Source organism: Miscanthus floridulus, chromosome 16, assembly GCF_019320115.1.
Source record: "Miscanthus floridulus cultivar M001 chromosome 16, ASM1932011v1, whole genome shotgun sequence".
NCBI classification, from domain to species: domain Eukaryota; kingdom Viridiplantae; phylum Streptophyta; class Magnoliopsida; order Poales; family Poaceae; genus Miscanthus; species Miscanthus floridulus.
Window position 1 is genome coordinate 80987819 of NC_089595.1, and position 63245 is coordinate 81051063.

Here is a 63245-nt window from a genome sequence, read left to right on the forward strand (position 1 = left end):
TTGATATGATTTTTTTTTTGTGATTGAAAGAGATGGCAAGAGCTTTGCCTCAAGTTTTATTCAATAATACAACAAAAAGGAGCAAATAGGAAACATCATACTAGCCAAACCAAGTGCTCCGAAGAGAGCGAAAAAACAGCTAGATTGTACATACAACTAGCAAACCATTGCCTGCAACTGAAAAAACTAAAGCAACAAAATGTTCTAAATCTCCTACTATAGCTGTCGCTATATATCTCCAGATATAACTGTTTGCAGAGGGTAAAATTCTTTGCTCCTATGTACAATTTAGCGGCTATTAGCCCGATTGAGCCCACTATTAGTTGTTTGAAGAGGATGGTCACTAAATGTCTTAGCCCGCTATTTAAAACACCAACGACAAAACACACATGCCAGGTCGGGCACAGCAAACCCCTCTACTAAGAAAGAAAAACAACAAAAGATACAACTAGGTAAACAACAAAAGATACAACTAGGTAAACCCAAATAAAATGATCGGTAAGTGGTGGATGCATCGTCAAGCTATATTTGCCCTGTTCGCTGGTCTGAAACTTGGCTGAGACTGACTGAAAAACACTGTTCTGGCTGAATTGTTGTGAGAGAAAAAACACTGTTCCGGCTGAAAAAACAAACCGAACAAGCCGAATATGTGGTAAGCCGAACAGGGCCATTGTTAGGTCATAGGTGTCATCTTTAAAAAAAAAAAGACTTCTCGTTGTTGGAGTTCCTTGTACCGGAAGACTCTTCGTTGTGCTCCTTGCAAACATTCTACCGTAAGTACACTAATTACGTCAAAAGAGGCATTTTGGGCTTTACCAAAGTGTGCTCTGCATCTTCACCAATACTTGTAGATATAGAACCATTCTGCGGAATACCGTGGAGATGAGTTTGGCTGAACATAGTTTGGAGTATTGCCCAAACTTCCTTGGTGAAGGGGTAATATTTGCATAAGATTTATTGTTGAATATATTCTCATAATAAACTTATTTAAGAAAATATTAACATTTACAAATACATCAATATCATCATATAGATCGTTGAATATATTCTCATAACAAACTTATTTATAGAGATATAAATATTACTAATATTTTCTATAAACATAGTCAAACTTAAGACCAACACAAATTCTATAGCGGCACTTTTTACGGGAAGGATAGAGTAGATAATAAAATTATAGAAAAACACCATTGAAAGACACTACGCCAGATTCGCACAGTAGGAACGAGGCATTTTTACTGTAGGGGCGGCTGGGGTTGGGGGCGCCCCTACAGTGGGCGTCTTCGGGCCCCAGCAGCCCAGCCGTCCCTACAGATGGCACTGTAGGGGCGGCTGGTAACCTGAGCCGCCCCTACAGTTTGGACTGATCTGTAGGGGCGGCTCAATCACCAGCTGCCCCTGCAATGACCATTTTGTAGGGGCGTCTGCCACCAGCGGCCCCTGCTGTTCTACTGTAGGGGCGGCTAAATCATCAGCCGCCCCTACTGACGGCGCACGAATAAATAGCAGCCACCCCTTCTTCCACCTTTTGACATACTCTTCTACAAAAAAAAGGTTAGGAGGCCTTTGGCTCCTCCTAAAAATTGCTCTACTAAGAGAGAATGTTTTGATCTTAAATCCTTTGACGAAGAGGCTCTAAAAGGTAAGGAAATGCTTCTCCAACTTTTTATTTGAAGTTTAATTCGTTAGTTAATGAGTAATTTGATTTTTGGTTTTCTCTTTCTTCCATGGAGCTTGAGCTAGTTATGAGTGAAATTGGACTCTAATTTTCACTATACTAGGGTAATTAGGTAGGGAAGTAAGATTGCACCATTTGTTAGTACATCTTTGTTGATTTTAGTGTAGTATTAGTGAAGTTTGATGCATGTGTCATGAAACCCTATATCTAGATCTAGATCTAGGATTTTGTTTTTTTATTCTTTTTTAATTTTTTCTTTATGTGACTAGAGTTTGCATGTAGGTGAATGTGTAAGATTTTAATTGTTGCTAATGTGTAAAATATCCTCTACCGTGGCTACTAATTATCATTTAATATTTATTTTCATTCATTTCTATAATGTGTGTTTTTAATTAGTTATGGATAAATAGGCCATTAATTAATTATCCTCTACCATGAAATTGGAATGGAGTTTGCATGAAAGGTAGTGGATGAAATATTAAATGTTGCTAATTGTTTTCTTTGAAATTGTTTATTTGAACCTATTAATTTATATTTTAAAATATTTATGTATTAATAGTCAATTAATTAACTATCCTCTACTATCGTGGTGCGTGTCTCAAGTATATACAATTATTCTCGAGTAATATTCTTTTTTTGGTTGTTTTGTTTCTATAAGATGGACTACAGGAACTCTTGGATGTATGGTTCGTTAAGACACGACGCACTTTTTCGTGATGAGGTGGACAAATTCATCAAAGCCGCAGAGAAGCATGCAGCGACGTTGAAAGAGAATAGCGATATGATTATTTGTCCCTGCAAAGATTGCAAGAACCTTATTGCATTTCGAGATGTGAGTACCATCAAAGAACATCTGATTAGGAGAGGATTTGTTCCGGACTACACAGTGTGGATTCATCACGGTGAAACAGTGGTTGTTGATGACAGCGACGATGATCTAGCTGATGAAGCTGAAACCCAAGCATACTTGTCCCGATTCACAGACGATCTTGAGCAACAAATGGATCATGACTATGGCAATCAACTAGGTGGAGACCTACCAATTGCAATCAGGGCTATAAAGCCAGAGTTCCTAAAGATGGCCATCACCCGCATGTGCTACTTCTTTTCGAAGATCTCACAGAAGACGATTCATAGGCAAGAGCTGAGTGACCTACATAAATTCATGGTGGAGACCCAGAACCAGCTAGAGATGTGTTTACCTCCCGCTTTTTTTGATATAATGGTATATCTCATGATTCACCTGGTTCATCAGATCGAGGCGCTGGGCCCTAGCTTCTTGTATGAAATGTGGTCCTACGAGCGGTTCATGTCGGTTCTAAGCTGATACGTGCATAACCAAACACACCTAGAGGGCTCCATGATAGAGGGTTACAATTCTGAAGAAGTCGTCGAGTGCTACCAAGAGTGGCTAAAAGTACAGAGAGGGATTGGTAATCCCGATTCTCGTCACAAGGGAAGGCTAGCTAGGAAGGGCACAAGTGGTAGGAAAGTGTTCCTCGACAATGATTACAGAGAGGTGAGTCGGGCGCATTATAGTGTCTTGCAGAGTATGGCAGTGATGCAACCATACATTGATGAACACATGGCTATCATTATGGCCGAGAGGAATGGCCGTTCAGATGATTGGGTCATGAAACAGCATAAGCAACGCCTAACATCATGGTTGAAGGACCAGAACATACAGCCTGGAGAAACTATAGATTCTATTACCATCAGTCGGTTGGCGGTCGGGCCATCGAAACAGGTGACGTCTTGGAATGCTTATGACATCAATGGGTACACATACTATACCGACACAAAGGACAGGAAATCTATGAACCAAAACAGCGGCGTCTGAATAGAGGCTCTCGACGGAGTGGGGCGAAAGGTGCTGTACTTTGGCATAATTGAAGATATATGGGAACTTGACTATAGAAGGGATATAAAGGTGGCCCTATTTCAATGCTGCTGGATCAAGCAACATCAATTAAATGAGATTGGACAGAGAGTCATCGACCTCCAGAATGTAGGCTACTAGGATGACCCTTGGGTGCTCGCTGAACGAGTCGCGCAAGTCTTCTATATGCCCGACCCGCAAAGTAACCTCCCTCCAAAGAAGAAGAAAAAGCACGTGGTGGCCTCTGGAAAACAACATATCATCGGAGTTGATGGTGTGGACGATGTTGAAGCTTACAATAAGTGTGATGAGATGCCGCTATTCATAGACTTTTGTAAGAAGATCGAGGCTATGGAAAAGAACCTGCCCAAAGATGTATTGCCATGGGAACAAAAAGGTGTCAAGGGGAAAGTTGTCACGATGGGCTAGCTAGTTTATGTAAGTGTGTCAGTGTTCATAAGACTACATTCATGTATGTGTGTGTGAGACTACATTTATGTATGTGTGTGAGACTACATTCATGTATGTGTGTGTGAGACTACATTCATGTATGTTTGTGTGAACAATGTTTACTAAGAATTTATCAAATTATGAAATTACCAAAATAAAAGTTGTAGATCTCCATGAGTTATTCAACTTTGGTATTCATTACTTTTTCAGTTGAAATGATTTGGGGGTCTAAATTTTGGTTCGAACTTGTCATTTTTTTAAATTTCAAATTTGAAAGGTTCAAATTTTGTCAAATGACAAGATGACTAAAATAAAAGTTGTAGATATTAACGAGTTGAACAACTTTGGTATTCATCACTTTTTATGTTGAAATCAATTTAGGTCTCAAATTTTGGTTCGAACTTGTCGTTTTTTAAAATTTCAAATTTGAAAGGTTCAAATTTTGTCAAATGACAAGATAACCAAAATAAAAGTTGTAGATCTTAATGAGTTGAACAACTTTTATATTCATCACTTTTACATCTAAAATCATTTAGGCTTTTAAAATTTAGTTTGAACTTGTTAAATTTCAAATTTTAAAATGTGTAAAACATTGTCACATCCAAGTTTGATCAAACTTAAATGCTGAAGCATGATTTTAGAAATTTTTAGGAAAAAAAACCATCACATTTGGAGTTAGTATGAGGGAGAACAACTAGTTACAAAGTTTACCCACAGATTAAAAAGAGAAATTACACTGTTCTAGATGATCCTTATATGATCATAGTGAATAGTGTGATTTCTTTTTTTAATCTGTGGGTCAACTTTGTAACTAGTTTTTCTTTCTCATACTAACTCCAAATCTGATGATTTTTTTTCTAAAATTTTCTAAAATCATTCTCTATCAATTTATTTTGTTGGTTTTGTCAATATATACATATGAAAAGTTTGAGCAATTTAAATTTTGAATTTCAAAAAAATACAACTTCAGACAAGATTTTGGTACCCCAAATGATTTTAGCTGAAAAAGTGATAAATACCAAAGTTGAATAACTCATCAAGATCTACAACTTTTGTATTGGTCATTTCTTCATATGATAAAATAGTAATGACATTGTTCACAAATGTGACACATCTCTCATAAAGTTTTATAAACTATATGAGACATGTGTAAGATTAGTGAACAATGTGTGCTATGAATTTGTCAAATGAAAAAATGACCAAAATAAAAGTTGTAGATATTCATGAGTTGAACAACTTTGGTATTCATCACTTTTTATGTTGAAATCATTTTGAGTCTCAAATTTTGGTTTGAACTTATCATTTTTTCAAATTTCAAATTTGAAAGGTTCAAATTTTGTCAAATGACAAGATGACCAAAATAAAAGTTGTAGATCTTCATGATCTCTACAACTTTGATGTTCAACTTTGATTTTCATTTGAGATCATTTGGTGTCTCAAAATTATTTTAGTAGTTTTGATTTTAATTTTTTAAAATTTTAATTTTTTCCCCATTTTTAAAGGTTCAATTTTAAACTGTTGTAGTTGTCTTAGTTATTGTATATGTAAATATATATATAAAAAATAATTATAAAATTTTGTACTGTTTATTTATTATTTACATTTGAATAATTTATTTTGATTTAGATTTTTGAAAAAAAAAATTCAACTGTAGGGGCGGTTTATAACCTCAGCCGCCCCTGCAGTCTGTAGGGGCGGCTTATAACTTCAGCCGCCCCTACAGTTTATCTATAGGGGCGACTTATAACCTCAGCCGCCCCTACAGTGCTCTGAGGTATATCAGTGACTGTCGCTGTGGCCACCCGTTAAGTGTTGGGCGAAATCTCCTGTGGACGCCGTCAGGCTACCCAATTTCCTTAGCGGCTAGGGTTCCCGCGGCATGAAGGAACCGAGGAAGGAAGGGGAGGACCGCAGGCATAGGAGGCGAGGACCGAGGAGGCTAGGGTTCCCGCCGCACCGAGGAGGCGAGGACCGCAAGCACAGGCAGGCTCTCGACGCGTCTCCGGTGACCGGCCCCCTCCCTCTCCCTCTCCGCTCACCCAGATCCGGAGCATCGTCAACACCGTCTCCGGCAATCCAGTGGGACCGAGGGCGCCGGCGATCTCCCCGCCCTCATCATGCCGCTACCGCCCAGAGGATCTTCATCGGTCCCTTCGTCGTCCCTTCGTCGGATCTTCATCGTGCCGCTACCGCCCAGAGGAGGACCTTCTGGCCCACCGCCGACGCCTTCTCCACGTGAGTATCCTCGCCCACATCCCCCTTTTCCTACCTCTTTGTTTTCACCGGATGTTCCACTAGATTGTGCACACACGCACAGAAATCCTTGACTGCTTGAGTAAGCCACATGGCACCCAGTGATGAGAAGATACAGAGATAGGCAGGGAAACTGGGAAGCCACACTTGCTTGCTTACTGTGATGCCGCTTATGATGAAACATTGTGTGAAATGCAGCAGCAGCAGTGAGCCCAATTCAGATGAGGTAGCTTTTCTCTGCATAAGTTAGCAACTACTACATCATATACATGTGTCTTCATAGAGGCTTGTCCTTCTGTTTGATAAATTGGTTTCTTCATTTTTTCAATCCTTCCTTACTTGGCAGTGCTTCGTAGTAGTGGTCTAATACTATTTGTTCCATTCTTTTCATCTGGTTTGATGTGGTAATGTCAGTCACTTTGGTGGTTAGTTAATGTTCATATGGTTAGCATCTGTGCCAACACAGAAACGAAACAGGCTTATGGTGCTATGCTATGCTGGAATTGTTGAGAGATTGTGAGGTGATGCTATTGACATCACCATTTTTTGTGTCCAAAGATTAGTGAATGTATATAGTCTGATCACAAAAGATACTACACTTCATCATTGATCACTCAACATTAGCTTATGTTGGCTTAGTCCGTAGCAATGCTGCTTGTTTCTTGCATCCTGTCTTTGCGTGTTTAGACTTTGTGTTTCAAATGAACACATCAAATGCATGCTTTGCCACTGATATTGTTGTCTGTAACTCAATACTGGGGGAAAAATGCAAATGGACAGAAATAACCGACATAGTTAATTTCTTTGTCAATGAACTAGTTTGGGTAAACATACTATTTAAATTTGATGGTATCTTTGATATGCGTCCTATTCTTGTACACAGACTATAGTTTTTTTTTCAAAAGGTACAGAGTCACAGACTATAGTTAAGAAGAGATATACAAAAGTACTTTTTAGATAGTGTTGTACTATTTCAGAGTGCTTGGTGAAAGAAACAACTGACATAGTCACTTCCTTTGTCAATGAAATAATTTGGGTGAACAGAACCTTACTTGGTCCCATATTTAAACTTGATCGTATCTTTGATATATGTTCCAGATGTTAGTTGCAGATGTTAGTGAAATTAGTAGATCATATTTAAACTTGTTCTAAGAGATGTTAGTTGTTCTAACATCTGGTCCCATAGTAGATCATATTTAAACTTGTTCTAAGAGATTAGTGAAATTAGTAGTACTAGTAGTACAGTACAGGGCATGGCTTATTGGCTTTTTCAAGAACCCCAGCAGATTGCAGCAGCTAAGCAAGGACCCCATCTGTGCAAGTGTTAACACTAAAATAATGATAAATAGGAGGAAAGATGGAAAATCAATTGGTTTCTTTGAAGTGTATATAAAAATGATCTGTAACAAAACATATCAAGTGATAGTTCACCTCGCCGAGCACTGCTTTCTCCATAGATCCTTTCACAATACGCACAGAAAGCACATCTTTCCTTGACAAAAGCTGAGCGGTGATAATAGGCGTGCTTATCTTTTTAGCAGCATTGATAATTTCCTTGATTCGAGGAACACCAAGAGTAACATCTTTTTTTATGGTTAAGGAAACAAGTTGTGAATGTTGGCTCTCGATTTCCCTGCACAGGTAAGCAGCTAGCTTACCCACACAATCACACACACACTCACTCGGCTGAAGGTTGAAGAAGAGGTGAGAACAGCACACACACACAACACCAACAGCAGCTCGGCTGCTTCTGAAAATGTGAATGGCTGAACGAACTTTCATTGCCTTTGGGTGTAGTATATGTACAAACTACAAGTACCATATAAGGTACAAGGTACAAACTACTCCTATGTCCTCTAGGACATGGCTGATATCAGCCCACTACCTGTACAATCTTGTACTAGATGGCCTATTGCCATTCTTGCTACAGCCCTTGTACAATCTTGTACTAGATGGCCTATTGCCATTCTTGCCACAGCACCAGCGAGTGGACAGCAGAGCTGACCAATTTCTAATCCTAATCTGCGGCAATCAAACAAAAGAGAGATTTGGGGAGCAGCAGATTATGTCTTATAGTGAAAGGCATTAATGTAGTGGGCTCGGCTCTATTTCTGGACTTTCTATGTCAAATAATGCATTTAGTAAAGTAAGTTAGATTTATTGAGGAATAAAGGTTCTTTGAAAAAATCCTGAAAGTTTGATATTACTCCCTTCATTCCAAATTATAAGATGTTTTAGCTTTTCTAGATACATAGCCTTTGCTACGCACTTAGAGATATAGTATGTCTAGATGTATAGTAAAAACAATGTATCTAGAAAAGCCAAAACGTCTTATAATTTGGAATGAATGGAGTATCTTCCAGAGATATTAAGTCATAGATGCGCTTATCTGAAGTAGAAATAAAAACTGAAAAATAAAATGAAGCATCTTAATTCAGCAAGTTTAAACGCCACAAAAATCAGTAATATTTTCCTGAAGCAGCGGTAAAAAGGATACTCATGCTAGCTACTCCTGCACTAAAATGTTTTCAGTGTCATCTGAGTCCCTAGATGCTCCTACTTCAATCTTCTTTGACTGATAACGAGATAAGCAAGTGTCCAAGAAAACCTGAGCCAGAAAAAAAGGAAATAAATCATCTGATACAAGGATACAAGAACAAAATGCACAAACTGACAAAATAATCGTTTGAGAAGACTTAAAAGTTAAAACTACAGCTTAGCCTATGTAACTGGATCACTAAACAAACTTCTTTTTTTTTGCCTCAAGTCCTCAGAAAACTAGAGATGAAGACAAAGCATAGGAAAGTTGTTAGTCAATGATACCAAGTTAACATAATAATAAAAACATAACAGTGTGGCAAGAAAAAAATATCAGGAATAGCAGGGAAGAGTTACTCATAACGTCACAATACACTTGCAAGAATATAAATTGTAAATGTTGGATTTACACAGAAACCCATATGGTTAGGAAGAACAGGCCACGGAAGAATTGCCGTACATGGGATTTACACAAAAATACCATGTGTTAAGGGCAAGCTTCCATAATAAACAAAGGGAGTTGTCGTGAAGGACTTGTTATATATTACACTGCTCTGAGAGTTGATAATCTCAGAATGAAGAATTCTGGGCCAAAGAAAGTCCTGGGCAGGTGCAAGGAGTGTACACTGTAGATAACTGTATAAGTCAGTATAGCTGTGTTTACACTTGGTACTCGTCAAGCGTTTCTGTGCTGATGAGACTTGACACTTGATAACTGTAGATAACTGTATAAGTTAGTATAGCTGTGTTTACACTTGACACTTGAACCGAAGTACTATTCTTAGATATGAACACAGAAGAAGTTGATGCTACGATTCTCCAACTGGAGCTACTCTGTTAGGTTAAAACAGAAGATGAAGTCTTATTCTTCAAATAGTTCTAAGTTGTATCCATTTGATAGCAAAGTTTGTATCGACCGATTGCAAAGTTTGTTGGGCCCTTGCGTGCTCCCATGCGGAATCTGATTACCCTAGCTAGCGAGTCCAGTTCAATTTGGTGTTGGCTTGTCACATGTAAAACCTCGCCTCTGTCTTTGGGGTTGATCTGCAATTAGTGACCGTTGATGCACCTATCCACACTATTTCATCACCTCGTGTCTTTGGAGTTCTTTTTAAATGTTATTATGCTAGCTGTATGTGTCTGATCCGATCTTATCATGACTTTTTTTTCTCTCGTTGCATATCGCTGTATTAAGGTAGAAATTTGAGTTTTACAACGCTCATGACTTAAAAGTGGCTATGCAGTGGGCTAGTCCTGCTTTCTCTTTGTTTGACTACTACTACTACAAGTACTACTACTACTACTAGTACTAGTACTACTACTTGTACTACTAGTACTACTACTTCTACCACCAGTACTACTACTTATACTACTTTTTTCTTGCATCTCTTAGAACAAGGCACGAAATGTCGCGAACATCAAAGAGTGTATCCCGATGCCCTGTGAATGATGAGCAGCCATCCCATGGAGAGCAAGAACTAGATGACCAGCTTACTCAGGAGCAGTTCGATAACGAGTTAGAAAAGGGTCTAGAAGTGATGCTTACTCAAGAGGACCTTGTCGACGATGAGGATCCAGTGGGGGGAGCCCAGGGAAGAGAAGGCGGAGAGGATGCCCAAGGTGAAGAAGGGGATGATGATGACGACACCTCATCAGGGGGATATGTAAGTGTCGAGGATCCTTTCCCACAAGAACCAAGACGGAGGCCAACAGATGACGAGTTGGACAAGGATTTTGATCCAAACGACGAGGTACGGATAAAGCCTTAGTAGCTTGTAAATTTGGCTAATGCTATGGCTTTATGTTACCTCTGCTAACACTTTTGACCTACCGGATACACATGTCGTCCCTACTCAACCTCTGAAAAGACAATGTCGGCCTCTGGCTCGTCTTGCCAAACAATACGTAGTGGGGCAAAGGAGATCAGAGGAAGGAGCCATAGGTACTCACAATGAGGCCTCCGCTCCACAACCTCAGGACACAACCACGACTGAGACTGCCCAGCCAAAGAGGAAACAAGGGGGGATTAGAAAGCCAAACCAATATCACAACAAGGCATGCTATGTGATAACGGAGGTCGAACCAGATGGGCAGATCCTTGAGCCATATACATACAGGGCGAAATTCCGTAATCACATCGGGTTTGTAGTTAGAGATAAGTTGAACCCAACTATCCGTAGCTGGAATCTTGTACCTATGAGCCAGAAGGTAGACCTATGGGAGAAGCTGAAGCAGAACTTTAGGTTTTCAGACGGAACGCACGAGTTGGTACAACAAAATGCTTTTAAGATAATGGGGCAGAGCTTCTGACGTTGGCGATCAGATCTGAACAAGAACTTTATCCAACAGAAGTTAACTCCTTTCCACGAGTATGGCAACATAACTCCTTGTTAATGGGAGGAGCTCCTGGCTGAGAAGACTTCAGAGGCATCATTGTCCCTCAGTGTCCATAACAGCAAGCAGGCGAAGAAGAACCAACACTACCCTTGTCTAGGCCCCGGTGGCTACGCTGGCAAGCAAGAGGTCTTTAGGAAGATGGACGTAGAGGCCGAAGCTGCCGGGAATACGAAAGTGCTGAAGTTGAAGCCATGCCTTAAACAGTGGATATATGCGAGGAGTGTCGATTTATCCGGTAGTAGCCTCAAGTTTGCTAAGCCGGAGACCGGAGAGGTAGTATCAAAAATACTGAAACTTGCTGAAGACAAGGAGAAGGGTGCATTCAACCCTTCCAGAGAGAGGGATGAGCTTACCGTTGCCTTGGAAAACCCCAAGCACACAGGACACACCAGGGGGCTAGGGAAGAGGATGTCCTGGAAGCACGAATTCGTAGAGGAGAGGCACATGTACAAGAAACATGGCAGAGACCGAGAGTCTAATCTTGAGCGCCAAGTGAAGGCTCTAGTTGAAAAGATGTTGGTGGAGAAAGGACTGTCTATGATGGAGCCACAGACACCAATGGGGCCGCCTAGAGAACTGGCGGTAGTTGGCAGCCCTCCGGATGTTCCCAGCAGTCAAGGTTCCAATGCAACCGGAACCCCCATCGATCACATACGGGCGCCAACCAGTTGCAAATTGGTGGTTCCGATGGGCAGGGAAAATGTGATCATTGAGGTGGCAACGGACGTGGCACATCCTCCGGGCGGCACGTGGCACAATAGGGACATCTCGCAGGACTACACTCGGGTCGAGGTGCATACCATGAAGCCCGAGTTCATGACTTGGAAGATAGAACACCCTACTCCCGAGGGGCTTGTGTTACTCAGAGACGTCATGAACCAGTTCATCCTCTGGCACAGATGGGACATTGTATTGACCGAGTCTTCGCCAACTCTGACTGAAGTTCATCCTCTAGAGCGACCCGTCGAGGACGGGGAGGTATACTCACCGGCCCATGACCATGACCACCACATGCTAGAGACTTCTCCACCTCGTACTGAGCAAGGGCATGATGACATGCCACATCCTTCTCCACCTCGTATCGAGAATGGGCATGATGACATGCCACGTCCTTCTCCAACTCGTACCGAGCAAAGGCATGATGAGATGCAACATCCTTCTCAACAAGCGCAGCTGATACATGAACAACAAGTGTCTCATGAACAGCAATTGCCTCGTGAACAGCCGATACGTGAAGAACAAGTGGCCCCTGGAGCAGGTGATGCATAAGTTGACAAGGACGTGCCCGAATGGGAAGCTCGAAACAAAATCCCAATCAAGATAAGGCCATCGTATGTGGGCATTAATGATGTCTCGTCGGTGCACAAGTGGATGGCTCATGACCAGTTCAAGCCTAAGAACCAAGTAAAAGATTCAGAGCACCAGCTTCTGAGGAGGGCACCACTAGCAAACTGCACAAAGGGTTTAACAAGTATCTAGCTGTTGATAACCTCAAATGGTCAAATGATTGCCCGGATAAATATGAAAAAGGCAAGAACTTCCTACCAAACCGAGTCATACAGTGCTTGCCACGTGGAATGAGCAAGTTCCACGATTGGTACTTGCGTGCTCAGATAACAGAACTAGAAATCTTACAAGCATGGATCCCTGCCGGCACATTTGGAGCCCTAGGTGGGCAAATTGCCGTTGAGTTTAAGGATAACCAGGCATGCTTCCACCTCGGACGAATGGAAATGAATCTGATTCGCATATGGTGCTTGTAAGTCCTTGCCCTCTCGATATGATATGAATGCAATCTTTTAATTTTCTTGTAACTAACCCGCGCCGTGATTTGTAGAATGCAAGTGAACTTTGTGAAAAAGAGGCTAGCTCTGAAACATGGGTATATAGACCCTTCACCTATAGCATCAACAAATTTTAATTACCCTAAAGAGTGAAAACTAGATTGCAAAGAACTAGGAGCTAGAAAGACACTTAAGAAGAAAGAGGACATCAGGAATAACAAAATATTGGAAGAGTCCCTCAAGATTGCGGCATACATTGCCCTATGTTTTAAAAAATCTCCAACAACACGATAATATATGGATACCATACCACTTCAAGTAAGTTCGACTGTATACTTAGCTTTGTTCAAATTACTTTGTTCGATGCAAAAGAGCTTATGTGTTCCTTCTATGACTAAATTCATGCAGCGATCACTGGATTTGCATAGGCGTCTGGCTCTCACATAGCATGGCATGGGTCTTTGATTCAACGGATTTCCCAGTCGAGACATACAAAGACTTCATAACGATTGTCAAGACGTATACATATTGACAATCCTTATTTTAGCTACTATGTTTGTATACATACTTATAAGGTTCAATGTGGAATACTAACAAGTTGCATTTGCTAAAACCATTGGAACAGGGCATTCAGGCACTATGTCCAGGAACATAAGGGGAGGCATCATCCAAATAGGAAGAAAAAGTTGTATGTCAAAACTCTATGTGCGGTAAGTGTCATTTACTTTGGTACTCCATATATTACGTGTCTGTCAATAGCATTACTTAACATCTCCATATGCAAAACACACAGTGCCCCAAGCAGAAGCCTGGGAGTCTACATTATGGATACTACACATGTATTATGATGAGTACCATCGGTGGCTACAACAGTAACCCAAATCTGATAAGTTTGAACCTCTTCGCTCGTAGTATGAAAAGTTTGCATATGTTGTGATATAATAAACCTAAACTTGTTCTCTTGTAGTTGGAGAAAGATAAAGACACGAGAAGGAACCCATACAAGGATGACGAGCTCTTAGAGATGGTCGGCGACCTTTGCAACTTTATAATGGACCAGATTGTGTATCATAAAGGTACTTACCATCATCTTCTTTCCGACTTAGGTAGTAATCCTCTGTACCAACACCTTCGGGAGACTGATAGGTTAGCCCTAGGCCGTTGATGACAATGTGGACTTGTGGTATGATTTGGATCAGACTTTGGAACGGTTTGGACTTTGTTTTGCATGTGGACTTGTGGATATCTTAATGGACTATGTTATAATGATGGACTTCATAATGGACTATGTTGTAATGATGGACTTTTGTGAATTATGATTTGTGATGATGGTCTTGTGTTTGTGGATGTATATATGTATATTTGTGGCGGTCAGATTCGAATTTGAATTATATATATATATGTGTGGTTAGATTTGAATTTGAATTATTTATTTTTTTGCTGGAAAATCCACTGTAGGGGTGGTTCTTGATTGAACTGCCCTTACAAATACACACAGCAGGGGCGGCTGGTGATACAGCCGCCCTTACAGAAGTTCACTACAGGGACGACTAATATTACCAGCCGCCCTTACAGAGGGCACCGTAGGGGCGGCTGAAAACATCAGCCGCCTCTACAGAGGGCACTGCAGGGGCGGTCATGAAACTACCCCTACAGTGGCACCCTATGTAGAAACACCTTGGGAAGAACAGCTGACGCAGCTGCCCCTACAGAGGCTCTAGAGCCGCCCCTACAGTTAACTTCTATAGTAGTGAGACTAGGTTGGTACATCTCGAGATTTATAAGTCATCATAGAGCCTTTCTTCAATGGGCATGTCGCCTGCCACTAAATGAATAGAGCTTTAAATTCTAGAATACATATAAAAATGCGAGCAATTGTATCAAGTCTATAATTAACCGGGACGGTCACCATAGAAAACCTAATCAGTCGAGCCGCGCTCAGTTTTTATAAGTTGGTTTTTTTGTCCCCCCCATATGTATAATTTATGGCTCCACCTCTGCTGTTGGGCGCACACATGGCCTTAATTGAGTGTTGAGCTAGGGGGCGTTGAAACGCTCGGGTGGTGGTAGATTTTCCAGCAAAACAAAAATGATCTGCGGCAGAATGTTTATGGAGATGCATATTAGGCAGACATGATTGGCACTAGGACGAGAACACGAGGAAGCTAGTACATTCCTGCACCTTGTCGATTTCGGCCGCGTTCGGCTTGCTGAATCTTGGCTGAAACTGACTGAAAACACTGTTCTGGCTGAATTGTTATGAGAGAAAAATACAGTTCTGGCTGAAAAAACAAGTCGAATATGGAGTAAGCCGAATAGGGCCTTCATGATTGCCTTTAGGCCTTATTTGGATGCACATGTATCTATCTCAACCTACATGTGTTAAAGTGGATTAGACTGAAATTAAACTAAATTTCACTTTAATACATGTAGATTGAAATGGATACACATGCGTCTAAACAAAACCTTAAAGGACGATGTAGCAAAATCATTTTTACAAATAAAGCACGTCCTGTTCTTGCGAGTTGACTTGAGCTCGGAGTTACGTAGTTGTTGGATGTCCACTCGGCAGCAAGCCACGTTCTTGCTGAACTAACTTAACCTATGCATCTTTAAATTTAACGTTGCTCAAATAAATTCCCGCATAACGCATTCCACGAGCACGACATCTACACTATCCATCTATATATATCCGTTGCCCGTTGTATACTCCCTCCATTCTGAAATATTTTGCATTCTAACATTTAAAATTTGTCCTTAAATATAGTGGATTAGGGAATAAGAAGATAATGTTTACTTAAATAAAATACGTGATTATTTTGTATAAAGAAAGTAATTTATGTATTTACCATATTTTGTATAAGGAGACTAAGAGTTCACTCTTTAATCATGCAAAAAAATCAGATTTAAATACATTAGAAAGGTAAGTGAGGGGTACATACGTCTCTTGTCCTCTCTCTTATTTTGTTTAAAAATGGCCAGAATACGCTATATTTGAGGACGGAGGGAGCATGAGCAAGAAACTCTAAAACACACTCCTACCTAGCTATGAATGAAATAGTTAACATATTAGAGTTCGTGTAATCACGTTACTAATTAGCCAGTTGTCAGTTGTTGTCACCAATGTCAACTCTCTCCCGGTAGCTAGCATTCATAACAACCATCGCACATCGCCGTTGAACAAAAGTACATTATGTTATCATCATCAGGCAGCTTGGGTGAGTTGACTTTTTGGCAATAGATAGGGCCTATTTGGATCCCATAGCTAATAATTAGCTCCAGTTTCCAGATACCAATTAGAAAGCCTAAATGTGAGCTAATTATGGGTGAATAAGAGCCAATGTGGGCTAATTGGTTGTTAGAGTCCATTAGCCCGTATTAGGCCCTTTTTGTTTTGCTGAAAAGCCATGACTGAAAATATTGTTCGCTGATTGATTGTGAAAGAAACATCGTTCGTTCGCTAAAATCGTACGGCTCATAAGACAAGCGAACATGGCCTTAGACTATCACTGCTATAGAAAACTTAACTGAGGCGGGCATCCCATCCGCTTCCGCACAAAGGTCATGGTTAATCCGGTCTTAACAGAGGTGGTTGGTAGCACCCCTCGGTTAATCAAATAAAAAACAAAAAAAATAAGAAGCCCTTGGACAAGCCTAGTGAACCCATCCACAGGCCCATCGAGCTCGTCCACGTGCCACCGCCGCCAGGATCTGCCGCCGTAGCTCACCGCTAGGTCCAGCTGCTCCGCCACGAGCCGCATGGGAGCACGGGCGGTCAGATCCAGCTGCTCCACCATCAGATTTGATGCGTGGGGGAGGAGGGGTGCCGGATCTGAGGGAGAGGGGTGCCGCTGCCTGGAGGGTGATGGAGAGCGCCGCTGCCACTGCCTAGAGGGTGATGGAGGGCGCCACCACCAATGCCGCCGTAGGAGGCCCCATAGCCTCGCCCGCGCCACCACAAGAGGAGAGGGAGAGGCGCCACCGTCGCTGGGGAGAAGAAGATGAGCCACTATCGCCGAGGCTCTTCAGCCATCGGGGCTTGGGAAGGGAGAGGCACCGGGGAGAGGGAGGCATGGGAGAGGGAGGGAGAGAGAGAAGCGCCGGTTGTGGAGGGAGGGAGAGGCGCCGGCTGTGGTGGGAGATGGAGGAGAGGGGAGTGGGAGGGGCGCTGGGAGGGGACAGGAGGGGGAGGGGAGGGGGAGGGGCGTTGGGAGGGGAGGGAAGTGGGAGGGGCATTGGGCTAGGAGCAAAGGCGTCGGGCTAGGAGTGAGGGAGAGACCTAGGGTTTCTGTTTATATAGCGTGACTACTAACCGGGTCGAGTGGGCTTCCTAGTGGGCTCGACCATATTAACCGAGACGGGCCTCGGCCATATTAACCGAGACGGACCTTATAAGAGGTCTGCCTCCGAAAATGGGGGTATTTTTGCAGGCGAGCCTCTTATAAGTCCCACCTTGGTTAATTGATTTTAGAAGGCGATTACTTTTTAACTGTCTCCGTAAATCGATTTTACGAGGCGGTTGATTGTGACCGCCTCGGTTAATCCCAGGCATTAACCGAGGCGGTTCAAATGCCCGCCCGTCTCCGAGCCCCTTTGCTAAATGCCTCGGTTAAGTTTTTTTAGTAGTGTATTAGCCTATAATTAGCTCATGTTTAATGTATTTTCACAAAGTGAGCTAATTTTTAGCTTTGGGATCCAAACATGGCCATATTATACACTGCCTATGTTTGTCGTACGCTACTTGCTAAGGAACATACATGTCGCATCGCAACCACCTGAAGATGCTGACCATGTGCCGAGTTGACTACTTTGGTCTAGCAATGATACAAGAGGTACACAATATATGGGACAGCGTGAACTAACCCACATAATACTACAGGCTGATGGCACGATATATAAATCATATAAGCACTCTCTCCGCGTTCTCTATATAAACATGCATCAGCACGTACAGTTGTCACCACCAGTACACAGCCAGGCGTCTTACGGTACCGTACGTCTCACTTACCGATCTCAGAGACAGAGGAAGCGAGCTAGGCACATTGGATCAAAATCATCTAATGGATATCGGCGTGATCGTCCTGTCCCTCGTGGTGGGGTTGTTTGGGCTGGCGAGCGCCGTGCTGGGGTTCATCGCCGAGCGCACAAAGCTCACTGTAAGCAAATAAGACACCTATTTTTTACCTTCGTTCCCTCTTCCCATACCGTTTGCAAGATGCTTCCAGTCTTCCATTGATGGACGACGACGTATGTACACTTCATTTCTTGCAGGGACATGACATCGACATCGACGTCTACACCGGGGAGTGCGACTACCCGGCCAACCCGGCGTACCTGCTAGCGCTAATCGCGATCCCGCTGCTGGCGGTGGCTATGATCATCGCCTCGCTCGCCAGCGGCTGCTGTGGCTGCTGCAGGCCACGGCACGGCGCCTCCGAGTCCAAGCGGGTCACCGACATCGTGTGCGCCGTTCTCTCATGGATAGCGGCGCTGATTGCTGGGGCGATCTACGCGAACGGCGTGGCGTGGAACCTCCCCGTGACGAGGTACGACTGGTGGTGCAGGCTCCTCAGGGACGGGTACTTGAGGATGGCGGCCTTGCTGAGCCTCGCCGCCACCGCTCTGGCAATCACGTCATACAGCATGCTCCTCGCGCAGGCGGCGCGGTCGACGGCGCCGGCGCCGGCGCCCGCAGCAGCAGGGGCCTCTGAACCGAAGCCTGATGGTTCGTACCCGCCGGCTGCGGAAGCCATCGCGATTCCGACGGAGACGCAGTGGTCCGCTCCTCAGAGGCACGGGCAATGGCAAGAGCCACTCCCGGAGGTCCCTCGGCACCATGTGGGAGGATACAATTACAATCGGACACCATGCCAGGAGATGGCTTCCCATCCTCGGCGTCAAGCACAGCCAGCAGTTGAAGTGATGATGGCGTGAGAAGACACCCTTGCGTGTTATGGAATGTGCGCCCTAAGTTGATTTCGTGTGTGTTACGTGTGATATTATTGTCACAATATTATTGAGAAATGCTATACAACACTTAATTGTTTTGGAGGCCAACGGAAACACGAATTTGTGGCCCCTCAGCATTTGGTAGGCATTCCCTATGTCCCGTCTCATTCTTCTCCTCTGTTGTTGTCTATTTTGAGTCTGATACGCACACCCAACTTCTAGTCTAGACACATATCTGCAAGGTGAAGGACGGAGCTCAGGTTGCCGTGGGGCTAGCCAAGGAGGAGCAGGAGTCGAGGTTTGGAGGTCACGAGGGGTGAGGGGGAGATGAACCACAAGGATGTGTTTGGTTGCATGGATCTCCTCCATCTTGGTTAAGTGGATCCTTGATTCCTTATAATCTGATATGGAAGACCAACACTTGTTGTGCAAAATCCCCAAGCGTTTCTCCTTGACGCAAGGTGTCATTAGGTATATAAGGGCATTTGGGTAGGTAATAACACCACCCCTATCCAAACCAAAATATTTGACTCTATGCATTCAAGCCTCTTGGGAAGGCATATGGTCACAAATTAAGAATCTTTTTGCTTGGCCCGACATGAAAGCAATGATTAAGTAATTTGTAGCGCAGTGTGCAATTTGTCAGCAAGCTAATTCAGAAAAGGTAAAGTATAATGGCCTTTTGCAGCTTCTTCCTATATCAGAATACGCTTAGCAAGTTTCCAGTTTAGATTTCACAGAAGGTTTTCACAAGTCCAAGCACTTTTATTGCATATTGGTGTTGGTAGACAAATTATCTAAGTATGCCCATTTCATTCCTTTAACCCACCCTTTTACTACACTTGAAGTTGCTATTAGTTACATGGATAGCATATTCAAACTTCATGGTCCGCCCGCCTGAAGCAATCATATCAGACAGCGATAGAATCTTTACTAGTTCTTTATAGCAAGAGCTATTCAGTTTGACAAAGACTGAATTAAAGATTAAAGCATCTTGCCACCCACAAACTGATGGCCAAACTCACCATGTCAAACAGTGTTTGGAGGCCTACTTGAAGTGTTTAGTACATGCTCGGCCCATTCATTGGAAGCAATGGCTCCCACTAGCTGAATTCTAGTACAACACAAGCTACCATACTTCACTGGATGCTGGCAGGCGCCAAGGTCTAGGTGCTGCTAGTCATGGTGGCTAGCAGCTCCTGTAGTTGTGGTTTTGGTCGTCTCTTTGTTGTGATTGTAACAGTTAAAATCCCAAGGTGTGTGTTGTGTGGTGTGAGTTTTGTATTGGCTTTTTAAGCCTTCCTTTAATGCAATGATACGCAACCCTCCTGCGTATTCCAGAAAAAAAAACTTTTTAAGCTTTATAACGCTACAAGCCTAGGCATTTGGGTATTGATGTGGTTGAATCATGTTTCAAGGATGATCTTCAGATCTGACTCAGTTACTTCGACAACAACTAGTCAAAGCTCAGCCGGGATAGAAGCTCCAAGCTCATAAGCATAGGTCTCAAAGATCCTTTGGAGTAGGTGATTCAGTCTCCAGCCCTATGTGCAAATTCAGTGGCACCAAGAGCTAATTACAAGATATCATACCGCTACTTGGGCCCATACCAGATCATCGACAATATAACGTTTTTTCATTAAACAGGAGTGGGAAAACAAAACAAAACAATACAACGCTCCACATAACGGTAATCACGTAATTACTCACCTGGAAGCGTCTGCTGCCGATCACTAAGGAAATATTACAGAAGAAGATACGCGACACAACACAAGTCGGAAGAGCTAACCGTAGAAGCACTAGAAGTGACTCTGTCTGCCTGACTGCCTATACTCTGTTGCCTCGTCCACGATTTGGAGCAGCAAAACTAGAGCCGAAGTGCTCGGCCCACCGAAGGTCCTATCGTTTCACTCCTTCCAAATCTTACAGCCGATTAGGAAGACCAGGGAATCGAAGCCCGCTCTTCCTCGCGAACGGAGATTTCCCCATCGAGGTGCAGCTTCTTCAAAATGATCAACCAAAGCTCTTTACCTTGGTCCTTGGGGGTGTCAGCTTCGTCAAAATGAGACAAATTTATAATGTGTGTGTGAATGCATGGATGTATTTTCTACCACATTATATATGGAGGAAATGCGTGCTAATCAGATCATGTTTACAAAGGTAGGAAATTCGTAAATGGTATTTGGGGCACTAGAGTTATTTTATTTTCAATTACCAGAAGCAAGTGTAGCACTCCAGTAGCTATGCCGGTGATTCTTACGGCACGCTTCAGCGCTGTCTTCCCATGGATGCGAATGAGCGCTCGAAGCCACTAATCATTCGGCAATGCTAACCACTCGGCAATGTGACAAAATATGAAATGGTGCTGATGTTTTCCTTTATTTCGTTTGCCATTTTGTGATGATATACATGCTGGTATAGTTTACTATAGTTTTCACACGAGCAAAACCTGAGTGTACAAACTACTGAACTAGTAAAACCCAATTGGCAAAAGGCGTCACCTCTGCTCTGTAGTCGCCACCGCCACCGGCAACCTCATCACAGGGCGGAGCCGCAGAAGGGGCAGAACCGGAACTGTGGATCGACGGCGCGGCTACACGCGCCGCACCTCGCCTCCCGGGGCAGCAGCGAGGGTGCCGACTCCGCGCCGAGGGAGCCTGGCGCGAGGAGGCCGCAGTCGCGGCAGAGGTACGCGGGGTCCGTCCCGGGCCACCGCCAGACGGGGACGAAGAAGAGCTTGAGGACCTTCTCCGTCTCCACCAGGTCCGCCGCGCCGCCGCACCGGAGGCACCGCCCCGCCGCCTCCTTGAGCACCTTCCCGGCCCCCTGCTCCACGCCGCCTACGAAGAAGAAGAACATCTTGCTGCGGGATCCTGCTTCCTGTCGTCAATCCGTCACTCGAGATCGATCTCAGGTCGATTACCCCGTTCGATTCGATGTGGTAGGCGGTAGCCGGTAGGGGGATTTTGTAAGGGGTGATCCGTGTTTGGGGATTCGGGCGGATCGGCTCTCGCGACGGGGTGAAAGGAGAGGAATTTTCTCGAGACCACGGATTTGATTGAGATCACAAAAATTCACGACAGTTCGAGATGCTTCAACGCCTCAATGGTGATCGTAAAAAAAACGCCTCAATGGTGGCCGCAGGTTGGTAGCCGTCATTGGATTCGTAACAGGCCGAAAAAGGAGGAGATCCTCTAACGTAATTCATTGGCCGGCACTATTCTCCTAGGATCTCCGCATGCTCTCTTCACTTTCTGATCCTTCTCTCTTCGCTTTCTTCGGCTTGTTGTTCGCTGGTTTGTTGCTCACTGTTTTTTTAACTGAAATAGTACGGCTTTTAAAATAAGCGAACAGAGCCAAATACCAATCACTCAGCTAGCACTCCAATTTCCACCGCATCCAAAACGGACTAAAATAATCCGACTATAGTTGTAACCAAGTTGAACTTCTCCAGTCCATCGGCACTTAGGCACCTTGCCATTCTTCCCCTACTTCTTCCTCTACAACTCTTAATCCCTAGCAGCTGATGCTGACCAGTAACCACTGACAAGTAGCGATGAGCTCCATGGCCACGCCTCCGTGCCACGTCGTTGCTGTGCCGTACCCGGGCCGCGGCCACGTCAACGCGATGGTGAACCTGTGCCGCCTCCTGGCAGCGCGCGACGGCGTCACCGCCACCGTCGCCGTCACCGTCACCGAGGAGCGGCTCGGTCTGGTCGGTGCCCCGGCGGCCTTGGGCCCACGCGTCCGCTTCGAGGCCATCCCGAACGTGGTCCCCTCTGAGCACGGGCGCGCCGGTGACATGGTCGGCTTCGTGGAGGCCGTGTACACCCGGATGGAGGCGCCTTTCGAGCGCCTGCTCGACCAGCTCCTCGCCGCCCCGCTGGCGGCCGCGGCCATCGTGGCCGACGTGTTCGTGCCGTGGACCGTCGCCGTCGGCGCACGGAGGGGCGTGCCGGTATGCGTCCTCTGTCCGCTGAGCGCCACCATGTTCACGGTGCAGTACAACTTCCACCGCCTGCCACCCGCTGCGGACGACGGCGGCAGCACTTCGCCGGTGACCACCACCGCCGGTACTTACGAGTTCTTGCCCCTCAGACCTTCTCCCCCGTTCTAACACTGCTCTTCTTTGGCCTGTCAGCATTTCTGCACAACAATCTTGTGTTTCCTTTTTTTTCTTTGAAAACCAACGATCTTGTGTTTCCTTTGCAGATGGCACAGATCCTTGCTTGGTCGAAAACTACATCCCCTGGCACGAAATTAATCAAGCTAAGCGACCTTGCGCCCACAAACACCAACAAGACGATGCGAGCAAAAACGCTTGAAGCCTACTCTGCTCTGAGAAATGCGCAGTTCGTCCTCTTCACATCTTTCTACGAGCTCGAGAGCGACGCCATCGACGCCCTTAGGCATGAACTGCCATGCCCGGTGTACGCTGTAGGCCCTTGCATCCCCTTCATGGCACTCCAAATCCAAGAACACCATGCCGACGCGGAAAGAGTAGGCTACACATACACAGCTTGGCTAGACTCACAACCAGCGCGCTCGGTGCTCTACGTCTCGCTTGGCAGCTTCCTCTCAGTGTCATCCGCCCAGCTCGACGAGATCGTCGCCGGCCTAGCCAAGAGCAAGGCCAGGTTCCTGTGGGCGCTCCGCGACGCCGACGCGCGCTCCCACGTGCGAGGTGTGTTATGAACAATGTTTTAAATAGCGGGCTAAGCCTCTTAGCGGCAGCCTCTCCAAAAGGCTAAGAAAGGCTATAGCGAGCTAAATAGCGGGCTAAGCCATTTAGCGGCTGGACAAAAAATATGTCAAACATCATGTAATTTTACACATAATAAAGATATAGAAGATAAAAACATTACAAATACCAATAGGGACAGATAGTTCAAAGCCTTACTAACACATTACATCAAAGTTCGTAGGTCATAAATGATACATCATACATCACATAGGGACATACGTGAGTTCAAAGTTCATACAAAGGTGGAAATGAAAGCCCAGGCCTAATAGCGGCGCTAAATGAACCACAATTTAGCGGAATTAGCGCGCTATTAGCAGCTAATAGCGGGAAAAATCGTTTAGCGTTAAAATCCTGATAGCTTAGCGTTGGTCTTCCAGATCCGCTAAATAGCGCTATAGCGTCCGCTATAGCGCGCTATTTAAAACTTTGGTTATGAACGACGTATAAGAATATGAAGTAAAGAATCAAGCCACAGAGGAGACACACGATTTAACGTGGAAAACCCCTCCGATGTGAAGGGGAAAAACCACGGGCACCAGCCAGCAACAATCTCACTATCTCAAGAGTTTTGGGTTACACGCCTATGGCAGCTTACAAGAGAATTTGGAACAACTCCGCTTCACTTCGCTTCGCTCCGTCAGAAGCCTGGCCTATATCCTGGAGTGAATTTGGAACAACTCCAACAAAGTCTCGTCGGTGGGCGCGACGCCGGCGTCGTCGTGCCGTGGACCGATCAGCTGAGGGTGCTCTGCCACCCTTCGGTCGGCGGGTTCTTCACCCACTGCGGCATGAACTCTACGCTCGAGGCGGTGTACGCCGGCGTGCCCATGCTGACCCTGCCTATAGCGTTCGACCAGCTGGTCAACAGCCGGCTTGTCGTCGAGGTGTGGAAGACTGGGCTTGGTCTCAGGGAGAAGGCACGGGACGACGGCGTCATAGAAAGAGAGGAGATCACCGCGGCAGTGGATAGGCTCATGCGTCGCGACACGGTGAAGGCAGAGCGCAGAGGACAGGTTGAGGAAAGCGGCACTGCTGAAGGATGCAGCTCGCGCTGCGTGTGAAGAGGGTGGATCCTCGTCAAGTTCATTTCGGAGTAAGATTCAGCTATAAAAAGTCGCAACCTGTCGTATTAACATTGAGGTTGAGTAGGTTGTTTATTCTTAGTGAGTGCTTGGTTTGGCTTTTGCTCCTAAAAGCCCAAAGACCAACCAAAGGCCCCTTTAGACAACAGCTTTTGCAAAAGCCAGCTTTTACGTAGTTCATTTTCTAGAGGGGAGAGCTGCTTCCACCGACTGTGGGGGTGAAAAATTACCCGCAACGCCATCCATTATGTGCATACCGGTTCAATTTGCTCGCGACTCGTCTTCTACCACGTGAAAGAAAGAGCGCCGCTCCTCCGCAAGCAGGCTCGGACCGGTGGCGCATCTCCCCTCCGGCGGTGCATCTCCTCTCCGGCGGTCCTCTCCCCTCCGCGAGCAAGCTCGGCCGACGGCACATCTCTCTCTCCCACCTGCTCGCTCTTCACTCTCCCTCTTTACCATCTCCCAGGCGCACACACCATTGCCGCCCGCACGAGCTCCACCGGCCAAATTCGCCACCACCAAACCGCCTCTGCCCCGATTCGTCGCACACATAGCTCCGCCTTGACTCCCTCCTTCTTCCCTACCTGTTTGCGTCGTCGATCGTCTAGGGCAGAGGCCCCTTGGGCCGGATTTCACCGCCGTTACCACCATTGCCGCCCAAGCTCAAGCTTAGCGCGGCCAGGCCATCTTCGGACGTCTCTCTCCCTTCTAGTACTTGGATTCGGGCGCGGCCCTGTCCCTGGCCCCAGCGGACGCAGGCACGGCCCCATCCTCGGCACCGGCGGGCGCTAGCGCGGCCTCGTCCCGTCCTTGGCACCGGCGGGTGCAAGGGCGGCCCGTCCCGTCCCAAGCTGCGGCGGGCGTAGCCCCGTCCTCGGCTGTGGCGGACGCGAGCTGCGGCCCTGTCCCAGGCTTGCTGGAGCACCGCCCCTCACCGGCCTCCTGTCCCCCTTGGTCATCTATAGAAGAAGACGCGTATGGAGAAAAAACATGAGAAATATGCTGGGTGAGTGACAAGTGGGGTCGGTTGGCACGTGGGACCTGCTAACCGCTGCTTTTTAAAAAAGATACGTCTGCTCAACCAAACGGCATTTGGCCTTGCCCACAGTTCACATCTCACAGCTGCTTTTCCAACAGCTATAGCTCACAGCAGTTTTTTCAGAAAGCTACAGCTCAACCAAACAGGACCTTAATGAGTCTGTGATCTCTGAATTTAACAGAATCTTCAGCTAGATAGGAACTTCAAAGTAGCATCCTAAAACTCTAGTTGCAGTTTGCGAGACCTCCCAATTCCAATCCCGCGGTCGCTGGTGCGATTCAAATACGATGAATGACCGAGCCTGTCTGGACGGGTTCGTTTTCTTTTCCTGTCCTATTTTTCTTTCCTTTTCTGGCGCGCCGCAGTGAACGAGAGACCACGTTGTTTTAACGGACGTGGTGGGTCTATGCTCGAACAAATTTTTTATGCGACATGTACTGACGTGTCTTCTTCATTTTTTGCTTGAGAGCCAATCTATGTAGTGCTATATTCAAACATTAAGTGAGCAAACAACACACGCCATACTATCCAAATTGGATAGCAGTGGAAATTTTTTTTCCCATAAAAGGAAATTATTGATGTTCGAAAATTATTCGTTGTTTTTGGATCGGCGGACCGTTCGCTGATTAGCCTCTTTGACCAAAATTGTTAAAAGTGCGAAACTTAAGATGCAAATTTAGGGTTATATTATTATTCACAATAGTAAAGATGAATGATTTAGTGCAAATTTAGGGCTTGACTTTACATATTTTCATAATGATCACTTGAGCAGATGCAATGATTATGTTTAAGTGAAAAGTAATCGGACGAAAGTGACCGATGTATTCTGTTGATGAACAGTGTATGCACATATATACAAGCCCAAGGGGCGGTTGTCTGTTGGCGAAAAGGTGCCTCTCTATTCAGGGTGGGCGTTCGGTTCTCGGTTCGGTTTCGGTTCAGTTCCCTCGGTTATTGATGAAATTCGGTTCCTAGAAAACAAGAACCGATCGGTTCCAAAAAAATTTAGGAACTGAGCATTTCAGTTCTCGATCATTTCGGTTTGGTTCCAGTTCTAACCGAACTAACCAAATTTTTTCAGAAGACCTCAAGACAATAATAAATATACTTGTTCTAAGGCAAATTTATGCAACACTATATTCATTTTTAATAATAATAATATATAAGAAAACAATAGCAATATAGTAACACAAGTTCAAATATAAAACACTACACATAAACCAAACATAATCCTACAAAATACAAGTAAGTATAATTCATGTAATTTGATTCTTTCGGTTAATTCGGTTAACCGAGAGTAGGAACCGGATTTTCTTCGGTTATTTCGGTTCCTCAATATCAGGAACCGAATAAGGAACCAAATTTTTCGGTTCTAGTTCTTTCGGTTTCGGTTCTTTCGTTTCGGTTCTCAGTTCTCGGTTAAATTTGCCCAGGGCTACTCTCTATGCATATTCTGGAACTATCATTAGTAGTTGCTAATGATGAGATTAACATAAATTGATCACTAAATAATGAATCATAACACTCTTCCTTGACCAATTGGTTCCTTCTAGGCATCATTGTTTGTTCATCAGTCATCATTTTGAAGCTTTGGAAAACCCTATGAAAAAATCAAAGTGTACCGATATACCAGGCAAAACTCCTTAAAACCCAGTGGGAAAAATAAGGAGAAACACCATGATATATATAACTCCTAATGTTAATAGACACTTTTAGGTGTCCCAAAGACATAGTCTAAAAACAATTTGATCAAAGATCAATATGTCATAAATATTATCTTCGAAAAACCCATGTAGGGAAAAATAGATAATATGACATTTACTATGTGTTGACATCGCCTCATTAAAAACTTTACATGAGGAAACTCCAGAAGAGTAAAACTCATATAAAGAAAAGAGTGCAATGTGATGTTTGAATACAAGTTATGATTCAAAGTGATTCTCCTCCTGATTCTTACAAGTCTCTAAACCTTCTCATACCAATCCCTTTAACACATTTATGGAATATGGAGTATGGTAGAGACTTTGTGAATAAACCTGCAAGATTGTCACAAGACTTAGTTTGTAAGATTTCAATTTCTCCATTCTTTTGGAGTTCACGGGGATAGAATAACTTGGTAATAATATGCTTAGTCATATTACTCTTAATATAACCTGATTCCATCTGCACAACACATGCCGCATTATCCTCAAAGATAATGGTTGGTGTGTCAAGTGCAATAATACCACATGATTGTATTATGTGGTTTATCATTCTGTGAAGCCATACACACTCGTGTGATGCTTCATATAAAGCAATTATTTCAGAATGATTGGTGAAAGTAGACACCAAAGTCTGCTTTGAAGACTTCCAAGATATTGTTGTTCCACCTTGCAAGAATACAAAGCTTGTTTGTGATCTGCCATTGTGGGAATCTGATAAATAACCAGCATTTGTATATCCTAACAAAATTGGATCTTGATTTCTACTATAGAACAATCCAAGATCTCTAGTGCCATTGAGATATCTCAAAATAGTTTTAACTCCTATCCAATGACGTTTGGTGGGTGTAGCACTATGTCTTGCCAGCAAGTTTACTGCGAATGCAATATCTGGCCAGGTGCTATTAGCAAGATACATTAGTGCTCCAATGACACTAAGATATGGGACATGTGGTCCCAATACTCTTCTCCTTCTTCCCGTGGTCTAAAAGGATCCTTCTCAACATCTAAGGATCTTACTACCATCAAGGTTTTTGTTGGATATGACTTGTCCATATTGAATTTCTCCAATACTTTATGGACATGGCAACTTGGTATACAAATATACTAGAACTAAAATACTCAAGTTATAAACCCAAGCATAATTTGGTTTAACCTAAATCTTTCATTTCAAACTCTGTCTTTAAATGATGACGTGCTTCATTAATATCGGCTTCGTTGCCAATGATATTAAGATCATCAATGTACACCGATATAATACAAATCATGTTGATGATTTTTTTTAATGAAGACACATGGGCAGTCGTCATTATTTGTGTAGCCCTTCAACTTAAAGAATTCTCTCAACTGATTGTACCACATTCGGTCGACTGTTTTAAGCCATGTAATGACTTTTGCAACTTGACACAATACATGTTGCGATTTACCTTGGGATTTGCTATACTGATTCCATCAGGAAATTTTGATGTATATATCAAAATCTAATGACCCATACAAGTATGCGGTCACTACGTCCATCAACTATATAGATAGATGATTTTATACTGTCAGCGATATTAAGTATTAGAATGTTATTCCACTCATTACTGGAGAGTAAGTTTCATTGAAATCAACGCTAGGTCTTTGCATAAAACCTTGTGCCACAGGTCTTGCTTTATATCTCACCACTTCGTTGTTTTCGTTCCTTTTGCTGATGAAAACCCATTTGTATCCCACAAGGAAGATACCAGGGGGTGTTGGCAATACAGCCAAAAACACTTCCTTTTATAAAAGCAAGGCAATCTCTATTTCAATTGCTACCTTCTACTTATCCCAGTCCAAACGCTTCTTGCACTCCGTCATAGACTTAGGATCTGAATCAGTTTGAAGGATATTTGCAATTTGTTTAGAGAAATAAATATCGACTATTATGGACTTACGATCATAAGACTCTCCAGTATCTTTGAAATTTATAGCAATTTCATCTACCCTTAAAGATTCATCATGACTTCCCAAAATGATGAATCTGGGGTCTTTCGATGCTCTAGCCTCAGTGTTTATGCACATAACTGAGCTAGATTGTGGATCATTTCTTGCCACAGGACATTGTATGTCCTCTAGGTGTCTTTCAACCAAAGGTTGAGTTGCATTTCCAATCTTCTTTTGCTTGCCAGCAATCACATCTTGCCGCTTAGAAGTGCTTCTCCCCCCTCTTATTGCCAATTTGGGGTGACTGGTTTTATTAGGTACCTCCACTCTTTCGGGCACATTCCCTATAGGATGGAGAGACTTTGTAACACCTTTATAATTAGAGAAATCGTCTGGCAGATTGTTTGCAATATTTTGCAAATCAATAATTCTTTGAACTTGTAGTTTAGTTTCTGTAGTACGTGGATTAGAAAATAAAATGCCTTCTGCATTCCAATCAATTTCCTGTCGTTTTTGCGTTTACTAGATTTGTTCTTTGGAAAGGATCCATTGAGCTTATTCCTAGCACTTTTCTGTACATTGTGAACCTTAGGTAGAGGCGTCGAATCAACAAGGCGCTTATAATGATTCTTCAAAAAAATTTCATCATTGGGTCCTTCTTCTCCTTCATGTAGGTCTCGCCGACCCTATAGACGTCAATAGGGATAGCTCCACATTGCGGCCCTGTCCGCCACTAGCGCCATGCGCAGGCATCGTCTGCCAGTCATGGCGTTCCATTCCGTTGCAGCGGACATCGTGGTGAGCTGACATGCCTGTCAGTGTTCATACAGGGGTTAGGCAGAACAACACTGGTACGCCCAATGCTGTTCTTGATGTGAATCCTCAAGTATTGCCCGTCATGGCCATGGGTTACATTGGGGCATGCCGGTCTCTTTCTTAGTATCAGAGTTTTGACCCAGACCCATATGCTTGGACCTGGAGTGGTTGGCGGAGGTATGGGTCTTTGTTGGGCGAGATGGAGCCCACAGCCTCGGGGTCGGGCGAGGCAGAGCCCGCAACCTTAGGGTTAGGTGAGGCGAAGCTCACCCCCAGAGGTCGGACGAGGCAGAGCACAAACCTAAGGGTCGGGCGAGGCAAAGCCCATGGCCTTGGGGTTGGGTGAGATAGAGCCCATGGCCTCAGGGTTAGGCGAGGTGGAGCCCACCCCCAAAGGTCAAGCGAGGTGGAACCTACGCACCTAGGGGTCGGTTAGAGCTACAGTCACGCTCTTGACTGCTCGGATGAATCAATGTTGATGGTCATTATCTCCTCCTATTTGAGTACCCTAGTATTGGTCCCTGACAACAAGATTCACCTGTTTCTCTTGGTAGTTGCCACCACCTAGATGGCTTGGTGCAGCGAGGATCGTTGAGTAGAGAAAGGTGATTGTCTCTGGCTCTGATTGTGGTGATTGTGAGGGGTTCTTAACCTTTTCCCAGCGGAGAGCGAAAAGGCACTCTAGTGGATTGCTCATGGCTTGTGGATCCGCATCTTATGTTGGTTGTGCGACATTGTTGGTATATTTAACACACACAGATAAATCCACAAGTGCATGGATACCGCTATAGCTTTCACCTAAAAGTATTCCAAATATCATATCCATAGGGAAACATGTGAGACTAACTATGATCTAACTTAACTAATGGTAGCAACAAGGTTAGGATAAATAGGAGCATAGATAGGATAACTAAAGTTCTCTAGTTCTGACTTGGGTAAGCTTATGTCTTCTACTATTCAACTAGAGACATTACTAGGGAAAGGCACTAGTAGAGGATGCTTTCCTTCACAACTACGTCCTACGTGTGCCTATAGATGGGAGGTGGACTACAAAGGATCAATGAAGATATATAGTACAGGTTATATAGAACTTATGTCACTCAAGCGATCTACCACCTTCTAGAATACAGGGTGCATCCACGATTAACCTAAGTCTAAGTACCACACTTACACTTATGATTAATACTCTACTCCACCTAGGAAGAGAATAAAACACTCAAAAGAGAGTTGTGAACGTGAAGAACAATATAAACAAGATTCTTACTTGAATCAGAAGTTGATTACCAGAGAAATCTCAGTTGTGATCTCAGATAGAACTTGAATTCGCCAAGGTACAAGCCATAGAGAGAGCACCAATAGTCCGACACCTCCTCCAAAACTCTTCCCTCACTGTCTATCTCACTATTATTTATAAGACTAGATCCTATGGAGGACTAATCTTCTCTTGATAGCTAGCTCTGATCCTCATGATATGAATTAGGGTTTCAGGATGGCTCTAGGGAGGGTGGCAGGGGATGGTATCTATAGGCTGGAGCATCCAACGTGAGCCCTTGGATCAAACCGACTTAAAGGACAACATAGATACAACCTAGGAGGCAGTGGAGAACCAACATAACAACGGGAGGCTGATGTTGATGGTAGTTAACAACTATTATAAACCATCAATATAACATCTATAAAGGCATAAATATAATCACCAATGAAGTTTTAGGGGTTTAAACTAACAAATTCCATGAGTTTTGCTAAATTTGTATTTTCTGCAGGGTTTATTCAAAAAACTATCAAGGTGGACCTACATGTCAAATTTAATTGTGCTTATCCTTAGTGAAACGGACACCAAAAGGTTCTAGAAGACTCTAGAGGACTTCACACCAAAGCAAAGGGCGACAGGCTGCCAAGTGGGGCCACCTAGCCCCTGGGCCCACCTGTCAGCCTCCGTGTCGCAATGTCAGTTCTCCACCACCTCCTAGGTTGCATCTATGCCGTTCTTTAAGTCGGTTTGATCTAAGGGCTCATGTTGGACGCTCTGGCCTATATATATCAACCCCTACCCTCTAAAGGCATAAGTCATTTGAGAAGACAGAAACCCTAATCATCCTTAGAGCTCCACCATATTCTGGGGCATAGCTAGTTAGGCTAGGTCTAGAGGGAGGCAAGCAGGCTTTGCTTGGATTCCTGATCTTGTCAAGAGCATGGTTTAGTATAATCTTTGTACACCCTCTCTTTTGTTTCTTTATTACTTTTATATGCTAGTTACAATTGTTATGACAATATTAGTATTCATCTTATTCATGTTCTTTGTTATAATGTCCATCGTCTACTTTGGTTATATGCTTAGTATAGCTAGTTTATCATTATATCCATGCATAAGTTCGTATAGCACTCGCTCTACTGCGCATGGGGTGAGTGGTCGACATTGTGTAAGCATGGTGCTTATACATTGTTTACCTATGGATACACCCTATATTCTGGGTCATGTGATAGATCGTGGATGTGACACTCCTATTGAGTCCTTTGTAGTCCACTCGCCGAATATAGGCGCACATAGAGTCCAGTTACAAAGGAAGGGCAAGCTTTGTTATTAATCTTCCTTAGTAATATTCCTTATGTGTAGATATGAGGATGATCTTAGCAATGACTACTAGGTATAATTGCACTAATCAATGTATGCTTTGACTTATAATTAAGAATAACTTTGGAATTATTCCTCTAATATTCTACCTGACCATGCTAATGCCATAAAAAGGAGTACTCTGAGTGATTTATCATTATTATTGATCAATACTTATTATATATCTATCTTATCCTATGACTTACCCCTGTTATAAGTAGAACATTAGTTATGGTTTATTTCTCCTTCAATAGTATAAGTTATCAATACATGTCCTTGCTAGACCTTCCCTGTGGTAAAAATATAAATAACGATACCTGGAATACTCTAGAGTAAAGTGCTTCAATGGTATATTATTTGTGTGCTTGCAAATCCTTTTTAATCATATATTTATATATTCTTTCTAGTCATATAAAATGATAAAGAACTGCTTAATATTATTCTAGTAGTAATGCTATGTAGTACCAACAAACATTCCTAGTGCTATTACTAGGGGCTAGATTTAAAACTCTGTTCTTAGTAGCGATACTGAGAAATGTTAACAAGCACCTTTGGCATCATCACTAGGGATGACAACCTAGTAAAGTAATGTTAGGAGATGTAGGTTTATAATAGGTGACTACTAAATAAGTGGCAAGTTAATAAATACCAACAAGCATTTTTGGCGCCGTTGCCGGTGAAGGTAGCTAGGCAAAGGAAGTACTGATAAACATATACTTATTGATGTGCTTGAAGATAACCGTTGACCTTTACTCAAACAGGCTTACCCTTGTTTTGTCTTCTTGTGTATCTTATGCAGGATGATGTATGACTGGTTTTGACCTTCTGACAAACTACGTTGAAGATCCAGAAGTTTTAATCAGGAGACTAGAGTTAACTCAAGAAAGTTCTAGTTTTAAAGTCAGAAGACAACCATATAAGGCAAAGCTTAACACTTGAATTTGAAGCCATGGCTAACAGGACTCTACATGAATTCTCTACTCCAACTACGGTCAACATCCGTACCAAACCAACAGTTAATATCAGAGATAATGGATTCGAGCTCAAGCTAGCTCTCATCAACATGGTGCAAGTAAACCAGTTTTGTGGGAAGGCACATGAAGATGCGAGTGCACATCTCCAACACTTTCTGGAGATCTGTAGCACTTTCACCATCAAAGGAGTAACCCAAGATGCCATATTACTTCACCTCTTCCCATTCTCACTCTTGGGGAAGGCCAAGCAATGGTTCTATGCCAACAAGGATAGAAATACTACATGGGATAACTGATGCACTATTTTTGTAGCAAAGTTCTTTCCCATAGACAAGACCAATGCTCTACATGGGAGAATTCCAAGCTTTCAGCAACAACATGATGAATCTATCCCTGAGGCATGGGAACTTTTCAAGATTACATTACGGAATGTCCTCATCATGAGATAGAGAATTAGCTACTCATGCAAACTTTCTACCATGGGTTGACTGACAGTACCATGAGACTATGGATGCTGTTGCTAGAGGTGCATTCCTGTCACTCACCATACTAGCTACAACAGCTCTTGTGGAGAAGATGACCTCCAATCAAGGTTGGAATGAAGAACATGTTCAAACCCGCAAGAGGGGTGGAGGTATGTATTAACTCAAGGAGGTAGACATGCTATTTTCCAAGATGGACCTGCTGATGAAGAAGCTTGAAGATCGAGCCAATGAGAAGCAGGAAGTCATGCATATTCTTGATTCTTGCATGATGTGTGAAGTATGTGGAAACACTTGGCATTTAGGGAACAACTGCCCTGAGACCCATGAGGATGTGAACTTTGTCAATAACAACAACTACTTTTGTCCTCAACAGAATCAAGGATGGAATCAGCAACAGAGACCCAACTACCAAGGTAACTATCAAGGTAATAATTTTAACAATTTCAATCAACCACCCTTGAGAGAATTAATGGCTAGTCAATCCAAACTTATGGAGGGATTGTCTAGAAAGGTAGCTACCAATGATAAAATTCTAAAGAACATAAATAATAGAATGGATAGCTTTGCTTCTGCCATTAAGAACTAGCATAGCTTTAATAAAATGATATAATCACAAATAGCTCAGCAGGCTGCTGTTGTTCCTCCGTCCGACAAAGGTAAGATTCTGCGGCTACCAAAAGATCAAGAAACTATAAATTTTGTTGATATTCACAATGCAGCATACTACTATATACAACTATCGACGAAAAGGTGGATAGACTATAACTTGCTGGAAAAGAAAAGCGATCTAGAAAGACCTGTCATCCCCATCACTATTGGACCTCACATTTTCTAAGAAGTTGTCTGTGATTTCGAAGCAAGTGTCAACATCATGCCTAAGGTAATTTATGATCAAATTAATGGAGATACTTTGTTGTACACAAATATGCATTTGTAGCTTGCAGATCAGTCACTCTGGTACCCTAAGGGAGTTCTTGAAGATGTTATTGTTCGAGTGGGACAATCTTGTGTTCTTGTAGACTTTGTGGTTCTAGAAATAGGTGGAGATATAAGGGCACCCATTATTTTGGGCCGACCTTTCCTAAGCACCGCTAAAGCCATCATCTACATGGATAGTGCCAAGATCTACTTCACAATCAAGGATAGAAAGGAGAAGTTTTCTTTCAAGAACCGCATCTTGTAATCTCCATGACATCCAAAAACGCCATACCTGCTCGAAGAGACAATAGTGACCAAGAAGAAGAATAACAAGAGAAGGAGGAAGAACAAGGCCAGGCAGCCTTAAGAAGAATTGGTCAACATGATCAATGCACTTTGATTAGAGTATGACCACCTCCTCGCTTCACCATTCCTTGCTAAGAAGGATGACCTAGGCATACCAATGATCGAGTGTACCATTGGATAGAGAATCTTCTATAAGACCTGCAATATTGGGTCGGGTGTCAACATAATGTCTAAGGTAACGTATGAATACTTATTTGGTGATGAACCTTTGTTCCCTACATATATGCAATTGCAGATGGCAGACCAATCAATTAGATTTTTGGAGGGAATAGCAAAAGATGTCAGGGTAAGGATACATGATCACTATACCCTTGCCAACTTCATGGTTCTAGACATGGGAGAAGAAGAAGACAATACACCCATCATTCTTGGAAGACCGTTCCTCAACACTACCAACGCGATCATCTATGTCGGATCTGGACAAATCCACTTCCAATTCTCTAGAGAAAAGGTACACTATTATTTCAATAGTTATACCACTTATGAGCAACCGAAGAAGTCTGACTCTAGGAGGAAACGTCAATCATCCTGAAACCAAAAGAATCAATCCCCAAAGAAAAGTTGGGATGAATGTGAGGAACCTAAAGAAGTTGTAAAAGATGAACCCGCTCTGCCAAAGTCAAGTCCACAGACCAAGCAGGTATGGAAAGAAAAGGTAACATCACTACTAGAGTCACAAGAGGTGCAACCATCAGGGTCTCCATCCCCGGGACCGGCTGATGCACCCAAGGAATGAACAAGATAGGAAAAGAGTCCTGTCCGAAGTACTTAAAAATCTGAACCCTGGCTGTGAGGTAACATTGGTAGTTATCCATATTTACTTCTTAGTATTGCATGAATTATTTTTCACTTTTAGCATGTTTACTCTTCTATGTTAGTATTGCATTAGTAGAAAAAAATAAGAATTACATCATTGTATCATTAAAGCCTAAAGCCCCATGTGAATAAATCTATGGTGTGTAAAGGCCCATAGGAATATTCACCATGGTGGCATAAAAATAAAAATGCCATACATACATATTTTCTGCATTATATAAATAAGAAAATCCAAAAATATTAAAAAAAACATCCTACTAGAGCTTTGCCAATTAGAAAATCTGTCTAGACCTTCAAGGACAACAAATCTCTGAATGCCTGACCACTAACCCCTTATCCTTATCTATGCCACAAGTTTTGGTGCCCTTGTTAGAGTATTTTGTAGGATGATCAAGAGTAAAGCCATCCATCCGAAGTACATTTTCCCGAACTGTCGCTACACCCGTTACATGAGGAACACAACTTCTAGACGGATGAGAAAGACTTCTGCTGGTAGACTCACTCTAAGAAAGACCACGACAACATCCATCTTGGAGGAGGAGCATCCCCCTTGGATTGAGATAAGTATTTCTTTCCCTTTTGGTTTTGCTGTTAAGTTTGCTTCATGTTAGTTAAAATAAAACGATGCATAATAAACGAAAGCAAAATAAAAATTTATCTTTGTCTTATATATATATTAGTAAGGTGTGATCTAGAAAAATAAAAACAAAATAAAAAGTGTGTGTCTAGTTTTCAGTTTTTAAGAGCTGAATATATAAATGGGCTCTGAGGATAATCTCTTAAATGAAAATGATGAATAGTTGCTCTGTCATAATTTCTTTCAAGTACCTAGTTTTCAGCCTTGAATTCTCCCAAGTTTTGGATATGACTATTTTGATATAAGAATTTACTCAGAACTTGAAACTCATGGGTAGCAGATGCTTGATCTAAGTCTAGGGAATTGACTAATGTAATATGAGAAGATCTGAGCTACTGTTTATCTTGTTCTAGTGACACTAAAGTTCTGGAGATTTATCTTTTCAAAAAAATTAAAATCCTACATGATGAGCTCCTATATGACAAAGCTTGAATTCTAACCAGAGCCATATATGATATTTAGATTAGGAAAACTTCCACTCATATATATGTTGCTTGCATTGCATTAAGTTTAGTCAAGCTTTGTTGACCCTTATTAGAGGTTTATCATGCTCTTAAAATCAAGATCACGTACACACCGCCCAAATATGTACTACTCCTACACTAGGAGTAGGCGCAATAACATGCCATTCCATCTAGATCCACCCAAAAATGCTTTACTCCTACACTGGGAGTAAACACCAAAAAATATTCTTGATAGGAATTTCCACCAAATAAATGCTCCAAGTTCTTGTTGCTATCTCTCAAAAATTCTGTTGCAGAAAAGAGGCATGGGGCTATGCAAAAGTTATTCATCTTAAAAAAAGAGAGATAACAAAAAATGGACAAGTGTCCAAGATATTGAAAATAATGGGTACTTAGATGCCCGCCCGAAAAAAAGAAGAGATGAATAAGATAGCCCATGTTTTTCTTGCAAAATTGTTTCCAAGTTTTAAAAGAGAGATATGTTTTCAAGGAGCATAGTAGAATTAGGTTAGTCAGTAAATATATTCACACACATGTACATTTTGATTTGATTGTATGACTCAACTCTCTTTGGATCCGAGGTTTGACTTTATAATATATATTGCAAGTATGCTCTTTTATGCTTTTTCCACTCCTATGAGATCCACATAAGCCTTAGTTGTAGGAAGAGAAAGGCATACCACACTATTGCCTTAGTGAGGATCCACAAATACCACATATATTGAGAGACTTGAGAGTGTCATACGATGGAAGCTCTGAGTTTTATTTTGAAAATCTATAAAAACTCAAGAATAATGGTTGAGCAAAGAACTTGAGACATAGTGCTTGACTTGATCATTCTATCTTTCAATTGCTCAAGACCCAAGAGAAGGTTGAGAAGCCCAATGGTTGAAGGTAATATGGGTGAGTTTGAAAGTTAGATCGGTTTTTATTCTAATCTAGAGGAGAATTCTTGTTTGAACACATGTCTACTTTTGAAGAGTTGCTACGATGTTTTTAAAAATCTCAAAACTCCTGATCCATTTGCTAAGTTTAGCTTTGCTACGGGATTGGCAAAGGATAAGCTTGGGGGAGTTTGTTGATGGTAGTTAACAACCATTATAATCCATCAATATAACATGTATAAGGGCATAAATATAATCACCAATGAAGGTTTAGGGGTTTAAACTAACAAATTCCATGAGTTTTGGTGAATCTGTATTTTTTGCAGGGTTTATTCAGAAAACTATCAAGGTGGACCTACATGTCATATTTAATTGCGCTTATCCATAGCGAAATGGACAATAAAAGGTTCCAGAAGACTCGGGAGGACTCCACAACGAAGCAGAGGGTGAGAGGCTACCAAGTGGGGCCACCTGGCCCTACCTGCAGGCCGCCTGGCCCCTAGGCCCACCTATCAGCCTCCGCGTCACAATGTTGGTTCTCCACCGTCTCCTAGGTTGCATCTCATCATCCTTTAAGTTAGTTTGATCCAAGACTCACGTTGGACGCTCCAGCCTATATATATATCATCCCCTACTCCCCTGAAGGCATAAGTCATTTGAGAAGACAAAAACCCTAATTATCCTCAGAGGTCCATCATATTTTAGGGCATAGCTTGTTAGGCTAGGTCTAGAGGGAGGCAAGTAGGCTTTGCTTGGATTCCTGATCTTGTCAAGAGCGTGGTTCAGTATAATCTTTGTACACCCTCTTTTGTTTCTCCATTACTTTTATATGCTAGTTACAATTGTTATGACAATATTAGTATTTATCTTATTCATGTTCTTTGTTATAATGTTCATCATCTACTTTGGTTATATGCTTAGTATAACTGGTTTATCATTATATCCATGCATAAGTTCATATAGCACTTGCTTCGTTGCGCATGGGGTGAGTGGTCGACATTGTGTGAGCATGGTGCTTATACATTGTTTACCTACAGATACACCCTATATTCTGGGTCATGTGGTAGATCATGGATGTGACACTCCTATTGAGTCCCTTGTAATCCACTCCCCAAATATAGGCGCACGTAGGGTCCGGTTATGAAGGAAGGGCAAGCTCTGTTCTTAATCTTCCTTAGTAATATCCGTGCTAAAAATATAGATTCACCAAAACTCATGAGTACATAGATTCACCAAAACTCATGAGTTTTGGTGAATCTATGTTTTCAGTAGGGTTTATCCAGAAACATTGTACATACTCATGAGTTTTGGTGAATCTATGTTTTCAGCAGGGTTTATCTAGAAAACCGTTAAGAGGGACCTATTCATCAAAGGAAATTACAGAATTCCACCGCGTAATCGATGAGGGAAGATTTAGAAGACTCCAGAAGGTGAATCACCAAAGCGAAGCCCATGTCTGACATGTGGGGCCGGTCGGCCCCACCTAGAGGCCGCTTGACCTATGGGCCCCCATGTTAGCTGTTGGTATTTATTAACTTGTCACTTGTTTAGTGGTCACCTATTATAAACCTATATCTTCTAACATTACTTTACTAGGTTGTCATCCCTAGTGATGATGCCAGAAATGACTATTGACATTTCTTAGTATCGCTACTAAGAATAGGGTTTAAAATCTAGCCCCTAGTAATAGCACCAGGAATGCTTGTTGGTACTACATAACATTACTACTAGAATAATACTAAGCAGTTCTTTATCATTTTATGTGACTAGAAAGAATATATAAATATATGATTAAAAAGGATCTGCAAGCGCACAGATAATATATCATTGTAGCACTTTACCCGAGAGTATTCCAGGTATTATTATTTATATTTTTACCACAGGGAAGGTCTAGCAAGGACATTATTGATAACTTATACTATTAAAGGAGAAATAATCCATAACCAATATTCTACTCATAATAGGGGTAAGTCATAGGATAAGATATATATATAATAAGTATTGATCAATAATAATGATAAATCACTTAGAGTACTCCTTTCTATGGCATTAGCATGGTCAGGTAGAATATTAGAGGAATAATTCCTAAGTTATTCTTAATTACAAGTCAAAGTATACATTGATTAGTGCAATTATACCAAGTAGTCATTGCTAAGATCATCCTCATATCTACACATAAGGGATATTACTAAGGAAGATTAAGAACAGAGCTTGCCCTTCCTTCATAGCCAGACCCTATGTGCGCCTATATTCGGGGAGTGGACTACAAAGGACTCAACGGGGAGTGTCACATCCGTGATCTACCACATGACCTAGAATATTTGGTGTATCCGTAGGTAAATAATGTATAAGCACTACGCTTACACAATGTCGACCACTCACTCCGTGCGCAGCTTAGCGAGTGCTATATGAACTTATGCATGGATATAATGATAAACTAGTGTCAGCACGAAAATGTTGACACACAGCAAGCTAGAAGGATCTGCTTAGGATGAGCCTAGAGATCTGCTTGGCTTCAATGCAAGACCCATCGACCCGGCATATTCCTCCCAAGGAATACGATTGAATTTGACCCTATAATTAACAAGGAGAGAAAGTTTATCTGTAATTTAAGGTGAAACATGCCAGTCTTGCCCAGACAATTCCAAGTGTGCCGCTTTGGAAGTAGCCAGACAGGAAAATCGACTAAATAGTCAATACGCGAAGAAATCGGCTATTATGGATTGTAAAGCTTGCAGGTCGCGATTAATTTTATGTTGATAGGTATAATGCATGCAGATGCAAGTAAAAATCATCAGCTATGTGAGTATTATCAGTGTGGAGCATTGAGCTGATGAATCTAACAAGAAAGTATATAACATGCTAACAAATCGACTGTTTAGTACAAATGGATCTACAAACGCTTTGAATCTATTTTGTTACCATCAACAGTGAGGTTCGACCGGATCGATGGCAGCTATGATGATAATAACAAACTAAAACTGAAGAATCCGTAAAACCATACATTGATAGGCTTTTCGAAAGACATGCTATATATGTGAAAGCTCAAGTGGATCGACTGAAATAGCCGATTCAGGTGGAAAGGACTATAGCATGCGAACAATCAACTATTTAACATGGACAAACCTATGAATTCATCAGACTTAACCTGCTATCTCTAACAGTGGGGTTCAATCGGATTGATGACAGCCGTGATAAAGACAACAAATCAAACCTTTAAAGTAAATAGATCTATCCACATTTAACAGAATCATGGAGACATACTATAGGCGTTAAAGCATAGGCGATCGGCTATTTAGCCGATGCAGGCATAACAAATAGTTAAGGTCATGCCTGATCAAGAACAAATCTACTAACTAGCATCCTCCATTCTACAGTGCCATTAGTGGGGATCGATCGGATCGTTATAGCCATAATAGCAAACTATAGACCAGATTTAACTAGCTAGCAAACCTCTTCAAGATCATACGTGCCTTAACTACATACTATGCGCAATCAAGATTGAAGTAGAATAGCCAATAAAATGTAACCTATCGCTCAAAGTAAGAAACATCGTGTTGTAACAAAGCAAACGACAGACTAAAAGGATATGAGGCCGATCTAGATCAATCTCGACCGGGCAGATTGATGTTGCTGTAGACTTATGGCAATAAGAACATCATCAAGATTGGTAACTTAATGAATCTACCCAAAGGTTGCCACTCTTAGGTAGAGCCAATAACTTGACCTTAATCTAATTCGAGCAGTGGAGGTCGACCGGATCAATGCAGCCCTGCTTATACTAGACAAGAGTCGATAACTAGCTTATACTAGAGTTCATAGTGGATGTCGAACTTAATCGATGCAGCCGTAGAAACAGAAGTATAAGCCATGATGGTACTTATAGACAAGCCGGAGGTTGGCCGGACCGATGCAGCCTTGCTTGTTGAAGAACTCGCCGAGATCTACTCTACTCCTACTCCTAAGGGTTGGCACGGAGCTGAAAAAAAGTAACTTGTATTGATTGATTGGATCATATCTTTGATACAATAGCTGGGGTTTTATATTTATACCCTGAGCTGATAAGAGTCCTAAATGAACATGACTAGATAACAAAAAGAAATATCAAGATACATGGACTCTAATTTCCCTTATGCAAAATCCTCGCTGATGAAGCTTCCTTGTTTGATACGTGTCCTTGTTTCTTTCATCCTGATATGCACCTGGACGTCATGTCTCTCTCAAATTTATTAAATAATATTTCCTGGCCAGCTCATAAATATCCCTTAATTAGAAAACTTTCTTGCTTTTAACATCATCGGTTGATCTCTTCCTTTTTAGGATAAGCTTACCAAATTGTGGTGTAAACATAGGCCCCCCTAGTTCGAAGTGTGAGTTTTCATGCTTCGAACTATTTTGATCCGATGGTCTTCTTTTCCCCAGCCGATGACATTTGATCGCAATCACTGAAAGCTGCATCGGCTCCATCTTCTTTTTGATCTTGATAACTTCAAAATTGATCTTTCTCTTCATCTCCGTTCATCTGCTTTAGCCAATTATGAGCTAGCCCCCCCCCCCCCCCGAGTTCAATCATAGCAATACAAATTAACCAGCAGTACAAAAATATTCTGCATAAAAGTTCAGGTATTCTAGCCGATAGTCTTCTTCCAAGGAGACAAGGAATTTATTGGCATCGATATTACCTTATTCCAAGCCTCACCTAAACATGTGAACTTTGAAGTGTCTACCATACCATCCTGAGTGGTTGAGGAATGGAACGGATTAGAATCTAGTCATCCTCGCTTCCCCTGCTCAGAAAACTTAGGGTTTTGAAAGATTTTCAAATTAAAACATAGCTTTGCTCCTCAAATGATTCTCTTAGATCGCTCAATGTGTATAGTTCCTTATCAAAGCATCATTTTGTCTCTTCTTATCCTACTTCTAAAAAGCTTATGTGGAGTTTCAGGTAGGGATAAAATATGTAGCGTACTTACCTTGCATATATTGTAAGGTCAAATCCTGTATCCAAGGAGAGAAATGTCATACTCTTATATCAAGATGTGCATGTGCGTGGAATATTTGGTGGCTAACTTAATTCTACTATGCTCTTTGAAATATATTTCTCTCTTATGGAATATTTTTGCAAGAACATGGGCTATCTTTTCTCATCTTTTTCTTTTCCTTTTTTTATTTATTTATTTTGGACTTTGTATCCATCTTTTATATATTTTTGCATAACCCATGTCTCTTTTCATAACAAACTTTTGAGAGAAATATTATCAAAAACTTGGAGCACTTATTCTAATAAAACCTAACATATTTTTGTCTTCTCCCAGTGTAGGAGCATAACATTTTGAGGTGGATGAAAAACATGTTTTTGTACTTCCAGTATAGAAGCAACACATATATGTGGCGTGTACATGATCTTGATCTCGAGAACATGACAAATCTCTCAGTAAGGGTCAACAAGACTTGACAAAACTCAACACAAAGCAAGCAACTTATGTGGAAGGTTTTTAATGAGACTAATATATGGCTCTGGTAGGAAATTCTACATCATTGAGGAGATAAGCTATTGATTTTGAATTTTTGTAAGAGAATTTCCCAAGTACTTTGTAAAAAGAAGCAAGGTTTCTTTCATCATACCATATCTCATTCATTAACTACTTCGATAGCATGATTCCCTATGATTGATTGTTCACAAGTGATAGGAAAAACATGAAATAAAGAATATGCGTACCTCTGCTTTAAACCAATGAATGCCTTTACTCGAACTTTCTCCTAGTATGTATATATTAGCTAGACTTCATTAGCCTTATGATCTCTGCGTTCTCAATCAAACATATGATATGGCATGACCACACGTACTTCCAAGATCTGACTCATCCTTTTTGTGCCCACGTACATCGTGTATATATATGCATGGAAATCTGACTTGCATGCACTACATAAAGGGCTCGGCAGATGAGCTTGGCCACTATGGTGGTTGGCTCGAATAGTCTGCTGATGTGGACGCTGCTGCACTGCTCCGAGAAGGACATGGATGCATCAGACACGACGCAACTGAGGTCACTTGCCAAGACTCCATGTGGACAACAATGAGCATCATTTATTGTGTTATGGCCCAGACTCTTCCACGTCCTTTGCTCATCCATTGGCTCTGCCTCCACGAGAGAATATAGTCGATGTATAGGAGGAGGTCCACAGCCTTGTTTGCTAGCATCACTTCCTTGTCATTGTCGTCGGCCACGAGTTCCTTGATCTTTCCCCATGGTAGCTTGTCATGGCTGCCATTAGTCTTACATCCACTATAATAGCAACACATGGCCTAGAGTTGCATACACAAGGTTCACCATCGGCACTTTTTGCATCCGAAGCCAACGTCTCAAAAGCTCCACTACACTTCAATACTCGGAGCTGATGTCTTTGATGACTTGGTTGGACTATTGGCTATATATTGGAAGCATGAACATTGGCTTTTCCTCGATTACATACATCATGGTTCCTGGTTGCTTCTTGTGTACACCCTTTTCATGTTGCTAGATCTTTTCTCCTCCACGCCAGGCCTTCGGCCTTTCTTTCTATCATGTGGCAATATAAGTCATCCTTGGCTGACTTCCAGTAGCTTGCAACAGCCAAGCGAACAACTCTTTTGATCTTCTCTCAGCAATATATAGTGCCACACATAGAAGAGCGCTCAACAGAGGAATGTAGCAAATATGAGGTCTTCACTCTTGCATCTTATTTAATAATAATTCCCGGCTCAAGATAAATCCCTCTTTGCCATAAATTTGAGAACCGGGAATATTTATCGCTTCAAAATTATTCAGCTGATGGTCCCCTATCGGCTGTTAGATGCTAACTTTTCATGTTTCTGACACAACCTCTCATGATGGTTATTTTTCTTATTGAAGAATATATTAGTATATTGCCCTCCATTTAGAACAAGCCTTTCGAGCTTATCACTTCCATCTTCAGATTGAGCTTTGTATGCTGTAGGAAAAGACAACCATATTAATAGGAGCTGATAGGCTGATCTCACCGGCTTTATGCTTAACCCACCTTTTTTGTTCCTCTTCCTGATTTGTCAACTACTGATTTTGAACTATCGGCTCTCCTACGGCGCTGCTGGTTCATCTACTGTTAAGGTACCTTTGTTGCGGTAGAGACGGCCATGTCGCGTCTAATAGGCCGGATGGCTCCATCACCTGACGTATCAGCTAAAGTGGAACCTGAGCCAATACTAGCCCCTAGTTGATCTCTGTATATCTATACTTGGAGCCGATGGGGGTGAGCAGCCAATGGAGGTGAATCGCCTGATAAATTTCAATGTGATGCACCTAGACTCTTGATTCTTGGCTGTTCGTAGTAAAAGAACCCTCATCGTCTTTTACTAACATGTGTGCCAGTAGCTATCATAAGTTGAAGTTTTTTGAGCTTGACGATGGATTTGACATGTCCCTTGAATGTGTGCAGCTCCCTGGACCTGACTACCTCGGTGTACTTTGTGACCTGCTCGGCGAGCTCTGACAGTTTGTAGTTGTCCTAGTTGTCATCACCGAAGAAGTCGGGATTGGCGGTAGCCTGGTTGAGGCCATGCAACATCCTCTACACCGCGCCAGCGCTTCTCGTTCACCATCGTTGTAGTTCGCGAACATGGTACTCAAGATCATGCTCAACCTAAATTCTTCATATGATGTTCGACGAACTCGGGGCCATATTCATCGTGTTGTCCACTGCGGTGTCGATGTCGGTCTTAGTCAGTGCCGACATGTTGTTCCCGCCATCGCCGGCATGCCGTACATGTGTCTAGCCACCTCATGATCTCGTACTTAGGAACATCCCAGTGGATCCATCCACCTTAGCGATCAGACTGTCCATCACCAGAGGACGGGTACATGTTGCTGTCCATGCTGGTCACCGGTGATTACCTTCACATTCTCGCCTAGGTGGAATGTGCACTGGATGATCTCCATTTTGTCATGTCATAGTGGATTGAATAGCGATAGGAGGCTAATGAACTGCCATGGTTCGTCAGTGCTTTCCTTTTCTTAGGGACCTGTTGGTACGATATGCCTAGAGAGCAAAAGTCATAGTCGACATAGTTGTCGATCAGTGCATGGATCTTTTTCTCGGCACTTTTGCTCGTCCGGCATAACTGATGATTTGCTCAGGGTCCACATCATCTTTCTTTCGAACTTGTTCTTCATTACGTGATCATGCTCCATCGACTATTTAGTTTTCATGGCCGATAAGCAACCTGGAGGCAACAATCTTTGAATAAAAAATAACCGATGCATCAATATTTCTAAAAGCCAATGTCCAATTGACTTGCTGATCAACTTGATGCAATAAAATATTTTAATATACTTTCAACTATCGACATCGGCTATCATCACATACTCGTCGATTGGTTCCAACTGAGTCAACAACTGTCATCGGCTGTCAGTTTTTATTGGCTTCATGATCTGGCTTTGCCGTTTGGCTGGTGACTGTCTTGCATATATATATATATATATATATATATATATATATATATATATATATATATATATATATATATATATATATATATATATATATATATTCATAAACAACCAGGCTAGCAAGACTTGCAAAAGTGCCAATAAAATTGGAGTATCGAACCCAAGATGGATTTGATCACTAGGGGTTCATAAATGATTGGCTGGACTTTATTGGTTCCATCTAGCCGATCAACTACAGACGTATGCCCATATCCCTCTTGGAATCCCCATGCATGACACTCACATATACACTTAATGGACTTGGCTTCCTTATTTCCATCATACATCTCCAACTGGATTCCAAGACACTTGCAAGCCATTTTTCCGCACTCATAAGATAGCATTGTATATACCAACTTCCAATGACGATTGTCTGGATTCCATCGACTTTGAACAATCCTTGCTGATCACCTTCTGTTGGCGTCATTGGCCCGAATACTTGATGTTTGGTTAAGTAACTGTTTACTAAGCGCATGACAACATCTGCAGCTCGATCAAATAGCCAATATTAATAGACGATACGTTACGCCTTTGAACATAGATAGGTCCCACCTCTGCTCTGTGCTTTAATCAGATACTACTATTGTGACAGAACCGCCTAATCTAATGCCTCCTAGGAGTGCTTGTCTTTCATTAGACACTAAGCACCCAAAGGAGAACACTAAATTACTCGGTTCCGTCGGGCACACCCCGTGGGAGAACCCGAAAATCCATATTTTGCCATCAGGATCACAAATGAGAGAATAAAGCTTACATCATTCTGAACCATTTCTTACATCACTTTTAATACAACATCAGAGTATAATATTTATTAATATAACAGCGAAATGAAATCATATGATCAGAGTTATAAACAATTTAATTGAACAACAGAATATAAACATGTGATTAGAATTACAGCAGAAATAAATATCTAATCATGATATGATGAAGTATTGATATATGAACTATGATAACAGATTATGAAACTTTCATTTATAAAAACATTTGGTGAGAGTTATAAATAACAACTACGATCGCAGCGTAAAGGAATCCTCGCTGAGCCCACCAGGAGGAATCCACACACAAAAGTCAGCTTTAGCATCCACCTGTCACCTGCAATAGGGAATAAAACCCTGAGTACTAAATTGTACTCAGCAAGACTTACCTGATAGGAGAAAAGAAAAGACTCCAAGGATATGCAAGGCTATCTGGCTTGTGGGTTTATTGTAGTTGCAGGAAGCATTACTAAGCGTGCGTCCTTATATTCGATTTTTATTAATAGCCGCATTGGTTCATTAACTAACCATTCTATGTAAGCACCTGTGCTACTTTCAAGCAGGTGGTAAGCAATCAGATTTTGTTTTCTTTCCATCTTTCATCTTTCAGTTCTTACTACGATGCTAGACTGTAGACAAGCCGTACCGGATTTCTCGGCAATTCACGAATCAATGCCCCCAGCTGGGTACCCCGAAAACACACGCCACACTTGTACCCAAGGCACAAGCAGGACCAACCCATCACCCTCCTATCCTAGGGTCTAGGTCCCCGTCCAAACTAGGACTCCAAGCCCCCGCCCTTGAGTCTCGGACTCAGTGCGGTGCAAGGACCTCCTCCACCAAAATAAACCCGGACAGTCGGTCTGGAAAGAGCCAAAACCCATGACAAGAGAGCAACAAGTCTTCCAAGCGCCCATACCCAAGTATGTGCTTGGGATAATAAGTCTGTGACTTGCCTAGAGCCTTATGCAACGACTGGTCGTTAATCGACCAAACAGGGAAAACAGTGCAACCAAGCCATACCCCGCGTCCATGACGACACAACCTCTTACACCCACCAATACCCAAACCATATCCCTGTCCGGTCACCATTTTTCCTTTTCACCATTTATAATTTTCAAGTGATAATAATATAGTAACATATTTACTATATCTCGCGAGTGATAGAGAATCACTCGACTTCTACCGGTGTCCTATAGCATAGCAATCTACACAATCCTGTCCTACTAGTAAGACTCATTGGATAAAGATATATATGCAAGTGGGTTTCATTCAACTCCTTAAAACTTAATGCACACATATAATTTAAACTGTAGAAAAGTAGGGGTTATGCACCGGGGCTTGCCTTGGTAAAATATAACCAAAAGTTAGCATTCCATCTCCATGACATGATCACCATAGCATCATCTTTCAGCTACTCCTATCGATCCCATGACCCATCATCGTTCCTCGCTCGGCGAGTAATGTTGACTCCAGCCCGCGTGCAGCTTGCGGACAGAACAGGGAAGTCGAGAGAGTGAGAAGAGAGCTGGAGGTATGGAGAGCGGAGGCTCAGCTGCTGGACTGTGCGGGCTCGCATTTTATAGGCCGCGAAGAGAAGCTGGCAAGCTTGTCCGCCTGCCATCGTGCGCATGCTGGACGGGCTATAGATAAGGTGAGAGCGATGGATCGGATCTGTGGGAAATCTGGAATAGTTAGCTCCACTGTAACTTGTAGGTGATTGGATGCTTCAGACGCTTGGACCGGACCTAGGAAGAAATAACTAATGCCCTGACCGGCCTAGAGCCAGGTACTTGTGCATCTCACCTGGTGCATTATTGACCAACTAGTGATTGAGTGTGCAAGTCAAGCAATGGAGCAAAGCACCTGGTGAATATATGCTGCTTGATCGATGCATTTAGCTATTTCGCTTCTTGGACAAAAAAGGCTTCTGCAAAATGCAATTAATATCACTGATGGGCCTGGACTAGAGCAAAAACTAGGCCACAGGAGCACAAAAGAAGTTGTAGCTACAATGTTTTCTACATGCTACAGTGCTTCATGGGAAGAAGCTGCCCATGCTTGGAAAAAGTACATGCACGAACAGAAGCAAGCCATGGAGATTCAAGCAGCAATAGGAGAAGCAATGAATGGGCAAGTTGGAAAGAAGCCAACAGAAAAAGTACAAGAAAGGGATGATCAATTAGTAAAGAAGTGTTGTACCAAATACCTCATTATTGTTGTTTTAGTAATAGCCGTGTTAGTTCAAGCTTGCCTTTTGTGGCTTAAGTAGAGTACATGAAGTGTAACGAGCTATTACTTGCATCTGCTATTAATTCAAGTGCGTGTTTGATGGGCGCGCCCCGACCAACACGACGATTGACTGGGTATATATGCCATGGCCATGGGTCATCCCTTCTGCCAATCCAATCTAGTACACGGTTCGTCATCCGACTGGTCATCGTCGCCAAGCTAGTTGCTACCAAACCAGGTGCAGAACAACACAACACAACCCTAGGAATTCATATCGCCAGGGCTGCATGAGGGGCTGCTGCTGCTCACATGGCTGGCTACAGTGCTCAGCTACCACAAAATACTAGTACACAATTAATTGGTCAGAGGGACAGAACCAGACTTGCACGAAACGTATGTGAGTGTGTGAGCATGATGAGCTCAGCTTTTGCTTTCGGCTATCCATCTAGGTGGCCGCGACGAGTGTTTATATACTATACTAGCTTATAAACTATAGCATTACAACGTTAATAAACTTTCTAAAGCTCATCTTTCCTTTGATCGCATGATCGCAAGTACCACGGCATTAAACAGAGTGATCACAGAAGAATCTCTGCATTTGCAGAGCAGCGAACGAGCGGCATGCTCAACGGGCCAAGCTTGTAAGTGAGATTAATGCGTAGCATTTGTGATGCTGTTGCTATGGTCGGTCGTCGTTGTGCGCGTGCTGCACGGGTAAATAGAGCAGTGGAAACAGTGGTGGTTGAGCTCGAGCTCGGAGGCAGGGGAACAAGCGGCAGCCATAGCTTGGCCTCGGCTTAAAGGCGCACGAGACAACAGACAGGCATCGTGGCAAGGACACGGGCAGCAGTAGAGCGCACGAGCGAGAGAGAGAGAGAGAGAGAGAGAGAGAGAGAGAGAGAGAGAGCAGTATGTGGCAAGGCCAATAGAGGGAGGGAGAGCAAGCAGTCGACAAGGCTAGCAAGCTCGATCCTTTCTCATAACACGCACGTCGTACCGGTGAGATAGGTGAGATGAGTGGTTGGCAACACTATCGTTATTATTTCAGCTCTCAAATATTCATTTACCAAGTCAACTATTTATATTTTTAAACATGGCTAAAGCACAAAAGTTTGTTACTCGATATTTTAACTGTAACCAAAATCATACTCTGAATTTTACTTAAGAACTCTATACCAGTCAAATCCTATTTTTGGTTATAAAAATTGTTTTCATGTTTAATCCAACAGAACAAGCCATTATCCATTTACTTGCTAGAATTGTTATCGAATATTCCTAAATATTTCTACGCACTACGTAATTTAACTTGAGCATTTATTTGAGTCCACAAAACTAAGTCACACAGGATTCGCTTATCGCCTCAAGTACGTTTAAATTAAAAACCTGATAAAACTCGATTCGGAAATTTTTCTTAGGCCTAAATCGTGGTGTTAAACAAGTTCATAACACCAGGGGTGTTACAACCTACCCCTTAAAAAGAATCTCGTCCTGAGATTCGAAGCAAGAACCAGAAGAGGGGAAAACACGATCACATTTCGTAGATCAGGGATTACACGAAAGATTACATGACTTCGAATACTAAATCACACGGGGATCTAGGGATACATGGTTAAGAGCAACCTAGTACAACCAAGACTTAATCCAGAAGTCGAGATAGACGAGGGCAATGGAGAAACAATAAGATAATGATTATCCAAAACATGGCGTAGCACCAACAGATCCAGAAACAGTCGACTGAGAAGTAAAACATCGTGAACCCTAAGATTGACTACCCAAAAGGGAACTTGAACTTCTTCGACGAACCGGATCCTTTCTTCTCCTTAGTTTACACCATCTCCTCAAGCTGACGAACCTAACTTCACAACATCGACTGCATTTCATAGCTCTGCTGTGAATGTGATAGGAATGGGGACGAAGAAGAAAAGCAAGGACCAAGGGTATTTTATAGAGGTGAACGGAGGTGGGGTGCAACACACCGGAAGCGGATGCGGCAGGGGTGGGATACACAAATAGTGCATGCTGTGGAGATAAGGTCGGAGACATGGTCCGCTTCCTATGCGAGCGGCGGAGGGGAAATAAAGGAGAGTAGAGGGGGTCCACTCGACGAGGCAGGCGTGTGGGCAACCATGTTCACAAAAGAAGAAAGGAGGGAGGGGATGGGGGGTCCGGTATGAGGGACGAGGCATGGGCGTCGAGAGCCGACCAGATGCTGGGAAAAGGAGAAACGCATAGTGCACAAAGACGGCGAGCACGGCACGATGCCGTGGCCATGTGAAAACAGGGTGCTAAAGGACCCAACACAGATGACCTTCCAGGGCACGCCACGAAATAACCCAGCATGCATAGCATGGTCAACTAAGCACAGGGCTTGCGACATGACGTCCACTCAGGCTTTTACAATCCCTCCCGACTACCCAAGGCTAACTCTTTCCCTGGTGTTCTTCTTTCCTTCCTTTCCTTGCCCACATCCATCTTTCCTGTAAACTCAGATTATGACGTATGTTCTTCCTTCAAAACCACCTCCTTTTGTTTACTTTGATAGTACACTATTGCATCAACCCATTGTGGACTTCCCGTTTGAACACCTAAACATTTCCAAGGAGAAAATTTTGTAGCAAAACGGTATGGCGGTGTAACTTGGTAAAGGTACTTGGTCAAAAACCTCGATACCAGCGCGTGCCAAGCTGCGTCACCATGTGGCAGCTGTTCCACAGGGAACCCTCGGTTTCATCGCAGCACCATAAGCTTTTAACCAGGCAACTATTACAAACTTACATGCCATGAAGGCAGTGGGGTCATAGACCACAGAGTAGGGGAGTATTGCAAGGGAAAAATTCAAACAACAAAAGTTCCCTTCATAACAAGGGACAAGGAATTTAAATCCAATGGTGGATTTGTTTTAAAGAGATTCAAGTGTTCTACTAGGACATCCACAATTAGCCGATGTAGTGTCCTATGTTCATGGCTGATCTGTTGGCATCTGAATGTCAACTTCTCTTGTAACCCGCTTAATTTCGCCCATGAAAACTCTTAAGCACATCTAACGAACTTAAGGTAGATGAACGCAATAAACACAACGAAATAAATAAAATGCATGTTCCAATAGTCCGATATAGGTACATCATACAGGCATTCAGGCTCCCATGCATGACACAGCATTCACCTTCCCTATTGGCGGACAATCTCAACAACTATGGACGAACAAGAACGGCACGAACACAATACCGGAGGACAGCAACGAAAAACACTACTACTACGGGTACAGCATCCCAAGGCCACTAATCTACATCTTCTCGTGGTAATGGCTGAGTGAGAGGAATCAAGGGCTCGACTTCTGACACTTCTGAGAGTGGAGGTGATGGCGGTGCTGCAACACTAGTTCTTCTTCTTTCTGACGGGTGGATAGGGATCCCTTCCAAGATCGGGGCATCATGCCTTTCAGCAGCCAGCGTCCTTTGCTTGGCCCTGGTGACAAGATAGGCCTCATGCAACTGATGGACATGCTGGTCTTCAGCCTCCTTTAGAGCTTCTGACATGGTAGTCTCCTAGCTCTCAGCAGCTACAGCACTGGCATGTGCTTCAGTGAGCTACACCTTGAGCATCCGAGAGAAGATCTTGGCTTCCTTAGCTCGACGGAGGCAGATCCTCAGTTCCAAGGCTTGCCGGTCATACTGCTCATCTAGAGCAAGTAGGTATGTGGTCAAGTGCACCACGGTTGGACTATCCTCTTGCGCATCCCACCCTTGCAAAGCCTCCATGTGAGTCCTCCATGCCCGTCAATTCTTGTCCAAGGGGGGAAAGAACCTCATGGGGGTAAGGACAATGGGCTCCTCCTAGATCTGGCAGAGGTGCCGCAAGGCTTTGTGGGCCGCAACCTTGTAGGTGTCAGTGAAGCTAAACCCGGTTGCAGTCACACTCCAGGCTTCAGTGAGGTCGGGGAACTCTTCACTCTTCCCGATGTAGACGGTAACCTCACACTGCTCGGTGCCATGCTCCTCATACTTAGGATGAGCTTTGACCCTGAGCTTTTATAGGGTTGCATGTAGGATTTTGGGAAAACCCTCAATGTTCAGGCAGTAGGTACTAACCCAGGCTCCTACCATCTCTGGCGGTGGTTGCAAGGAAGGCTAAGCGAAAAGAAAGGCTGGCTCAAAGGAAAAGCTAAGCGACCTAAAGTGCGCCGAGTGGTGATACTAAGGGCTAAGTCAGGCTATGCTTATAAAGGCGGAGCGCTCAGTGGTCCTAACACAGTTCACTAGGGTTCCCACACGAGATCACTACGACGAATCGACCAAATTCCACGCGTTCGAGGCGAGCGACGTCCGAGGCCATTACTGACTAGTAGGATTATAGAGCAAGGGTCCGACAAGAGCGCAGAAAAGGGGTACGGGGAGACATGGGTCACGACAGGTGTGAACCATGGGTGAACGCGAAACATGAAGCCACAGTGCAGACCCAACTCTAGAATAGGAACAAGTCCGTCGTGCATAATACGACACGCGTGACACTTATGGATGGCGTATAAGCAATACAACACTACAATGCACAAACAAGATATGCATGAATGCACGTCCTATACGTCCTTCCACTGTTGCCAGCATATAGGGCAACCATTCTCATATTTTTGGCACATCGTTCTCTCCCTATAGCTAATCGATACTATCGAACTATGCTCGAGTCAGTGTACCCATAGAGAAATTGATTAATCCTATCTAAGTCAGCAGAGTGCCATCTATCCTAGATACATAACCATAGTAATAGAGCTTATCTATATAACTTCGCATAAAGATGTCCTAACCTTTTTGTAAAAATAGGTTGTCAAATTTTAGTTTAGAAAAGGTTTTCGAAGCCTTATTTCCTCATTTGCGCTCTAATACCACCTGTGGCAGAACCGCCTAATCTAACGCCTCCCAGGAGTGCTTGTCTTCCATTAGACACTAAGCACCTAAAGGAGAACACTAAATTACTCTGTTTCATCGGGCACACCCCATGGGAGAACCTAAAAATCCATATTTTGCCATCAGGATCACAAATGAGAGAATAAAGCTTACATCATTCTGAACCATTTCTTACATCACTTTTAATACAACATCAAAGTATAATATTTATTAATACAACAGTGGAATGAAATCATATGATTAGAGTTATAAACAATTTAATTGAACAGCAGAATATAAACATGTGATCAGAATTACAGCGGAAATAAATATCTAATCATGATATGATGAAGTATTGATATATGAACTACGACAACAGATTATGAAACTTTCATTTATAAAAACATTTGGTGAGAGTTATAAATAACAACTACGATCGCAGCATAAAGGAATCCTCGCTGAGCCCACTAGGAGGAATCCACACACAAGAGTCAGCTTTAGCATCCACCTGTCACCTGCAATAGGGAATAAAACCCTGAGTACTCAATTATACTTAGCAAGACTTACTCGATAGGAGAAAAGAAAAGACTCTAAGGATATGCAAGGCTATCTGGCTTGTGGGTTTATTGCAGTTGCAGGAAGCATTACTAAGCGTGCGTCCTTATATTTGAGTTTTATTAATAGCCGCATTGGTTCATTAACTAACCATTCTATGTAAGCACCTGTGCTACTTTCAAGCAGGTGGTAAGCAATCAGATTTCGTTTTCTTTCCATCTTTCATCTTTCAGTTCTTACTATGATGCTAGATCGTAGAAAAGCCGTACCGGATTTCCCGGTGATTCGCAAATCAATGCCCTAGCTGGGTACTCTGAAAACACATGCCTCGCTTGTACCCAAGGCACAAGCAGGACCAACCCATCACCCTCCTGTCCTAGGGTCCAGGTCCCCGTCCAAACTAGGACTCCAAGCCCCCGCCCTTGAGTCCCGGACTCAGTGCGGTGCAAGGACCTCCTCCACCAAAATAAACTCTGACAGTCGGTCCGGAAAGAGCCGGAACCCACGACAAGAGAGCAACAAGTCTTCCAAGCGCCCATACCCAAGTATGTGCTCGGGATAATAAGTTTGTGACTTGCGTAGAGCCTTATGCAATGACTGGTCCTTAACCGACCAGACAGGGAAAATAGTGCAACCAAGCCATGCCCCGCGTCCACGGCGACACAACCTCTTACACCCACCAATACCCAAACCATATCCCTGTTCGGTCACCATTTTTCCTTTCCACCATTTATAATTTTCAAGTGATAATAATATAGTAACATATTTACTATATCTTGCGAGTGACAGACAATCACTCGACTTCTACCAGTGTCATGTAGCATAGCAATCTACACGATCTTGTCATACTAGTAAGACTCATTGGATAAAGATATATATGCAAGTGGGTTTCATTCAACTCCTTAAAACTTAATGCACACATATAATTTAAACTGCAGAAAAGTAGGGGTTATGCACCGGGGCTTGCCTTGGTAAAATATAACCAAAAGTTAGCATTCCATCTCCGTGACATGATCACCATAGCATCATCTTTCAGCTACTCCTATCGATCCCATGACCCATCATCGTTCCTCGCCCGGCGAGTAATGTCGACTCCGGCCCGCGTGCAGCTTGCGGACAGAACAGGGAAGTCGAGAGAGTGAGAAGAGAGCTAGAGGTATGGAGAGCGGAGGCTCAGCTACTGGACTGTGCGGGCTCCCATTTTATAGGCCGCGAAGAGAAGCTGGCAAGCTTGTCCGCCTGCCATCGTGCGCGTGCTGGACGGGCTATAGATAAGGTGAGAGCGATGGATCAGGTCTGTGGGAAATCTAGAATACTTAGCTCCACTGTAACTTGTAGGTGATTGGATGCTTCATACGCTTGGACCGGACCTAGGAAGAAATAACTAATGCTCTGACCGGCCTAGAGCCAGGTACTTGTGCGTCTCACCTGGTGCATTATTGACCAACTAGTGATTGAGTGTGCAAGTCGAGCAATGGAGCAAAGCACCTGGTGAATATATGCTGCTTGACCGATGCATTTAGCTATTTCGCTTCTTGGACGAAAAAGGCTTATGCAAAATGCAATTAATATCACTAATGGGCCTAGACTAGAGCAAAAACTGGGCCACAGGAGCACAAAAGAAGTTGTAGCTACAGTGTTTTCTGCGTGCTACAGTGCTTCGTGGGAAGAAGTTGCCCATGCTTGGAAAAAGTACATGTACGAACAAAAGCAAGCCGTGGAGATTCAAGCAGCAATAGGAGAAGCAATGAATGGGCAAGTTGGAAAGAAGCCAACATAAAAAGTACAAGAAAGGGATGATCAATCAGTAAAGAAGTGTTGTACCAAATACCTCATTATTGTTGTTTTAGTAATAGTCGTGTTAGTTCAAGCTTGCCTTTTGTGGCTTAAGTAGAGTACGTGAAGCGTAACGAGCTATTACTTGCATCTGCTATTAATTCAAGTGCGTGTTTGATGGGCGCGCCCCGACCAACACGACGATTGACTGGGTATATATGCCATGGCCACGGGTCATCCCTTCCGCCAATCCAATCCAGTACACGGTTCGTCATCCAACCGGTCATCGTCGCCAAGCTAGTTGCTACCAAACCAGGTGCAGAACAGCACAACACAACCCTGGGAATTCATATCGTCAGGGCTGCATGAGGGGCTCCTGCTGCTCACATGGCTGGCTACAGTGCTCAGCTACCACGAAATACTAGTACACAATTAATTGGTCAGAGAGACAGAACCAGACTTGCACGAAACGTATGTGAGTGTGTGAGCCTGATGAGCTCAGCTTTTGCTTTCGGCTATCCATCCGGGTGGCCGCGACGAGTGTTTATATACTATACGTAGCTTATAAACTGTAGCATTGCAACGTTAATAAATTTTCTAAAGCTCATCTTTCCTTTGATTGCACGATCGCACGTACCACAGCATTAAACAGAGTGATCACAAAAGAATCTCTGCGTTTGCAGAGCATTGAACGAGCGGCGTGCTCAGCGGGCCGAGCTTGTAAGTGAGATTAATGCATAGCGTGTGCGATGCTGTTGCTATGGAAACAGCGGTGGTCGAGCTCGAGCTCGGAGGCAGGGGAACAAGCGGCAGCCGTAGCTTGGCCTCGGCTTAAAGGCGCACGAGACAACAGACAGGCATCGTGGCAAGGACACGGGCAGCAGCAAAGCGCGCGCGAGAGAGAGAGTAGTATGCGGCAAGGCTAGTAGAGGGAGAGAGAGCAAGCAGCCGGCAAGGCCAGCAAGCTCGGTCCTTTCTCATAACGCGCATGTCGTACCGTCGAGATAGGTGAGATGAGTGGTCGGCAGCACTATCGTTATTATTTTAGCTCTCAAATATTCATTTACCAAGCCAACTATTTATATTTTTAAACATGGCTAAAGCACTAAAGTTTGTTACTCGATATTTTAACTGTAACCAAAATCATACTCTGAATTTTACTTAAGAACTCTATACTAGTCAAATCATATTTTTGGTTATAAAAATTGTTTTCATGTTTAATCCAACAGAATAAGCCATTAGCCATTTACTTGCTAGAATCATTATCGAATATTCCTAAATATTTCTACGCGCTACGTAATTTAACTTGTGCGTTTATTTGAGTCCATGAAACTAAGTCACATAGGATTCGCTTATCGCCTCAAGTACGTTTAAATTAAAAACCCGATAAAACTCGATTCGGAAATTTTTCTTAGGCCTAAATCATGGTGTTAAACAAGTTCGTAACACCAGGGGTGTTACAGCTATCAAGCACCAAGCTTTGGACTCCAAGCATCAACGTGGCCATGTGCACATGTGTGACATTCAGACTTTATCTCTTGTACTTTTAAATAATCTCACATGCAACCACGTAACTGGTAGGCGAAGTCAATTCTTCTTCAACTTCCTTCGTACGTGAATTCTAGCTTGCCTCAGAATAGTGCCAAATACTTTTCAATATTGGTGTTGATCCTTGACTTCTCAAACGATTGTGATTCCACCGTGAACAAGCTTAGGTAATAAGCCGATAGAATATGCTTAACCAGAGCAAAAATCCATCCATCGGCTATCCTTTGTTAGTACCTCCATCGGCTATTTATCATATCAAGAAACAATAGCCGATGAAAGAATTCAAGATATAACCAAAAGATGCATTGATATTCACTGAGGGCTACCGGCTTTAAATTATAAATGCTCATAGCCAATAAGGTCATCTCATGACGGCTTCTCAAAGTACTATCACCATTTTTCCAAAAATAGAATCTTGCAACTTCTATGGCTAGGAATTCTATTAACAGCAGCCCTGGCAATATATTTCCAGAAGACATTGGTTAATATTCTTACATGATTGATCACGTTGGTTGTGCGTACGCCAAACTGTAAATAGCTGATGCACTGATATTAGCTGGCATCTCTTTAGACCACCTTCGTAGAAGTATCAGCTGCCTAGATGACTGTTGTGGACTTCTACTGCCGATATTCTCCAAGCCGATATCCCTCTTCAGACTTTTAAGAAGAATTCGATTACTCCACTGTATCGACTAATATGCTCTCTACTCAGTCGATACTTTTAAATGTGGCCCAAGATGGCTTTTTACCGTCTAGTGCTTGCTGCACGGTGAGACCCTCTAGCTTGTTCTTCGAGGTGTGTTTCGGTGATGATATACTCATGTGGTCACCGCACTTGTTCGGGTCAAGACTACTTCTAAAATCTAAATCCCTTGCTAGTTTCTTCTGAAATTAAGCCAATACCCAATTCTTCTCCTGAACAACCGATTTCTTGTACCAAAATTATAATAATCATTAATTTGATTTCTGGACCTGCCCTTGGATCCTTATCAAGCTGATGAAGCAACTTGAAGTCATTCACCAAGAAATTTGTTGGCTATTGCAATATGGAAATCGGCTATTCGAGGCTGCATCAGCTTAGCGAGCAAGACTTTGGACCCTAGCCGATTCCACTTTCAGACCATCGGCAAACTTCTATAAATATCACTTTTATACTGCTTGCCCAATGAAACAATCCATCCAAGGAGTTTCTCCAACATGTGCTATAGCACACCATATCTGATTTGATAATATGACCAATATAGTCCCTTTCCGTCTTCTTCGATCCAAATCAATGTACGATATAAGTCTTCTTTAAGCTAGTAGTCTGACCAAGCCAAGTGAATATCTCTGTGTGCGCTCAGCCAAATAGTTCTTTGAGCGATGGAGTACAGGAGCAGTAGCTTTTGATCTTCTTGAGTTTATCACTTGGAGTGTCAACGTGTTGCCACACGTCGCAACTGGCCCCATGCAGATGACACGTACAGAAGAATTGGCTTGCAAGCCTCCTACGGTGGTAAATCTTGGCAATATGGATGACGTTCTTAGAACTGTCCTGAAGATTCAGCATAATGATCAATTTCAACTGACTTCTAATCAAACATTTGTGGACCCACCGGGCGTGCCACAACGTGTGTCAGCACAAAAACATCGACACATAGCAAGTCGGAAGGATCTACTTAGGATGAGCCCGGAGATCCGTTTAGCTTCAATGCAAGACCCTGCGTATTCCTCCCGAGGCATGCCAGTCAATTTAACCCTATAATTGATAAGGAGAGAAAGTTTATCAGTAATTTAAGGTAGAACATGCTGGTCTTGCCCAGACAGTTCCAAGTGTGCCACTTCGGGAGCAACCAGACAGGAAAATCGACTAAATAGCCGATACGCGAAGAAATCGGCTATTACAGATTGTAAAGCTTGCGGGTCGCAATTGATTTTATATTGATAGGTATAATGCACTCATATGCAAGTAAAAACCATCAGCTATGTGAGTATTATCAGTGTGAATCATTGAGCCGATGAATCAAACATGCAGGTCTATTCAGAATAGGAGCAAAGCAACACAGGGCAGTTGTTATTTTTATAGCTCTTAAACTATTAATCCTTAACTCTTGAAATTTTTATCAGACAACAACCATCACCTAAGTAGCACTCCATAAAAATTTTACATTTATTTGAGCTCCACAACTATAGTTATGAAAAAGACAAGACACAACTAGTATTAAAAACCTAACTGCATGAATATATTTTTATAGCAAAATATTTAAAATAAAACATGCCATATTATAGATCTATTGCATAGATAATTTCACAAGGATTCTAAAAAGTCCTCATTTACTATTTTGCAATTTTTCTACTAATTACTATGAATTTGCAAAGTTGATAATCCAAATCTACAAAAATCAAAGAAAAGTGATGTAAATCTTGCATCGGGGACCCTGCAGTAAACACAAATTAAACTCCAGCGAAGAGGTCTTCATGAGCACTATTCAAATGAGTCATAGATTCACACTTAGACCCCTCCATTTTCCCTTATTCAAGCATGAGGTCCCTCTCTTCATCCAACGAATAGAGAGCAGGGGATGGCCGGCGGGGAGGTCGGAATCCGACCGAAGGAGGGTCGGCGGTGACGGAGAAGGGCAGCGCGAGCACCAGTAGGACCACGAGCATCTAGGGGACTGCTCGGCTTGGCCCAAGGTGGCCCTAGGTGGCTTGGCCACCTGCGAGCGAGCGGCCATGGTGGCACAGCACGCCGGCGGCGGCCCGAGGGCGGTAGCAGCTGGCTTCCTCAGGCGAAAAGGAGCAGCACACGCTAGAGAAGACACCACGGTGCACGTGAGAGATAGAGGGGGCTCCAATGACAAGTGAGGGGCAGTGGCCGCAGAGCTCAGCGGCGGCATCCATGGCGAGCGAGCTCTGGTGCGCGTGCGCAGCACCGAGAGCGATAGAGAGCGCATATGGAGGGCAGATGGAGTGACGGCGAGCGCGCTAGGGTTCGGTGCCTACTTCAGGAGGGCACAGGGATGTGACAGGGAGGTAGGCGCATGCGTCGGCCATGGCGGGGCGTGAGCACGTGCATGGTCGCCACACAGGCAAACCATCGAGCACGTGGCATGCACCGGAGTGGACATGGTGGGGGGCTGATTTGGGCCGCTTCCAGGCCGAATCAGACATTGGGCCAAAAAAGAAGTTTGAAGCCCGTGAGCTGCTCTACAATCTTCATTTAGGGACCATGGCCATTAGAGTTCTGCATCCCTAGGTAATTGAGCCCTAAGATGGTATTGTCAACGCATTGACGGTGATTAACAAACTCCAAAATTGTAGGTCCAAACAAGGTCAAACGAGTGCCATCTTTTTGCACGCTCTTCTCCACAATGTATATTCCAACTTCTATCTTTGGACCAAATCAAGTTGTTTAACAAAATCACGAGATGCCAAGGTCGACGATGATGAATTCTAGACTTAGGAAAAATTTAGCTACTAAAAACAGTTACAGACTCAAAGTTTGAGCCTCGGTTAGACTTAGTTCCAAGATGAGCTGGCTCTTGGTCCAAAAACAAAGTTTGTTCTACTCCATTCAAACTTCAACTTTTATTAAAGGTTAAACTTCATATCTAGTACATGAACCAATTCTTCATCTTGGTCAACGCAGCATCTCATTAACCCTGGAATTAGGGTTTTCAACCAATTGAGGTCTTTTCTTGACATGTGCTCATCACGAACCCTTCATGACTTTTGTTGTAGAGCTCAATTAGAGTCATTTGGGTAAGGTAGCAAGGTTTGGTTGATGACCCATAATTCCCTTCACTTAATAAAGCAATCCAAGAAAGATTATAACTTATCATTTCATGTGACTTCTTGATTCCAAACTTCATGAAACTTTTCCATTGGTCTATATGGATGCATGTTGATGTGATGTACATGGAATGAGCATGTTTAACCTTACTCTTGCATAATCTTAACAAGGGTCCACATGTAATAAGGGTGTGTTGTCCAAGATTAAATTGGAGCTCACTCTTGTAGATTTGATCTTGACACCTTCATCACCACTTAACATGTCATGTTTGAGTTCAAACCCATTGCTTAACTGGTGATAAACACCTGGGGTGTTACAACCCTCCCTTCTTACAAGAATCTCGCCCCAAGATTCGGTGCGAAAGACTTTCAAGGGAAGAGAAGAATGTCAACCATTTTCAAACATCAGTGATAGCATTAGGCTACTTAACTTCGGAGTATCAGAGAGGCTAATTTGGTCAAGATACTTTCTAATACTTGCCCTTCATAGTAAGTTTTGTCTAAAAAATTTCCTTCGTTGGCATCCAAGAAGCATTGTTACTTTGGGAGGAATCCAAGACCGCACAATACTTCATTCTTGGGATGCAGAGAGTATACAGAGCATAAACTAATTACTCACAATCTCTATTTCCCTAGGTAATGTAGCATGGACCATGTGAACTTTGCACTAGACTGCAAGCTTCTGAAAGCTACTCATTACAATGGTTCCATGTTCATTCACAAAGTTCGAAAAGCAGTTCTCTACCAATGTAGCTTGAGTACAACCTTTCATAAGGGATGCGATCATAGATGGGGTAAACATCCTTTGTAGCTATGAGAAACTGAGCAACCCATAGACAATGTCTGTGC

The 63245-nt window shown here is 43.0% G+C and overlaps 3 protein-coding genes, 1 non-coding gene and 1 pseudogene across 4 annotated transcripts; 3 read left to right on the forward strand and 2 right to left on the reverse strand.

The window, feature by feature from the left end:
• Positions 1–10204: 10204 nt before the first annotated feature.
• LOC136510919 (uncharacterized) lies at positions 10205–10567 on the forward strand. Its single transcript, XM_066505207.1, has one exon. It carries the CDS (start codon positions 10205–10207, stop codon positions 10565–10567), a length of 363 nt encoding a protein of 120 aa, XP_066361304.1.
• Positions 10568–18039: 7472 nt separating this feature from the next.
• Positions 18040–19063, forward strand: LOC136511603 (uncharacterized). Its single transcript, XM_066505645.1, has 2 exons — positions 18040–18135; positions 18251–19063. Exons 1-2 carry the CDS (start codon positions 18040–18042, stop codon positions 18911–18913), a joined length of 759 nt encoding a protein of 252 aa, XP_066361742.1. The 3' UTR covers positions 18914–19063.
• Positions 19064–20550: 1487 nt separating this feature from the next.
• LOC136514066 (uncharacterized) lies at positions 20551–22130 on the reverse strand. Its single transcript, XM_066508047.1, has 2 exons — positions 21430–22130; positions 20551–20980 (listed from the first exon to the last, which is right to left on the reverse strand). The coding sequence occupies exon 1, from the start codon at positions 21785–21787 to the stop codon at positions 21467–21469; it is 321 nt and encodes a 106-aa protein (XP_066364144.1). The 5' UTR covers positions 21788–22130; the 3' UTR covers positions 20551–20980; positions 21430–21466.
• Positions 22131–22484: 354 nt separating this feature from the next.
• On the forward strand, positions 22485–24782 carry LOC136510920 (UDP-glycosyltransferase 87A2-like; annotated as a pseudogene).
• Positions 24783–34144: 9362 nt separating this feature from the next.
• Positions 34145–34249, reverse strand: LOC136514540 (small nucleolar RNA R71). The gene has a single exon (XR_010773696.1). It is a non-coding gene; the product is annotated as a small nucleolar RNA R71 (small nucleolar RNA).
• Between the last annotated feature and the right edge of the window lie 28996 nt (positions 34250–63245).

What these genes read in the sequence shown, in the direction of transcription:
- LOC136510919 (XM_066505207.1), top strand. Translation starts at nt 10,205, where the DNA reads ATGTCGCGAACATCAAAGAGTGTATCCCGATGCCCTGTGAATGATGAG.
- LOC136511603 (XM_066505645.1), top strand. Translation starts at nt 18,040, where the DNA reads ATGGATATCGGCGTGATCGTCCTGTCCCTCGTGGTGGGGTTGTTTGGG. An exon ending in CCGAGCGCACAAAGCTCACT is followed by an intron (nt 18,136 to 18,250) that starts GTAAGCAAATAA and finishes CATTTCTTGCAG; the next exon opens with GGACATGACATCGACATCGA.
- LOC136514066 (XM_066508047.1), bottom strand. Translation starts at nt 21,787, where the DNA reads ATGTTCTTCTTCTTCGTAGGCGGCGTGGAGCAGGGGGCCGGGAAGGTG.